This window comes from Bubalus kerabau, chromosome 19, assembly GCF_029407905.1.
Source record: "Bubalus kerabau isolate K-KA32 ecotype Philippines breed swamp buffalo chromosome 19, PCC_UOA_SB_1v2, whole genome shotgun sequence".
Taxonomy (NCBI): Eukaryota; Metazoa; Chordata; class Mammalia; order Artiodactyla; family Bovidae; genus Bubalus; species Bubalus kerabau.
Window position 1 is genome coordinate 12,550,649 of NC_073642.1, and position 72,089 is coordinate 12,622,737.

Here is a 72,089-nt window from a genome sequence, read left to right on the forward strand (position 1 = left end):
CCATTTCTAGAAGTTATTTATTGAGGGAAGCAATTTTCAGCTTTTTGCTTCTCTGACACTGCACAAATACATGTCTTAGCATTCTTTCTCATTCCCTCTAAAATATATTTTTATTGCAATCTATCTACTGTAGATCTATTCCATAATCTATTTAGAAGATCCTGACCTTGCCACTGAGATGTGACTGTGGTATATATCTACTAATGTCTCAAAGCAGCATTATTCTGTTTGGATGGAGAAGGTTCTCTGGTCAGTAAAATGTGTACAGAACTTCATGTTGAGTTTCAGGCCAGCTGCCCAGGTAACCTCTTCTGAATCCATTTTAATACCAACTGTGGCATATTGCTCTGATCGTGGCTTTTACCTATTTCCTCTGCATCCGGCTCAACACATCTTGGCATTCTCTGATATAAAAAGGGCCTTTTCCTTTTCTTTCTTCTTTCATTGCTTCCTTCCTCCCCCAACACATTGCTTTGTGAATACCAATATAGGGTAATGGATCTAGATTGTGAGACCATGGAAAACTTTCTAGCTCAAAAAAAAAAAAAAAAAAAAAAAAAAAAAAAAAAATCTAGGCTTGGTTCTCTACCACAAAATCAGATTTGATTTTTTTTTCTTCTTTTCTTCTCCTTTCACCTACCTCTCTCTCCCATCACTCTTCCCTCTTCCAAACCCTCTTCTGGTCCTTTCTCTTTCCCTTTTCTTTTCTTCTTGCGATTCCTCCTCCTCTTCCTTCTTTGAAATGAACTTCTTCCTGCATCAAGGCTTCCCTCAAAATACCCAGGTTTCTGGTAAGCAGTTCTGATTCTCAACCTTGAGCCGCTATAACCTGATGTTTCAGGACCTGCAGAAGTTTATGACAAAGAGCTGAAGATATGTGGAACAAATAGGTTTTAAAAACACCCCCCTCAGCAGTGTAAACAATCCAATCAAAGGCCTTTGAAACCAAACCCAGGGAGCTCAACCAAGGAACCTCACAGGGAAGATGCTGGGAGTCTTCCATTTGTCTCAAAGAGGCAAACTTCCTCCTTTGGTGGACACTGATTCCAGACTAAAAATCTCTGGAAATAGGATTCTTTCCCCATGATGGAGGCACTCTCATATTGGGTCATCATGGATTCAAGAGGTGTGGTGTAACTCATAATCTGAGATAATGCCAGTCTGAAAGACTCATGGCCAAGATACTTCTTTTGTAACTGTTTCAGCCTTCTGGGCACCACATGCCCTTTGGCATTTAAGTGGGCATTGTCAATGATAAACAAACAAAGCCAGACACTAGTTAAAATGGTAAGGATGAACTTAAATCAGTAATGTGCAGTGCTAAGTTTTTTCAGTTGTGTCCTACTCTTTGCGATCCTATGGACTGGCAGACTATGGATCCTAGCCTGGCAGACTCCTCTGTCCATGGAGTTTTCTAGGCAAGAATACTGGAGTGGGTTGCTGTGCCCTCCTCTAAGGGTTATTCCTAACCCAGGGCTCAAACCTTCATCTCTATGTCTCCTGCACTGGCAGGCAGGTTCTTTATCACTAGCACCACCAAGCTAATATACAATTGCAGTAGGGAAAAGGGGCCAGTGTGAACTGAATTCAACTTTGATTTGTATAGCGGTGACTGGATGTTTTAAAGGGAAAATGAGGGAATGGGGAGGGATGAGGGGGGCTCAATGGCATCAGAGGTGTGAAAATTTACAAAAGTGGGGATTTAGAAAATTACAAAAAGTGGGAAGGGTCCATATGAAACCCATCTGGGCTTGCTAACTGGTTCTTATAGAAGTTAGCTGCCTAGCCTCCCAGCATGACAGGGAGACAGGTGCTAGCTGGAATAGATAGTGCATTCTTGTGGCAGCCTTGAATTTTCTCAGGCAGGCACTTTAAGGGGTCTAGGGTCCTCCTAGGGAGGTGGCCTTGAGCTGTTAGAAGCTATACTGGTGTTTTGTTCCCTTCTTTGCAACTGAAAATTGGAGCCCAGCAGAGAAAGGGCTCAGAGGACTCAGGCTAGTGTTTGGTCCAGGAGAGAATCTTTTTCAGTATATCAAGGCTCTGGTCTAGTTAACTTAGTCAATTAATATATCAGGATCCTGGCTCCAAATTCAGGCCACAGATTAAAGGGGAAAGATCTTATGTGAGGTTCTTAGACTGGGTGTGGTCACTAGGGAAAACTTATGAGAGACAGTGGAAAATTTAGTTTAGACCATGATGAACAGGAGACAATTCCTCAAAGCAAGTATGCTTTGCTGACGTCCAGTCTGTTTATCATGCATAGGACTTTCCATCAAGGATGTGTTCCCATTTGTCAAAATCTGAAAAGAAAACACAGCTCAATGCATCTAAGATGTCTTAGAAGGGGATGAACCCACAGAGGGAAACAAGATTGGAGTGAAAAACAGAGGTACACTCTGGGTGTTACTCCAAGCCCCTGGTATTCATTATTCTTCCCACATACAATTGCCATGTAGAGATTAACATTTTATATTTCCATATGCTTGAACATTTTTGAGTGCTGTTAAAGGTGCCCACAGAAAATGCGGGTCACACGGATTATTTAGACTACACTTGCCAGGCCATATTTTTGAAACCTCGCTTCTATTTTTGTGAGCTAAAATTTTGCAGGTGGTAAGGTGGTAGATGCAAATATCACAACGTGAATATGAGCCAATTAACCAAGAACCACATTTTATGAGGTTGCAACCATCTAATTGTTTTGTGTCTGCAGCTAATTATTTTAGCGAGATATTTCTGCATATGGAAAAGGAGTCTGTTATTTTAATTGAGTGTATTACAAAACAAAAGTTCTGCTGTAAGTACATCAAGGGCAGAGAGATCGCGTCTTCTCTATGTTTTATAAACTTCCATAAATCACTTTGGGCCCATGGATTCTAAATGAGTATGAACGGCTATTGGCAACGTGACTCTAAAATTTGGAAAACAAATCAAATAGCTGGATGCAGTGAATAAAATATTTTAAAAATTTTGTGTGGTTGGTACTGTGATTAACCCATTGACTACTCATAGACTCAAACAAGTTTTGAGCTGGAAAGAAATATGGAAGTCATTTATTCCAATAACTTTATATTAAAATTTGGAAATTATGACCTACATAAGTTATGTGACCTACTCGAAGTGTGTATGATGGCCCGCAGAGTATATGATGTCTACACCAGTACACCCAGCAACAGAACCCAAACTTCCCCAACTTCTTTTTTAAAGTACAATATTAGAGGCAGCACGTGTCAATGGAAAACGTACCTCTTCAACCCATACATGCCAGGCCTAAGGGAATGCTGACAAATTAATTTTATTGCAGGGGGCTAAACTCGCTGTTCTAAATTGGTCTGTCCAGAGGAAAAGTGGGCAAAGTATGCAGTTTTATGCAGATAGATTTTATTTTTGTTATTATTGCAGCTGCTCATTGATATTTTAATGCAAGTTTTTATTGAGCTATGCCCCAAGGCTTTTTAAATTGAGGGTTCAATTATTTCTAAAATCTAATAATTAAGTAAATTAATGAGCCTAGTCAGAAATCTGGCAACCTGATTATAAGGATTAAATCCAAGAAATATTAACAGGAGGGAGTTTTTTTCCCTCTTTACAGGAAGATCTTTTAAAATCCTTCAGACTATGTTTCATGGACGTAAATGAAGTCTGACACTGAGAGCCATGAACAAGTCAGTGCACAAACTTGGATTATGAATATAGCTTAACAGTACATAGGGGTGGTCAGGGCAGACCTTCTTATCAAAGTTTTCCCTCCCTTACAAAATAAATTTTGAGTTTCAGTAAGTATAGCCTCTAAAAACACAGAAGAATATTACTGTGTTCATGTCCCTTCACATGAAGATAACATTTGATAAATCATGATATTTTCAGAAGAAAGTGACCATAATATGAACTCAAAAACCATAAAATGAAGCCAAGTTAAAGAAGCTAGGAATGTTGGATTGGGAAAGACTGATTCCCAGGGAGCTTGATTTATTTCTTCTTAATAATTAAAAAAAAAAAAATCATGCTGACTCTGAATGACCCTGGAGAATGCACCTAATTTCAGCTTTGGGTTCTGCAAGCTCTTCCATGTTACTGCTTTGCTCCTAGGACAATGACTCAGTCCCACCCTGGGTTTACCACTTGAGTTTCAAAGGGCAGTCTGAGAGAGAAGGCTACTTCTTTTCATTTCTAAGTCCACAGAGTTTCTATTTGAATTCCTCCCTAAGTGTGTTTTGTTTTTGTTTTCCCAGTCCCAGTACCTGAACTTTAGGTTTGGTAAGTTGTACAGCCATGCATTCTTGCACAAGACTACCTTGACTCCCTGTCTTTATGCTAACCTGACTTTCTGGCTATGAAATTAAAAGATGCTTACTCCTTGGAAGGAAAGTTATGACCAACCTAGATAGCATATTAAAAAGCAGAGACATTACTTTGCCAACAAAGGTCCATCGAGTCAAGGCTATGGTTTTTCTTGAAATCATGTATGGATGTGAGAGTTAGACTGTGAAGAAAGCTGAGCACTGAAGAATTGATGCTTTTGAACTGTGGTGTTGGAGAAGACTCTTGAGAGTCCCATGGACTGCAAGGAGATCCAAACAGTCCATTCTAAAGCAGATCAGTCCTGGGTGTTCTTTGGAAGGACTGATGCTGAAGCTGAAACTCCAATAGTTTGGCTACCTCACGCGAAGAGTCGACTGATTGGAAAAGACTCTGATGCTGGGAGGGATTGGGGGCAGGAGGAGAAGGGGATGACAGAGAATGAGATGTCTGGATGGCATCACCGACTTGATGGACATGAGTTTGGGTAAACTCTGAGAGTTGGTGATGAACAGGGAGGCCTGGTGTCCTGCAATTCATGGAGTCGCAAAGAGTCAGACACAACTGAGTGACTGAACTGACTGACTGAACTTTCTGGCATCTACCTATCATTCATCACAGGGTCCCTTGAACTGTTTCTCACCCAGCTACTGTGCTGCTTATCTTGCCTATTCAGACATAGAGATAGACAAGATCTGATATGCTTATATACTGTTTTGACTTTATGGGTGCTTATCTGAAGGAATTTTTTTGGTTTTAAAAAAGATAGGTAAACTCCAACATGGAATTTTTAAGTCCTTATCTTCTTTATGATTTACCCCCATGTTCTTGTGGGCTTCCCTCATAGCTCAGTTGGTAAAGAACCCACCTGCAGTGCAGGAGACCCCAGTTGGATTCCTGGGTCAGGAAGATCCTCTGGAGAAGCAATAGACTACCCACTCCAGTATCCTTGGGCTTCCCTTGTGGCTCACCTGGTAAAGAATCTGCCTGCAATACCGGAGATCTGGGTTCGATCCCTGGGTTGGGAAGATCCTCTGGAGAAGGGAAAGGCTGCCCACTCCAGTACTCTGGCCTGGAGAATTCCATGGACTATAGTCCATGGGGTCGCAAAGAGTCGGACACAACTGAGTGACTTTCACTTTCACTTTCCATGCTCTTGTGGTATCCTATCATAACACAGAGGTGCAAACACTGAGATCTGAATTCCTTGGGTCTTGCCTGAGATCCCACAATAAACAAAGGAAGCCTGGAATATGGATGGTGATCTGATGGCAAAGCCTATGCTGTTTTCACTATAATGCCCTCCTCTCACTATTTCATACTCCAGATTATGATTCATTTTTATACTAAGACAGTGAAAACTACAATAGAACTCTTTATGAAGTATAGTCTGGTGTAGTCCAGGTGTGTTCGTTATTCACACAGGAAATAATTATTAAAACCAATGTTCCAGGACCTTCTCAAGTTTAAAAGCTCTTATAGTCTTTATTCATTATTCATTATTACACAAAGTAAGTTTTGTCCAGGAGATTCCAGATGAATAAAACTAATGAAATGGAAAAATTTTCCATAAGCAAACCAAATGATGAAACCTGGAAAAAGGCTAAGGTCTTGGAGTGAGAAAAACTAAGAAATATGTCCAGACACTCAACAAACTGCTTTGTGTTACCTAGGTAATTGTATCACTGTACACTTGACAGATAAAACTGGCTATTGATTATGTATATCAGTGATTGGTCAATTTTATACTTAATGTATAATGTGGGTAGAAGAAAATGTCTGGTAAGAAATCCTTAAGCATTAATTTTCTGTCTCCACTGACTAGAGCTGCCCCTGGCTCATAACATCATTCATGGTCTGGTAAGCAATTTGTGATATAAACACAGCAGATTTGACTTGCAGTTCTGTATTTTAGGCAAAGTGGCTCTGTATTATTTTTTTTTAGATCAAAGGTAACTATGCAAAAAAAAAAAAGTTTGAGATTATAAATGCATTTTATCCTTACTACAAATAATTTGTACTTGGATTTAGGGAATGGGTCCAAGATGGCAGAGTAGAAGGACGTGTGCCCATCTTCTCCTGCAAGAACTCCAAAATTACAACTTGTTGCTGAATAACCGTTGACACGAGAATGTTGGATCACACCAAAAAGAGATACCCCACATCCAAGGGCAAAGGGGAAGCTGCAGCAAGACTGTAGGGGGCACAAAATCATGTTTAGAATCAAACCCCGTACCCACCAGAGACACTCAAGAGGGCTCAAACAAACCTTATGTGCACCAGGACCCAGAAACTCCCACAGAGACTGAGCCAAAACTGTGTCTGAGTGTCTCCTACAGAGGTATGGGTCAGCAGTGGACTGCTGAAGGAGCAAGGGCTCTGAGTACAGTAGATCTGGGTATGGCATAAGCCCTCTTAGAGGAGGTTGCCATTAACCCCAGCATAGAGCCACCAGAACTTACACAGGACTCTTGGAGGGCACAAACAAAACCTTGTGTGCACCAGGACCCAGGAGAAAGGAGCTGTGACCCCAAAAGATACTGACACAGAATTGCCAGTGAATGTCCAGAAGTCTCCAGAGGAGGCATGGGTCAGCGGTGGCCTGCTGCAGGGTTGGGGGCACTGAGTACAGCAGTGCGGAGCTCGCCATTATCTTCATTACCTCCATCATAGTTTGGCCTCAGACCAAACAACAGGGAGGGAACACAGCCCTGCCCAGAAACAGAAAACTGGATTAAAGATTCACTGTGCATGGCCACGCCCATCAAAACAAGACTCAGTTTCCCCCTCAGTCAGTCTCTCCCATCAAGAAGCTTCCATAAGTCTTGTAGTCTTGTATCCATTTCCATCAGAGGGCAGACAGAATGAAAACCACAATCACAGAAAACTAACCAATCTGATCACATGCACCACAGCCTTGTCTAACTCAATGAAACTATGAGCCATGCTGTGTAGGGCCACCCAAGATGGACAGGTCACAGTGGAGAGTTCTGACAAAACATGGTCCACTGGAGAAGGCAATGGCAAATCACTTCAGTATTCTTGCCTGGAGAACCCTGTGGACAGTATGAAAAGGCAAAAACACAGAACAATGAGAGATGAACTCCCCAAATTGGTAGGTGCCCAATATGCTACTGGAGATCTGTGGAGAAATAACTCCAGAAAGAACAGAGATGGAGCAAAAGCAAAACAACACCCAGCTGTGGATGTGACTGTTGATGGAAGTAAAGTCGGATGCTGTAAAGAACAATGTTGCATAGGAATCCGGAATGTTAGGTCCATGAATCAAGGCAAATTGGAAGAGGTTAAATACGAGATGGCAAGAGTGACTATCTACATTCTAGGAATCAGTGAACTAAAATGGACTGGAATGGGTGAATTTAATTCAGATGACCATTGTATCTACTACTGTGGACAAGAATCCCTTAGAAGAAATGGAGTAGCTATCATAGTTAACAAAAGAGTCCAAAATGCAGTACTTGGATGCAATCTCAAAAATGACAAAATGATCTCAGTTTCCGAGGCAAACCGTTCAATATCACAGTAATCCAAGGCTATGCCCCGAACAGTAATGCTGAAGAAGTTGAAGTTGAATGGTTCCATGAAGACCTACAAGACCTTCTAGAACTAATACCCCAAAAAGATGCCTTTTTCATTATAGAGGTCTGGAATGCAAAAGTAGAAAGTCAAGAGATACCTGGAGTAACAGGCAAATTTGGCACTGGAGTACAAAACAAAGCAGGTCAAAGGCTAACAGAGTTTTGCCAAGAGAAAGCACTGGTCATAGCAAACACCTTCTTCCAACAACACAGGAGAAGACTCTACACATGGACATCACCAGATGGTCAATACTAAAGTCAGATTGATTATATTCTTTGCAGCCATAGATGGAGAAGCTCCATAGTGTCAGCAAACACAAGACCAGGAGCTGACTGTGGCTCAGATCATGAACTCTTTATTGCCAAATTCTGACTTAATTTGAAGAAAGTAGGGAACACCACTAGACCATTCAGGTATGACCTAAATAAAATCCCTTATGATTATACAGTGGAAGTGACAAATAGATTCAAGGGATTAGATCTGATAGACAGAGTTCCTGAAGAACTATGGACGGAGGTTCGTGACATAATACAGGAGGCAGTGATCAAGAACATCCCCAAGAAAAGGAAATGCAAAAAGGCAAAATGGTTGTCTGAGGAGGCATTACAAATAGCTGAGAAAAGAAAAGATGTGAAAGGCAAAGGAGAAAAGGAAAGGTATTGTGGAGTTCCAAAGAATAGCAAGGAGAGATAAGAAAGCCTTCCTCAGTAATCCATGCAAATAAATAGAGGAAAACAATAGGATGGGAAAGACTAGAGATCTCTTCAAGAAAATTAGAGATACCAAGGGAACATTTCATGCAAAGATGAGCTCAAGGACAGAAATGATATGGACCTAACAGAAGCAGAATATATTAAGAAGAGCTAGCAACAATACACAGAACTATAAAAAAAAAATCTCCATGACCCAGATAACCACGTGTGTGTGTTCACTCACCTAGAGTCAGACATCCTGGAATGTGAAGTCAAGTGGGCCTTAGGAAGCCTCCCTATGATCATAGCTAGTGGAGGTGATGGAATTCCAGTTGAGCTATTTCAAATCCTGAAAGATGATGCTCTGAAAGTGCTGCACTTTCACAATATGCAGCAAATTTGGAAAACTCAGCAGTGGCCACAGGACTGGTAAAGTCAGTTTTCATTCCAATCCCAAAGAAAGGCAATACCAAAGAATGACCAAACTACTGCACAATTGCATTCATCTCACATGCTAGTAAAGTAATGCTCAAAATTCTCCAAGTGAGGCTTCAACAGTATTTGAACTGTGAACTTTCAGATGTTCAAGCTGGTTTTAGAAAAGGCAGAGGAACCAGAGATCAAATTGCCAACATCTATTGGATCATCAAAAAAGCAAGAGAGGTCCAGAAAAACATCTATTTCTGCTTTATTGACTACGCCAAAGCCTTTGACTATTTAGATCACAAGAAACTGTGGAAAATTCTTCAAGAAATAGGAATACCAGACCACTTGTCTTGCCTCCTGAGAAATCTGTATGCAGGTCAAGAAGAAACAGCTAGAACTGGACATGGAAGAACAGACTGGTTCCAAATCAGGAAAGGAGTACTTCAAGGCTGTATATTGTCACCCTGCTTATTTAACTTTCATGCAGAGTACATGATGTGAAATGCTGGTCTGGATGAAGCACAAGCTGGAATCAAGTTTGCCGGGAGAAATATCAATAACCTCAGATATGCAGATGACACCACCCTTATGGCAGAAAGCAAAGAAGAACTAAAGAGCTTCTTGAAAGTGAAAGAGGAGAGTAAAAAAGCTGACTTAAAGCTCAACATTCAGAAAACTAAGATCATGGCATCCTGTCCCATTACTTCATGGTAAATAGATGGGGAAACAGTGGAAACAGTGTCACACTTTATTTTTTTGGTCTTCAAAATCACTGTGATGGTGACTGCAGCCACGAAATTAAAAGACTCTTGCTCCTTGGAAGAAAAGTTATGACGAACCTAGACAGCATATTACAAAGCAGAGACATTACTTTGCCAACAAAAGTCTGTCTAGTCAAAGCTATGGTTTTTCCAATAGTTGTGTATGGCTGCAAGAGTTGGACTATAAAGAAAGCTGAGCAGCAAAGAAATGATGCTTTTGAGCTGTGGTGTGGGAAAAGACTCTTGAGAGTCCTTGGACTGCAAGGATATCCAACCAGTCAATCCTAAAGGAAATAAGTTCTGAATATTCATTGAAAGGACTGATGTTGAAGATGAAACTCCAATACTTTGGCCACCTGATGCAAAGAACTGAGTCGTTTAAAAAGACCCTGATGCTGGAAAAGATTGAAGGCCAGAGGAGAAGGGGACGACAGAAGATGAGATGGTTGAATGGCATCACTGACTCTATGGACATGAGTTTAAGCAAGCTCTGGGAGCTGGTGATGGACAAGGAAGCCTGGCATGCTGCAGTCCATAGGGTCGCAAAGAGTCAGACATGACTGAGTGACTGAACTAATGGAACAAAAAATATCAGTGCAAAGCATATTTCTCAGTTGGACATATTATCCTTCCAATTAGAACTGATTACTTTCTTCCAGAAAATTTTCTCTGTCTCCCACTACAAAAAGGGAAAGCAGATTAGTGTTGAATTGGCCACTATGTTGTTAGCAGAATATGAAAACTAGTGCGCTTAGTCGCTCAGTTATATCTGTCCCTTTGTGACCCCATGGACTGTAACCTGCCAGGCTCCTCTCTCCATGGAGATTCTCCAGGCAAGAATACTGGAGTGGGTTGCCATACCCACCTCCAGGGGGTCTTCCCAACCCAGGGATCAAACCCAGGTCTCCTGCATAGAGGGTGGATTCTTTACCATCTGAGCCACCAGGGAAGCCATGTGAAAACTGCTAACCATACAAAAGAGACTTGATAAGTTAACCTTTAAAATGCATGTTTATCAAGTCAAGCTATAGAGTCGGAAAAAATACATAAAAACATACTTGACAGAAGACATTCTTCTAGCCTAAATAAATTCTATCAAAAAAAAGAGAGAAAGAGAGACTCACCTAATTTATAATTGGGCAGAAGATTTGAACATTTACTTCAAAAAAGAAGATGTACGAATAGCCAAATATATGAAAGCATGCTCAGTAGCTTCAATTAACAGGGAAATATAAATTGAAATGACATTGTGAGATCATCACAGAACCACCAGAATGGCTAAACCATTCCCCAAGTCAGCCACCCAGCAGACATCTGACAATGTCAATGAATGGGGATGGCAAATGGAAAACAGAACAGCCTACAACCAGAGAATTCCCATACCCTGGTGGTAGGAGTGAAAATTAGGACAACCATTTTGTGAAACCTTTTATTAGTATCCACTAAACACATATATCCTCCATGAACTTGCAGTTTTAATTCTAAAAACTCACCCAACAGAAATACAACATGCATTCATTTTTAAGGCCGTGATGGCACCAAAAGTTTACAAAAAGGCCTTCAAATGAAAACATTTCAAATGACTGTCAATGATGGAAAAGACAAAATGCAGTATATTCATTCAGCAGTTTAAAATAAGAACAGATTGCTGCATACAGCTGCATGAAAAGATAGCAGAACATTAAGTTGAACAAAGGAAGCCAGATCTCCAAAAGTTCATACCATAAATCACTTTATAGGAAGTTTTGCAACTGATAAAACTAATCCAGGATTAGTCAGAAAAGTGCTTACTTTTGAGGGTTTAGTGATTGAGTAGATCAGTAAGGGAGTTTTCTAGAGAGATTGTCTTGTTCTTTATCTTTGCTTCTCAAATTTCAGCACTTGGCTTTCCATGGAAATCTTGTTGCAATGTAGATTCTGATTTGAAAGGTCTGGGTGTGATTTGAGTTTCTTCATTTTAACAAGTTTCTACATAAACCAAAACTTCTGGTAAATGGATCACACTATTCAGAATGAATAGCCACATTTGATATATTCTTTTGAATAGTGAATGCATTGGTTTATTTGTAAAATTTCATCAAACTATGTTATATGGACTTCCTTTATATATGTTATGTTGTTATTATTCTTCAGTTACCTAGTTGTATTCAACCACTTGTGACCCCATGGACTGCAAAATACCAGGCCTCTCTGTTGCTCACCATCCCCCAAAGTTTGCCCAAGTTCGTGTCCATTACTTCAGAGATGCCATCCAGCCATCTCATCCTTTGATGCCCTCTTCTCCTTCTGCCCTCGATCTTTCCCAGTATCAAGGACTTTTCCAATGAGTCAGCTGTTCGCATCAGATGACCAAAATACTGGAGTTTCAGCTTCAGTATCAGTCCTTCCAGCAAGTGTTCAGGGTTGATTTCCCTTAAGATTGACTGGTTTGATCTCCTTGCTGTCTAGGGGACTCTCAGACGTCTTCTCCAGCACTACAGTTAGAAGGTATCAATTCTTTGGTGCTCTACCTTCTTTACCATCCAGTTCTCACATGTGACCACTGGGAAGATCATAGCCTTGACTATACAGACCTTTGTCAGCAGAGTAATGTCTCTGCTTTTCAACATACTGTCTAGGTTTGTCATAGCTTTCCTGCCAAGAAGCAAACATCTGGTTTCATGGCTGCAGTCACCATCCGCAGTGATTTTAGAACCCAAGAAGAGGAAATCTGTCACTAATTCCATATTCCCCCTTCTATTTGCCATGAAGTAATGGGGCTGGATGCCATGATTTTTTGATATTCAGTTTTTTTTTATATTCAGTTTTAAGCTGGTGCTTTCACTCTTCTCCTTCACCCCCATCAAGAGACTCTTTAGTTCCTCTTCACTTTCTGCCATTAGAGTGGTATCATCTTCATATCTGAGGTTGTTGATGTTTCTCCCACGTATCTTGATTGCAGCTTGTAGCTCATCTATCCCGGCATTTCTCATGATGCACTCAGTGTATAAATTAAACACATGGGGTAATAGCAGACAGCTCTGACATACTCCTTTCTCAATCTTTAACCAATCAGTTTTCTATGTAGGGTTCTGTATATATGTTATACTTCAATTAAAAAGTCTATATAAAACAAATGCATCTTGGAATGGAGGCCCAGAGTGAAATTTTAGCTGCATTTTCTAAGTGACAGAGAAAGAACTTGAAACTGTAGATTCTGAGTGAAAGCAAAGACACCAGTTTTGAAAAACTTAAGTCAATAAGATATCTATTGAAATTGTATAGGCAGCCTTATACAATGGGAGGGAAAACCTAAGGACCATGGCTGCAAAGGAAGAGACTCAAGCACCATCAGTGGGCCCTGGTGTCAGGAACTCAACAGACTTACCTGCACACCATTGTTGGAATAAACAGCCTCAAGCATCTTCAGTCATTGTGACCTGCTATTTACAGTTTAAAAGCTGAGAGAGTGCCAATTTGGCCTGAGCTATACCTGCACATCCACTATAGGGGCAGGGTGACTGATTAACCTGCTCTCATCAGACTCCATCTAGAGTAGGTGAACTAATTTCCGGAAGACACATTTTGGTGCATGTTTTCAAAATATGGTTGAGTTGATGCTGATGAGGCAGACAGTGATGTGGGGGAATCAGTCAAAAGACAGATTCACTGAAGCTACCTTTCAACTCCCTATTTCTTCTCTCTCTTATTGCTCCAGTAACTATCCCATGCTTCACTCACTGAGTCAGTTCTGTGATAATGTGTGTGTGTGTGTGTGTGTGTGTGTGTGTGTGTGTGTGTATTGTAATGGTAAAGTAGGAGCGGTCTCAGGCCAGCGTTTATACAAATCAGTATAAGGATGGCATTGCTGCTCCTTATGTGATTCACTCTGGGATGTTTTAATACTCACAAATGCAATTCTGGAAATAAAGCTTAGAAGACAAAAAAAGCTCCAAGTAAGCATGATGCATACTAAAGACAATAGGAAGTCCTCGTTGTTTCTATGGTTGGTTTGAAAGTCAAGTGCTGGATCTGGTGTGAAGCTAGTTCGGTTCCTCTAGTGGAAGTAGGTTGCTGCTACAGTCATGTTGAGTTTCTTAAAACTCTTGGGCAATAATGGAATCCAGTTGCTAATCTATACTGTTAGTCATTTTAGGAGTTATTAATTTGTAGTAATGTTCAACCGCCAGTTTCCCATCCCTTAGGAAACTCAGAAGAGTGTTTTGGATCCATCTGGGTAGAAAGCACAGCATAGACATAAGATCATTATCATCTGTGACACATTCAGGTCATGTTTTTTCTACATTTTGTTAGTTTCAATGAACCAGGGACAGCTAATGAATGATTTCCATTGGATAATTTTGTTTTTTCTGTTTTAAGTTTCAAGTTGCCTGTCTGGATTTCATTAACAGTGCAATGATTTACCCAAGAGGGGTTTGTTTCTTAACTTGATTGGGAAAGTTACATTGAGAAGGTGACTGTTTTGGTGGGAAAGGAGGTTTTTTTAATGTCATAATGATTGGATATGTGTGTGGAAGAAGCTTGAGGAATGCAATCTGCATTTGCAGCTGACTCTATCTTCCTCAAACTATGTATTGTCTGCATAAATAATGGCAAGCATATTTGCCAGTTAGGCACCAAAGCCATCAGCATTTTATTGCTCAGGGTAAATTACTACCATGAATGCAATAATACTAAAGTAATATATTAGATGTGTCTGAAAACGTAATAAAAGAGAGGGAAAACTGATTTTGAAACTGATTTTATTTATCTTTTTGTTTATATATTATTGCTTAATTTGGTACTTCAGGACTCTATGACTTGGTTCATTTTGCCATGTCCTTTTTCTTCTTTGCTTTATGGTAGTGATTTCATAGGTATAACTAGTACAGAACAGAAGAACAGAACCAAGTTATTTCATCAGGTTGATAAAATATGACAAATATAGCATAAAATGGTCTTATTTTTTTTCTGGAATCATCTGTCCTAACCAGTGCCACAAGAGAATTTTTTTGAAGAGAATTACTTAGTGGAATGGAGTAATGCATTTTCCAGCCAACAAAGGTCCGTCTAGTCCAGGCTATGGTTTTTCCAGTGGTCATGTATGGATGTGAGAGTTGGACTGTGAAGAAAGCTAAGTGCCAAAGAATGGATGCTTTTGAACTGTGGTGTTGGAGAAGATTCTTGAGAGTCCTTGGACTGCAAGGAGATCCAATCAGTCCATTCTGAAGGAGATCAGCCCTGGGATTTCTTTGGAAAGAATGATGCTAAAGCTGAAACTCCAGGACTTTGGCCACCTCATGTGAAGAGTTGACTCATTGGAAAAGATTCTGATGCTGGGAGGGATTGAGGGCAGGAGGAGAGGGGGACAACAGAGGATGAGATGGCTGGATGGCATCACTGACTCAATGGACATGGGTCTGAGTGAACTCCGGGAGATGGTGATGGACAGGGAGGCCTGGCGTGCTGCAATTCATGGGGTCGCAAAGAGTCGGACACAACTGAGCGACTGAACTGAATTGAACTGAGCACCTCCACATTCTCTCTACTATTATATCGGTGGATGCATCAACTCCCAAGCAACTCCCATTGCTACGCATCAGCACTATCACAGTCTGGAATTACCAATCTATGTTCTGATGGAACCCAGGTTAGTGGGGTTCCTTGTTGTGAAGTTAGTTTTCTTATGTAATCCTAGCATGTTCCCAGGCTAAGGATCATAGTTGTTTTGTCAAGTGACTATTTGTCTTTTGCCCATTTATTAGATTGGTTTCTTTTTGAATTGAAAGATACCAAAATGATAAGAAATATATGGAAGGTGCTCAACTGTCTCAGTTGATGCCCTTGAGAGTGAGCAGTCTCAGAATAGCCATTAATCTACTTAATTGGTTACTGCACTAACTACAGAACTCTCTCAGGGTGAGGATAGTTAGGACTTAGGATTTGGCACACTCAGCAAGGACTGCAGGCACACCAAAGACCCATGGCAGATGGCCTCTTCCACCAGATGCTAAAGCAAGAAAATGTAGAAAAAAATAAAATTATTGTTCATATATACTTTAAAAAATATTTTAAGTATGTAAAATATCTATAAGATGAATAAATAAATAAAAATGGAACAAGATATAAATAAATAAAATATTTTTAATAAAGCTGAACATTTTAACTTGTTTTCTTTTAGCTACATCCTATGAAATATATTTAAAAAATAAAGCTATTTTCAGCTCTACCATACAATGTCCATGTGGGTGCCAAATTAAAATTTAAAAAGTGATAACCCTTTGTGGTAGGCAGAATTCTCAGATGGATCTCAAGATTCTTGCCCCATATAACACCTGTTATCATCTCTTTCTACTTAATGATGGACAACCTGGTGATATAATGGGATATCTTTCCAATGACTGTATTACTTTATATGGGAAAAGAGATTTTACAGATGTAATTAAAGTCCCTAATCAGTTGACTTTCAGTCTTTTCAAGTGGAATTCATACTGGGTGGGACCCACCTAGACCTAGTTGGATGACAAGGAGCAGCAGCAGCCATTCTCCTGTGGGCCTGAAAGACATGAGTCACTAAGACTCCTAACAGCCACACTGGATTGAATTCAGTCAACAACTGGAATGAGCTTGGAAGAGACCCTGACTCCAGATGAGAATGAACCCAGTCCTAGTTGGCACCTTGATTTCAGCCTTGTTTGACCTGAGAAGAGAACTTAGATGAGCCTTGGCCAGATTTCTGATTTACAGAATGGAGGTAATAAATGGCAATTGTTTTCATTCTCCAACTTTGTGGTTGTTTTGCTGTAGCAGCAATAGGAAATACAATCTCAACACATATTATAACTAAAAGTGTGTGCCCAAATGTACTATACTCATAGCTCTCCTACATTTTCTGTGTAATCCTCTTTTTTTTTTTTTTTTAAATTGAGGTATAGGTGCTTTACAATTTTGTGTTAGCTTCTGCTGCACGACAACATGAATAATCCATATGCATACATATACCCTCTCCCTTTGAACCTCCTTCCCACCACACACATCCCACCCATCTAGGTCACCGTGGAGCACCTACCTGAGCTCCTTGGGCTGACAAGGTATAAAATAGTGTGGCTATCCACCTTTAGCCACCATTTCTTACCTATAAAAAGTAATTACTATTTCCTATAAATAACTGTGTATGACCACCCTACTTCAAATACTTTTGAAAAAATTACACAGAAAATATAGGACAGCTCTGAGTACAATGCCTAGAACAGGAAGAATGGTCTGTAAAGAGTCACTCTCCTTATTGAGCCAAAACCATGTTAATGGACACAGGTGAAGCAACTTAGAACTTTTATGCACCATAATTGTTCATTAACTCTTAGTTCTCAGTAACCAGATGAGGGACAGGCAACTTGTTCAGGCAGCAACTGCTGAATCCTGCAGACACGTGGTGGCAGCTTGGACATCATAACCCTGAATCTCTTTTCATTGAAAAAGTGCTAGAATGAAAAGAAAAAAGGGCTTCAATTATTATTTCTCAGATTGTCCCCATTTAGATATTCTCATATGACCAAAGGGTGTTGTAGAAAAAGTTTCATGACGGTAAAGGTAGTATCTTGTCATCATATATAATCTTCACTTAATCGTCTGTAATATTCCCATGGCTAAATAAGATAAGCAGGGCAACATTTGTAAGCAGGGAGGGGAGGGCATTCCTGGAAATAACTAAGCTTTAGGCTTTTCAAGTGAGAAGTAGGAAAAAATTGCAGTGACAGAAAAACTGCATTTATTGCACTAGACAAGCAGCTAAAAATTTCTCCATGGGGGGGAAAAATGAGATGATTTCCACCTAGGGCAATTCAAGGCAGTAGGATTACATTGCTTTTTGTTATGGAGAGCCACTTTTGCCCATAGATGTGGAAAACAAATAAAATACATCCCCCTCTGGCCTGTTCTTTTGCACTGGTGTTTCAAAATGCTGGTCCTCACAACTGAACGAGAATTAGGAGGATTTGTAGTGTATTTTGCACATAAGTCCTGCTTGTAACACTGCTAAAGACATCACACTCTGGAAGATAAAAGGAAGAGAATATTTGATTTATCTAAATTCTCTTAGACATTTTTAGCCTCTAGTATTCCTAACATTAAAAAGGTGTTTGAATTATTTTTATGAAGGAGAGGGGAGATCATTTTGATGGAGTAAGAGTTGACTTTGTGGTCTATGTTTATCATGATTATATTGTATTTCAAACATTCAGAAATTTTAGAAACATTCCTAAATGCGCTAAACTTTCCAGAATTCTCCAACCACTAGGACATTTGTCAATTACACAACTTAGAAAAGGGGCACCTGCCTCTTTGACCCACACATACACAAGGGGTATTGAGAATAAATGCTATTTTGCTATAAACAGTGTCACTTTCCCCATCTGGATCTTGTACCTTGATTTATGCAGAAAGAAAGCATTTTTTATTGAAGTAGCCAATCCATGAACTTTGCCATGCTTTTATTCTAACTGTATTAAAGTGTATGATATATATCTAGTCAATATCTCTCATACACATAGGCATGAATATTCTGTGGTTTCCGTGAGCCTGTGTGTGTAGGAAGCATAGCAACATCTATCTGGAAGCCCATAAGAGGGCTAACTGTCCTCCCACACTCCATTTTGTTCTGTCCTCTAAACTTTAAGACAAATATCTTTTTGTTTTTCATCTTTAATATCCAATTCCAAGCTCACTAGGGAATAGAGGATAGGATGCCTCAAAACTCACTTTGTCTCAGCTAGAACTATAATACAAACAAGACATACAACAAACTTTTCATGCTTCATTTTTTCTTCATACTTCAGAAGACACCTGCCCCAGGGGCTTGCGGCTAATGGGCTGCAGAAGGCTCAGGTCATCGTTCAAATTCAGTAGTCCCCATGTGATGTCCAGTCCAAGATCAGCGATGATTTCAGAATACTTCACCTGTCTGAGTCTACTTACCATGCAGCTTTTTTCAGGACTTGAAAGTCTCCTTACCATCCCCTCCCTGCCTCCCACCTCCAACACCTTTTAAGACAGAAAAAGTGACCCTCGTGCGTTAGACAATCCTACATCAAGGTGAATCCTTGATAACCAGCTCTGTTCCCCCTTATACCTTGTAAACATGCTAATTAAAAGGAGCTTAGTTGTGAAGATCAATGGAGAAAGAACACAGAAACCAGGGCCAGCCATTTTGTCTGTATCTCTTCCCATTTACTGCATGAACTTTTTGCTGACTGGCTTCTGGGAGTCCACTGAAAGAAGAGTGTCGTGACCTATAACCTCTCAACATCACATTTCAAAAACTGTCTTCAATAAGAAAAAAGCAGATGCCACAGACACCACTTGTGTCACAGAAATTCTCCTCTCTGCCTAGAATATTATAGCACCTTATAACCGCAAAACATGAAATGCTCTCACTCCCTCACCCACAATGGGATTTTCACTGAGAGTCTCCTTAGGAAAAACTAGCCACTTTTCCACTTTATAAAAGTGTTTGTGTTTTGCAAGATATGCACGATGACTATACACAATTTTTGATGGATGATCTCAGGCTCAGATACCTCTGTACTTGCGCATAGAGCCAACTTACCATGTTCACACCATGGTCCTTCTTGACAGCCCTCAAAAAGTATGTGAAATGGGCTACTGAGTTCCTGCTTCCCAGGTAGCTACAGATGTTAGCAGAACAGATTTTCTTAGATTTCAAAAGTAGCATTAAAAAAATCCATACAAATCACCTATCTAGAAAATCCGTGTTTAGTTTTTTAAGGGACCTCCATACTGTTGTCCACAGAGGCTGTACCAATTTACATTCCCACCAACTGTGCAAAAGGTTACATTCCCACAAATGTGCAAAAGTCCCTTTTCTCCACACCTTCTCCAGTATTTATTGTTTGTAGATTTTTTGATGATGGCCATTCTAGCTGGTGTGAAGTTGTACTACATTGCAGTTTTGATTGCATTTCTCTAATAGTAAGTGATGTTGAGCATCTTTTCATGTGTGTTACATATATGCAATGGAATATTACTCAGCCATGAAAAAGAAGTGAAATTGAGTAAGTTATAGAGATGCAGATGACCCTAGAGTCTATTATGCAGATTGAAGTAAGTCAGAAAGAGAGAAACAAATATGGTATATTAACGTATATATGCAGAATCTAGAGAAATGGTACTAATGACCTTATTCGCAGGGCAGTAAATAAGTAATATAGAGACACACACATAGAAAACAGACTTGTAAACATGATGAAGGAAGAGGTGGGAAGAACTGAGAGAGTAGCTCTGACATATATACTCTAGAGAAGGCAATGGCACCCCACTCCAGTACTCTTGCCTGGAAAATCCCATGGACAGAGGAGCCTGGTGGGCTGTAGTCCATGGGGTCGCTAAGAGTCGGACACGACTGAGCGACTTCCCTTTCACTTTTCACTTTCATGCATTGGAGAAGGCAATGGCAACCCACTCCAGTGTTCTTGCCTGGAGAATCCCAGGGACGGGGGAGCCTGGTGGGCTTCCGACATATATACTACCACATGCAAAATAGACAACTAGTGGGAAGCTGCTGTATAGCACAGGGAGCTCAGCCTGGTTCTCTCATGACCTAGAGGGGTGGGGTGGAGGAGTGGGAGGGAGACTTGAGAGAGGAGGTGTATGTAGACACAGGGCTGACTCACACTGTTGTGCAGCAGAAACTAGCACAACATTGCAAAGCAATTATACTCCATTAAAAAAAAAATCCATGAATGTTATGCATTCATTTCTATATTGGTTTTTTTAAAAAAATCAGGACGAGGATATGGCAAAATGAAATGAAATAACCGAGGTCAAGGGGAAAAGGGACAAGGATTGTGGGGTCTCACATATTTATTAATGATGAAGAGTTAATTTAACCCTCACTTTCCTATCAATGGGGAAAAAGGAAACAAAAGAGGGTAGTTACTGGGTCCCAATCTGAATGTGCCCCAGAATCCCTTGGAGCACCTTTAAATAATAAGATTCCTGAAACCTTTCCTGAGACTTGCTCAACCAACATCTCCAGGAGAGAATCCAACATGCCTGCGCTTTTCTAAGCATCCCCAGGTGAACCTAACATTTAGCTGGTATTAGAAATCACTGGGCTAAATGACTTTTGTTTTTTCATTAAAAAATGTGATATTAATTCCTAAAGAGAAGCAGAATATTGTAGAATTTAGATCTCATTTATGATGACTCACCTGACTCAATTCATATAGTCAAAGTGATTTGGGGAAGATGAATTCAACAATATGTTTAATATGATGTTTCATAAGCTATGACTTCAGATCCTTGTTTACTTATTTGATGCAGTCTACTTACACTTCCATCAAAGTGTGCCTCTAATGTATAAGTTACATTTTTAACAACAAAAAAATGATCCAAAGCTGTGCTAATTAAAACAAAATAGGATAAATAACTTTAAGAGATAACAGCAGTTTGATTTAGAAGCATGCATAAAGTGTGCAGACTTTCTGAATGAAGACTGTTTTCAGGATAATCTGAATGTTTTTCAGATTCCCCAAAATTGTCCCATTTACATATTTGCTGTTAATGGTGAAAAATCCTAAAAGATCAGTTGTCTAAAGGTAAATTTCATAATTATCATAATCGTACACACTATCACAGCAGTAGAACATGGACACAGAAAGACATCAAATAACAGAAGGGCTTATATTCTTTCCTCCAAAGTAATTTATCCCACCAAATCCTCCCTCCCAAAGGCCACCGTGTTTTTCCTGGTCTGCTCTTAGTCCTTGTAGTGCGACCTCCACAACTGGAACAGATGTTCATAGAAATGTTTGGCTTGTCAATTTCAGACACTAATCATTGACTTTCACTAGGAGAGAAGATACAGCTTATTTAAAATATCTTAATTCCCCACTCCATCAAGATTTGAAAGGTAGATCAAAAATACTATTCTTAGTTCTTCTGTTGGTTTTTTTATGATTCAAAATAGCATTTCTTAAGAGTCTATTTCTTGTTTTATTATTGGTTGAGGCATCTCTCGACTCCCCTCTGTATAACACGGGGATTTTGAAGCCCCTAATTTTCTCTCCTATGTCCGTCCCCACAGGCCTTACTCCTTTCCCCTTTCACATTTCAGCATAGATAAATCACTTCTATAGTATGTTAAATTCTTCAATTGTTATCATATGTTGATTCTAAGTTTTAAAACCTAATACTCATTATGACTGTAGAAATGCTGTCCATTGCAGAACAAATAGGATGCGATAGTTACATTTTCTTTTCTACTCACTTACTTTTATGATACCCTTGAGAGTGAACAATGCCCCTAATTCCAGATTGAACATGTTCTTTTTGCTTAAATTCCTTCTGTGTAACATGCTAATAATCATCATGCCGTCTTATGGTTTGCTTAATAATTGTCCCAAGATATTCTTTGTACAATCTTGCTTGCTGTTTTTAAGTATCTAATTATGTTTTTTTTTTTTTGAAGATTCCTCTTAACTTTCTCAGAACTCCCATTTTTGTATCCTTTCTATTTATTACTTAGGGTTCATTCTCTTCTATATCCAGGGACCCACTGATTTCCTATTTTTGTCCAGTAGCTTTTCTTTTCGGAGAAGGCAATGGCACCCCACTCCAGTACTCTTGCTTGGAAAATCCATGGATGGAGGAGCCTGGTAGGCTGCAGTCCATGGGGTCGCTAAGAGTCGTACACGACTGAAGTGACTTAGCAGCAGCAGCAGCTTTTCTTTTAGGCAGGTCTCATCCAGGAAATTACATCTAGTCAGTTCTTCTGGGATCTTGCCACCATTTCTTTTATCAAATGTCATCCTTTTTTTTGACATTCACTCTCATTTTCCTGAAGTATATGAAGTGAATGAAGTAATATGTTAAGGATAAATAGAACGTAAATTCTCTTAATTCTTAATTAAAAAAATTTTCCAGTAATCATGTACAAATGTGAGAGTTGGACCATAAAAAAGTCTGAGCACCAAAAAATTTATGCTTTCGAACTGTAGTGCTGGAGAAGACTCTTGAGAGTCCCTTGAAAAGCAAGGAGATCATACCAGTCAATCCTAAAGGAAATCAACCTTGAATTTTCATTGGAAAGACTGATGCTGAAGCTGAAGATCCAATGCTTTGACCACCTGATGTAAAGAGCCAACTCATGAGAAACAACCCTGATGCTGGGAAAGATTGAGCCAAGAAAAGAAGGGGATGACAGAGGATAAGATGGCTGTAAGGCATCGCCAATTCAATGGACATGAGTTTGAGAAAGCTCTGGTGAAGGACAGGGAAGCCTGGAGTGCAGCAGACCATGGGGTCACAAAGAGTCAGACTTGGCTGAGTGACTGAATAACAACAACAAAAAGTATCTATGCTTTCTAAATCTTCTGTTCTATATAAAGTTGAGAATCTGAATTGAATGGATAGTTTTTAATAAAAATATGATACTAAATGTCTTCCTGCAAATACAGAGCATTTCATCCAATAGCAAAAGATATTGACAGATGTATTAAAGTAATATTGCCTAATAACTCCAAAGTCCACAGAGTTTCATAGGTACATTCTTTAATTCATTCAAGGGCAAAACAATTTTCATGCTCGTAACTAATTCAGATCATAGGGTAAAAAAAATGAAACATTCAAATTATTTTTAAAGGCCCAATACAATGTTAACATCCTAAATTTGCAAACTACAAAACTAGAAATAAATGAATTTTACATTTGAATATTGATGCAATACTTAATAAATTATTAGGAAATAAAATTCAGCTGGGCATTAAAAAATAGAATACTATCTAACCAAGTGAAGTTCATTCATAATGACTCCAAAATAGAAAATCTATTGTTAAAATACATCATATACAAAGGTCAAAGGAGAACATTATTCATGAATATCTCAGTGGATCTGGGAAAGGATCTGACTGCATTTAATATCCATATTTAGTTTAATGAAATAGGAATTTTATATATATATATATAAAGAAATACATTTTTACATAAATGAAGGAAACATTATATGTGCATGTATATGTCAGTGGAACTAGGCCAATGAAAGAAAGTAGATAAATACAAAGGGAATATGAAAGTAAAATTATAACTATCTTCATATACCTAGAAATTTTAGGGAAATCAGAAATCATTATAAACAAGAGATCAATTACATAATCAACAATAAAAATAGTGTTTTTTCTATATAGAAGTCAATATTGAAAATGTAGTAGAAGGAAACAAATGGTCTAAAGTAGGAGTCAGCAAACTTTATAAGTAAAGTGTATTTTACTTGTAAATTTTAAGCTTTGCAGCTCATGTGGTCTCTGTTCCAACAATTCAACCCAAAGCAACCATAGATGGTATGTAAACAAATTGGCACCGGCTATGGTCTGTTAATCTTTATTTAGGCAAAAATATTTTAGGTAACCCCTGGCCTAAAATAACAAGATAGAAATGCCCAAGCACCTTAGCAAGAAATATTAATCATGCTTTTAAAGTAAAATTAGATTCAGCTAAGGGGATAAAGGGAGTTCCCGATGGTTCAACAGGTAAGGAATCAGCCTGCAATGCAGGAGACACAGGAGACGTGGGAGATGCAGGTTCAGTTCCCGGGTTGGGAAGATCCACTGGAAGAGGAAATCGCACCCCACTCCAGTATTCTTGCCTGGGAAATCCAGTGGACAGTGGAGCCTGGTGGGCTACAGTCCATGGAATCACAGAGTCGGACACGACTGAGTGAATAAACACATAAACAAGGAGGAAAAAATTCGTTTTGTGCTCCTTTATAGTAAGATTCAATACTGCAATGATGTCAGTTTTCCCGAATCCTTTTGTAAATCTAATATAATCTGTTTAAATTATCAACTAGAGCTCATCTAGAGCCCAATAAAGAAATGAAAGGAAAGGACAAATTAACAAAAAAGAACCATATATATAAAAAGATCTTGGTGGAAGTATAAATCAACGTGACCTGCCTGAAAGGCAGTCTTGTGACATCTGTCAAATTTGTAAAAGCACAATCCTTATGACTCAGTAATTCTGGTGATAGAAATTCACACCCTACTGATGCATATGCAGATGTTTATCAAAAGCTGTACTGTTTGTACCAAATCTTCTAACCGTGTTCACATCTTACTTTGTTTATACCATTAGTATGGTCCAGGCCATCTCGGCGAGTTATTAAAAGCTATTTGATTTATTTTTATACTCATCTCTCTATTATTTAAAGTCTCTCTATTTTTTAAAGCCTTAATAAATGTTTTGTTTAGTTCTAATATCCAAGAGAACATCAGCATACTCTGGAAATTGTTTGGAAGCTAACTTTTGACTTGCCCTGAAATTGTCAAATACTTGAGTGTCCTTTGCAATGAAAACAAGGAATCAGATGCACCCAATAAAACGTACAATGAGCGTGCTCAGAAAGGCGAAATTATAAACTGGCTACTAGAACTATGTTGCTCAAACTGTGTCCTATTGACACTGGAGTACTCTCTCCACATTCCCACCCCTTCCACATAAACACATGTTCCAATGGGAAAACATGGTTCCATTTTAGATTAAGTTTGGGAATGTGTGTTATCCAAATGTAGTTAATAAGATAGCATTTTTCTTTTCCCTTCATGAAGAGTTTGGGGAAATATGTTGCTGCTGTTTAGTCGCTAAGTCGTGTCCGACTCTTTGGGACCCCATGGACTGCAGCACGCCAGGCTTCCCTATCCATCACCAACTCCCAGAGCTTGCTCAAACTCATGGCCATCGAGCTGGTGATGCCATCCAACCATCTCATCCTCTGTCATCCCCTTCTCCTCCTGCCTTCAGTCTTTCCCAGCTTCAGGGTCTTTTCTGATGAGTCAGTTCTGTGCATCAGGAGACCAAAATATTGGAGCTTCAGCTTCAGCATTAATCCTTCCAATGAATATTCAGGACTGATTTCCTTTAGGGTTTGATCTCCTTGCAGTCCAAGCACCCCTCAAGAGTCTTTTCCAGCACCACAGTTCAAAAGTATCTATTCTTCAGCACTCAGCTTTCTTTATAGCCCAATTCTCACATCCATACATGACTATTGGAAAAACCATAGCTTTGACTAGATGGACCTTTGTCGGTAAAGTAATCTTTCTGCTTTTTAATATGCTGTCTAGGTTGGTCATAACTTTTCTTCCAAGGAGCAAGCGTCTTTTAATTTCATAGCTACAGTCACCATCTACAGTGATTTTGGAGCCCCAGAAAACAAAGTCTCTCACTGTTTCCATTTTTTCCCCATCTATTTGCCATGGAGTGATGGGACCAGATACCATGATCTTAGCTTTTTGAGTAGCCTGCCAGATTGTTCTATCTATGGGATTTCCCAGGCAAGAATACTGGAGTGGGTTGCTATTTCCTTCTACGGGGAATCTTCCCAACCCAGGGATTGAACCCAAGGCTCCTACACTGGCAGGCAGATTCTTTTACCACTGAGCCACCTGGGAAGCTCTTAAGGAAATTTAATCTCAGTTCAGTTCATTCACTCAGTCGTGTCCGACTCTTTGTGACCCCATGAATCGCAGCACGCCAGGCCTCCCTGTCCATCACCAATTCCCGGAGCCCACTCAGACTCACGTCCATTGAGTCAGTGATGCCATCCAGCCATCTCATCCTCTGTCGTCCCCTTCTCCTCCTGCCCCCAATCCCTCCCAGCATCAGTCTTTTCCAGTGAGTCAACTCTTTCAATGAGGTGGCCAAAGTACTTAGAGAAATTAAAATAAATAGTACCAGGTTTTCTTGGGAGGATGATTCTAAACTATACATAGAGTTGTTGTTTAATTATTAATATTGTTATTATTAATGTTATTTAAATATTGGTAACTGTCAAACTTGAATAGATGTACATGACAGCCTGTTCACTCTTTTCTCCCCTTCATTTACAAAAGCTGGAAGGTGTTGACAAAAGGTGTTTTTGACATTAGCAATTCTCAGATGCCCTGTTACGTGAAAGTGAAAGTGAGGTAGTTCAGTCATGTAAAACTCTTTGCGGTCCCATTGACTGTAGCCCACCAGGCTCCTCCATCCATGGAATTTCCTAAGCAAGAGGACTGGAGTGGGTTGCCATTTCCTTCTCCAGGGGATCTTCCCGACCCAGGGATAGAACCTGGGTCTCCCACATTGTGGGCTGATGTTTTACCATTGGAGCCATGTTATATAACTCTGTACATTTTTTTCCATGAATTAAGAAAACAAAAAAAGAACAAGAAGATCCTAAAGGGCAGAAAAACCATACGAGTTGATTAAAGCCAGGAAAAACAATATTGGTTTTGTGTAGACACCATCTCCACTGTCTAGAAATGCACAGTTTGTCAAAAGAAAAGAAAAAATATATTCTGCAAACAGATTCAAATATTGCCTTCTATCTTCCTGGCATAATGAGTAAACGAAATAATGGCACATCTTTGACGGCAAATCGCAGTGTTTCTGTGTCAGGACTTCGGGGCTTGGGGGGTGGCTCAGAAGCCCTTGAACGGTGAGCACCGGCTTGCAGTGAAGAGGCTGCACTTTCAGCCTTACCCTCACTGCTCTGCCTTTGACGCAATCACCTCTCCTCTGAGTGCTTCCTCGGCCTTCCCTCCCTGCCTACCCCCAGCCTTATTTCATTTTTTCATAGGCTCTGAAAATGCAATGGAGAATAAAAATGTGGTGAGACCTGCCTCCAGCACCTATGCCCTGCAGTTCTAAGCTGACAAAAATGTCAAGAAAGTGACAGTAAAATATGCGAAGAGAAAGCCCTGCAAACAGGCACAGACCCCAGACTGGCACTTTCACCACACTGGGTCATGGTTTTCAAACAGAAATAGCAGTTGTGGGATTTATTATATCCAGCATCACTTGTTAAATTTTACACTATGCAAATGATATATAAAGTATACCGAAGGGGAAGCTACGGAAGATGGAATGAGCGAGGCCTGTAAGTGAAGGGACAGATGGACTCCACAGAGCGCTAATGGAGGGACCTCCGCACCATCAGTGGGATGAACACAGTCCCCCTCTGCGGGTACGGAATAGGGTGAGGGGGCTGGTAAGGAGAGCCGGCTCTGTCTACACTAGTCCTGTAATATGGTTGGAAAGTTGAAACACACGTCTATTTCATTGGAAAACCCCTGGCAGATAGCCTAGTTAATTTCCCTGAACAATTTCAGTATTTATTCAGTAGGATTTTAAATAGTCCCAAGCACACACAGTCTTCCTGAAATGAACAAGAACTTTTGAGAAGCTGTGAACAATAATTGTCACTGCTTTCTGAGCTGTTGATGAAAGCTTGGTTTTTCAAGTATCATCTAATTTAATCTGTTCAACTCCCTTGCAAGTTACGTCTTTGTTTTGTTTTTGCCTTTTCCTCATTTGAAAAAGGAGGAAACTGAGGCTTACAAGAGAAGAACTTTCTCAAAATCTTAGAGTTGTTAGTTGGCAGAACATGGATTTAAATCTACACTCATCTGATCCCAGATGGCCATCTTGACTCAATGTTCCCTCCATGAAAGAAAACAGTTTATTCAAGTTCATTAATAAAGATGCTTGCAAGCCATTGTTTTAAATAGTGAACATAACTTGGAGCATACTAGAGAAAGAGTTGTAGGTATTCTGCATTTACTAATTTAAAATTGCAGTAACCCTTTCTCTTCTAATACAAATTGAGAAGTTCTGTAAACGTTGTTTCTTTATCTTTCAACAGACTGAGAAACCAAAGCATGTAGGAATGAAATGTCCTATTTTGTTTACATTAATAGCCACAGTACTCTTGTAAAAGTAGGGAGAAACATTCATATAAAATGACTTCATCAAAGCAGAATCAGGTTCCTCCCTTAAGACATCGGATACCATGGGTATGTTTATAATTGATGGTTTTAAAGTGCAGTTGAGGTGCCCTACTTAACTTGGGGTATGTGCAACTTAATTGCACGTAAAATTAGCAACTCACGACCTTAAAAAAAAAGAGAGAAAACAGAAGAAAAAAGAAGGGAAAAAAATAAGAGCAAGTGAGAAAGCATACAAGACTCAATTGCCCTTGAAATTTTCACGCAACATTTGCCACAGGAAATTAATCTGCACACAGAAGAAGGGAAGACCCCTGTAATCTTATGTTATTCAAGGCACCCAGCTGCTGCACCCAGCAGGTGATGGCAAAGCCAGTAGAACCCGGGGTGTGTGGTTCCCTCTCTCTCTGGACAGGTGGTGGGACCATTTATGCACCTCCACTCTGATCACAGCTGTAAGGAAAGCCATAAAACTGCCATTGGAATCCAAATGTCTTATCAGTGGAAATATCTAAAGCCAATAACAACTCCAGTGATAACCCCTTAATGTTCAAATAGATCCCTGAGGGCAGGCGAGACAGTTTCTCCTTCAAGAAGGCCAGCATGGGTTTGGTTAAAAGCCAGAACACGCTAGTGTCCATAAGCCCCATCTCTCATGGCACTCTTTCATAAATTATATTATTACTTTAAAGGCAGATTGTGAGGAAGAAAGAATAACAGCTTTAATTCAATTTACATATGAATAGGAGAATATGTGCAGGTATTGGAAATGAACTTCTATTTAAAATATGAGCTGCAGAACAAAGAGAGCCTGATGAGCAGTCTTTGTGTGAGGTGCAATGCTCTCATTTACCTTAGCGCTGGTTCAAAGTGTTCTTAACAGTCTCTGACCACTTCCTGGAAAACTTTTCAAACCATTATTTTCAGCGTTCTCCTTTTTTCCTTATTTAAATTATTCCAGTGTGCATTTTATGCAGATAGAAGGTTTGCATGTATTTCGCAAAAATAAATTGAGGGTGGGGTGGGGAGTTAAGCCTCTTCCATCATAATTTGAGCCATCAGTTGGTGGTGAACTAAAACAATATTTTTAACCAGATTTAATGAATATAACCGCATGTATTCTTTATATTGGTCACATATTCTTTCACAGAAAGACAACAAAAAGCAAAACAAAAAACCAAAACACAGAAAGATCTTTCATATATCTTATCATGTGTTAGTCCCTCAGTTGTGTCCGACTCTTGTGACCCCATGGGCTATATAGCCCGCCAGACTCTTCTGTCCATGGAATTCTCCAGGCAAGAATACTGGAGCAGGTAGCCATTCTCTTCTCCAGGAGATCTTCGCTAACCAAAGATCGAACCTGGTCTCCTGCATTGCAGGTAGGTTCTATACCATCGAGCCACCAGGGAAGACCTATATCTTATCTTAGAGGAAGTTAATATATTTATATTCTGCCTACCAGAAATCTAAACCCTATGTTTTTTTGCTAGAAATAGGAATATTTACAGTGAAAAACATTTTGAATTCTTACTTTCTACCTGTACCAGAAATTAAATATAAATAGTGGAAAAATATTTACAATTAGTACATTGAAGAAGTCCTATCGTATATAAGAACTTCCAACATCATTTACCAATTTCAGCATTCTTTTGGCCAAAATCTTGTGTACCTGATGTTGATTGTTAATCTGATTGTAAGTTTACTAGTTAATTTTTCTCTTCATTATTTTTCTTTCCAAAATTCATACTCATTAGAGAATCTGTGTTTCCTATATCAAATACTGTGTGTTGAAGTTGGTAACTTTCTAGAAATGAAGACGTCTTTCAAAGGTCTTTTACTTCTAAAATTGTGCTTTTAATTTTCATAAAGCAGAGAAGCACTCTTTTCTTTCAGCACATAACTAGCATATTACATGGTCTTGACTGAGTTTCTCTAATCCTTTGAAAACATGTCTTAGAAAACTTGCCCCCTTTTTCTTATAGTCAATTCCTTATTTTCCTTGGTACTTTGTACATGGTATGATTTAAGTGGAAATTGAAAACCATATGTATTCGATTTTTAATCATACACATATATTTACACAGGTCTATAGGAGACCTAAAGGAAAAGTGAAATGCCCAAGAGAAAAATAAAAATAAAACCTAATTTTCCTACAGGCTGTATTTCCTTAAATGGTATTAACTAACCAGAGATACCATTATTTTAAGCTGGTCTGACACATTATTTAGAAGTTAACAAGACAGCTTTGACTTGATCTAGACTAAGTATGATTCTGCCATCTGCCAGCCATGTGATTTTGTGGAGGGTCAATCTCTCCAAATTATAGTTTCTTCTTATATTAAATGTAGATATGTGTTCAGTTGCTCATTCATGTCCGATTCTTTGCTGCCCCATGGACTATAGCCTGCCAGACTTCTCTGTCTTTGGGGATTATCCAGGCAAGAATACTGGAGTGGGTTGCAGTGTCCTCCTTCAGGGGATTTTCCCAACCCAGGGATCGAACTCAAGTTGCCCACACTGCAGGCAGATACTTTATCATCTGAGCCACCAGGCAAGCCCCAAAATACTGGAATGGGTAGCCTATCCCTTCTCCAGGGGATCTTCCTGAACCAGGAATCGAACTGGGTTCTCTTGCATTCTTTACCAGCTGAGCTACCAGGGAAACTCCTTATGTAGATACTACACATATGGAGATATGCGTAGTACTAATTTCTAGGTTTGTATGAACACATGAAATACACAGCACTGGAGAGTAGTATCTTGTTATGTGTCATATACCAATATTGTTTTTATTGGTAGTACTAATAGTAGTAATAGAGATACTCAACCTTGTCCACACACACTCAGAAACACTGAAAATAAACTCAAAAATCTAACCCAGTGCAATCTGTCCTGGCCATCCAGGCTAGAGCTCAGATTCGTGAATAGGTACCCTGTGCTTTCGTCTCCTGCAATTCTCAGATCTTACCTAACATGACCTATTTAACACGATTTAATGAATGCATTTTCAGCTTAATTTAATCAGGATCAATTTCTGCCATTTGCCACTCAAGAGGTGAGACTGATACAGATGAGAAAACTTAGATATTCTGTTTCTTTCTCTGAAATAACCATGTTCCTCATATAAAGTTGATTCAGAATATATTGTCACTTCAGTGGCAGAACACTACTCTGAAATAGTTAAGACAGCATTCAGTGCATAGCTTGCAGTCTCTAGAAAAATATAACTTACTGCATTTGCACGGTAGTGCCTTCTGGTCAATTCAGTCCAATGACCAGTCAAGTTGGTGGAATAAAATCAGCTAAATTGGATGTTCAGTTGCCTTGACCATTCATGTCAGTCTAAAAGTATGATCCCATGGAACTCTTTGGTCACAGCTGTGTCGAGGCATGGCCCGGCATTGAATCTGCATGGATTATGTAAAAAATGATAGAGGTAGTATTTGGAAATGATTTTTTCAAAATATTTTTATCTTTAATCTTAACAATCTTGAGTGTAAAATAATAGGAAGTTAAAGTATTTAGACTTTTCATCATTACTGAAAGTTAGTCACTCAGTCATGTCTGACTCTTTGTGACCCTATGGACTATATATCATTTCTATTTAAGCATAAAATTATCTACAGAATGTGCCTTAATGGGGGAAATAAGGCTTCAAATATTTATTTGAAAATCTAGATTGAAATCCCAATTCTGCACATAGAAACAAAGCCACTTCCGTTGAAGTAAGTGATATCTTCCAAACAAGTTTTTTTTTCATCTGCAGAGAATAGGACTTGGCTTAGGTGCCCCATAGGCTACAATGGGACTTCTCTGATGATTTGGACAGTAAAGAGTCTGTCTGCAGAGCAGGAGATCAGGTTTGATCCCTGGATCAGGAAGATCCCCTGGATAGAGGAATGGATACCCACTCCAGTATTCTTGCATGGAGAATTCCATGGACAGAGGAACCTGGCAGTCCATGGGGTCTCAAAGAGTCGGACACAACTGAGTGACCAACAGGTAACACATGCTGCGATGAGCACCAACTGAAAATGATGTTTACTGAATAAATGAATAAACACTGGGCACGAATAAGTATATTTTAAACTGGAAAACACTACACAAACTATGATAAAGCTATTCTGCCCATCAATTCTGTTACCCTTTTCTAGTAGGTCTGTTTTCCTATTCTCAAGATTAGTGTTCCCTCTTCTCCCATACAGTGCCCTGTCATTTTTTTAACTCCATTTTTTTTAAATGTTGGCTCCCATTTTCAAAATCAAAAGATCTTGCGTCATACTAACATTGATAAAATATAAATGAACATACAATTCCACAAATTCAAAATCTTACTTTCATTATAATTTTTGGGGGCTCCCCTTGTAGCTCAGATGGTAAAGAGTCTGCCTGCAGTGCAGGAGACTGGGGTTCAACCCCTGGGTCAGGAAGATTTCCTGGAGAAGGGAATGGCTATACCCACTCCACCATTCTTGCCAGGAGAAGTCCATGGACAGAGAAGCCTGGCAGACTACCGTCCATGGGGTCACATAGAGTCAGACATGTCTGAGTAAATAACACTTTCAGAACTTTCAGAAATACCTTTTCATCTCCTATGAGAAATGAAAAAATCTTTCATACATGAAAAACTGTATTAACTTGTGCTACAGGATCCCATCTTCTTTTGTCTTTAGGGGCAATTGATCCTTTGATTATTTCTTACTCATAATAATGACATTCTTTTCTTCCTACCCCTGCTGCTGCTGCTGCTGCTAAGTCACTTCAGTCGTGTCCGACTCTGTGTGACCCCATAGACGGCAGCCCACCAGGCTCCTCCATCCCTGGGATTCTCCAGGCAAGAACACTGGAGTGGGTTGCCATTTCCTTCTTCACTTCCTACCCCTAGTTCTGTACTTTCTCTGTTTTCTTTACAGGCTCATTTCCTCTATTGCTAAAACACTGGTATTCCTCAGGCTCAGATCTAGCCATTTTCCTTTCTTTCTCTAAATTCTCTCCCTGAATGTCCTCTGCTATTATTGTGGATTCAAAGATTATTTGTACCTTTCAGGAGAGTAGTCTCATCTGACCTTTAGACTTAGATTCTTTCTTGACATCCAAAACGTAACCCCCTCCAAACATACATACAAATTTGTTTCTCTCATTTTCTGCACTTCTGTAAAATCATCTTCATTCACCATTTCTGACAGCTCATCCCATATATCATCAATCCCTATTCTTTCTCCCTCAAAACCAGTCACAAGTTTGTCCTTTTGTCTCCTTCTCTACTATTTCTGAATCCAAGCCACCTGTGTCTTGTTCTTAGATGAAGACAAATAATAATGAACTTACCTCTCTCCTTGTTCCAACTCCTGGCCTCTTTCAACCTATTCTTCATATATCAACCCAAGTGATATCTTAAGAGTCTCTTCCTGTACTTAGAATACAACTAGTACCTCTTAGCCACCATGCTCTACAAAGTTTTTATCAAGGTGGCAGGATTTGGGTCTCTCACTCATCTTTGGCCTCTCTTTCCTTTGCCCATCACATTCCATCAATGACTTTTCAAACTCGTGAGAGTGTCAAGGTCCCTTCCACTTCAGGAATTTTGTATGAGCTATTCCCTGTACTTGGATCACACTTTAATTTGTGCGTGACTCCATCCTTATTTCCATCGTATCACCACTTAAGCATCTTTACCAGTGCACTTAAAAATATACCTTTGCCCTTCCTTTTAATAGAACTATCCCTATTTTCTTCATAGCACTTATCAAAACTCAAAATTATATTTTATTTGTGTCTACTTTCCATCTTCCCAGTTAGACTATAAGCGAAAAGAGGTTATGCTTCATAACCATTTTATTCTCCACTGTGTCCTTGGGCACAATGCTGTCTGTAGCATATATTCATCCATTTGTTCTTTCACTCAACAACAAAAAAAAATGGTCAGCTTCTATATACTAGTCACATTCTAATGCCAACTTTTTCTTTCTTCTTTGTACCAGGAATTCTGGAATTTATTTATCAGTCCATATTTCAACCATCTTAAGTGCAAGTGATAAAAATTTCTTTTGAAGATAAGATTTAGCAACTATATTAAAAATATTTTTCCATATACATATTGCATTTAAGGACACTTAAGTTTATCCATAGCATTAGGTTTTTAATATCCTAGGTTATATAAAAAATGTAAGTGGAATCTGAGGAAAATGAATATAAGATTATAAGATTCTTTATTTCATCGATGAACAGAATTATCCATGCCAGAAATTTGAAATGTGTATAATTTTCAGATGTTCTTTTTTCTTTTTATCCTGCTCTCTAATTTGTCATTTCAAGAATGGATGTCCTAACTCTACTGATGAAAGAGAACTTGCATAGCCCGTAAACTCAATGAGCCATTAAATAGGTGACAATAATCTTGATAGAAGTTTGGAATATTTAATTAGTGCAAAAAATACTCTTAGCCATGCGCTCAATTACTTCCATGGATACTCCCCAAAATATCAACCAACTATTTTGCATGTCCATGAAATGCTTTGGAAGACATTTAAGACTGAAAAAGGAGATAATATTTCATCTATTAATTGAGGCTTTGACATGGTTGTGCATGTCCAGTAATAAAGTTTCAAAGTGAATTCAGTTTAGATCCTTGAGATATTTTTAAAGGTGACATTTTTATCCTTAAGGTTACATGAAAGTAACTGAGAGGCTATAAAAACCTCTTAAGCTCAAAATGGGAAGCGTATCATCTGTGTACTCAATTCTACCTTTTTTTTTTTGCATATTATATACATTGGCCAAACACCAGTAGAACAAATAAAGGAAACAAGAAAATTATAATCTTGTAAATCATAATCATGATGGAAAAAACAACTTTTCAGAGTTGGTCTATCAGCACAGGAACAAACAGCTTAGAGGGATAATACAATGGAAAGAAGGTAATAAGAAGGAGGAAGAAAGGAGGAGGAGGGAGTGGATGCTCTAAGAAAGTGAACACATGGACACTTGACTTATTTTTAAAAGACATGATCAGTATCCCTGTTAGTTTATTCAATAGGAAAAACGTGTTATGGTCTCAAGAAGTGGAGCTTCCAAATTGGTTATGTTGTTCATTTTCCTTCATTCAAATCCTAAAAGATGATGCTGTGAAAGTGCTGCATTCAATATGCCAGGAAATTTGGAAAACTCAGCAGTGGCCACTGGACTGGAAAATATCAATTTTTATTCCAATTTCAAAGCGAGGCAATGCCAAAGAATGTTCAAACTACTGCACAGTTGGACTCATCTCACATGCTAGCAAAGTAATGTTCAATATTCTCAAAGCAAGGATTCAACAGAACATGAAGCAAAAACTTCCAGATGTTCAAGCTGGATTTACGAAAGGCAGTGGAGCCAGAGATCAATCTACCAACATCCATTGGATCATAAAAAAAGCAATAGAGTTCCAGAAAAACATCTACTTCTATTTTATTGACTACACCAAAGCCTTTGACTGTGTGGATTCTGTGGATTCAAACTGTGGAAAAATCTAAAAGAAATGGGAATACCAGACCACATTACCTATCTCCTGAGAAACCTGGATGCAGGAAAGAAGCAACAGTTAGAACTGGACATGGAAGAATGGACTGGTTCCAAATTGGGAAAGGAGTACATGAAGGCTGTATATTGTCACCCTGCTTATTTAACTTATATACACAGTGCATCATGCAGAATTCTGGACTGGATGAAGCACAAGCTGGAATCAAGGTTGCCAGGAGAAATATCAATAACCTCAAATATGCAGATGACACCACCCTTATGGCAGAAATCAAAGAGGAAGTAAAAAGCCTCTTGATGAAAGTGAAAGAGGAGAGTGAAAAGGTTGGCTTAAAACTCAGCATTCAAAAAGCGAAGATGATGGCCTCTGGTCCCATCACCTCATGGCAAATAGATGGGGAAACAGTGGAAGCAGTGAGAGACTATTTTCTTGGGCTCCAAAATCACTGCAGATGATGACTGTAGCCATGAAATTAAAAGATGTTTGCTCTTTGGAAGAAAAGCTATGACCAACCTAGATAGCATATCAAAAAGCAGAGACGTTACTTTACCAACAAAGGTCCATGTAGTCAAAGCTATGGTTTTTCCAGTAGTCATGTATGAATGTGAATGTTGGACCATAAAGAAAGCTGAGCGCTGAAGAATTGATGCTTTTGAACTGTGGTGATGAGTCCCTTGGACTGAAAGATCAAATAAATCTATCCTAAAGGAAATCAGTCCTGAATATTCATTGGAAGGACTGATACTGAAGTTGAAGCTCCAATACTTTGGCCATGTGATATGAAGAACTGACTCATGGAAAAGACCCTGATGCAGGGAAAGATTGAAGACAGATGGAGAAGAGGATGACAGAGGTTGGATGGCATCACCTACTTGATGGGCATGAGTTTGCGCAAGATCTGGAAGTTGGTGAAGGACAGGAAAATCTGGTGAGCTGCAGTCTATGGGGTCACAAAGAGTCAGACACAACTGAGCAATTGAACTGAACTGAACTGAATTGAGTTCCTTTTCCCTACTCTGAAGAATCTCCCTGCAATGCAGGAGACCCAGGTTTGATCCCTTGGTCAGGAAATCCCCTAGAGAAGGGCATAGCAACCCACTCCAGTATTCATGCCTAGAGAATCCCATGAACAGAGGCGTCTGGCAGGCTACAGACAATAGGGTTGCAAAGAGTTGGACATGACCTATGTGACTTATCATGCATGCACTAAATAATTTATCTAGGTAATAAAGCAGTAAGTAAATCTATTTTCCAAATAGGCTCATGCTTTGGACAAAATTAAAATTTAGTTAGATGTTTTAAAAAACTATGTCACCCAAATTTCCTTACCTAAGCAGTCCTGACAGTATAATCCTAGCCCTCATGGGAGAAGCAGGTGAAATGCTTATTCTCTAGGTTATGCAGCTTGAGAACCAGTCTGTTCATCAATGCCTCTCTTCAATGATTATAGCCTATCTGGGGGGTGGAAATTCTGGACAGAAGACTCATAAAGAGATGCATAGATGAAATTCTGTACCCTAAAATAAAAATAATGTCTGTAGGAGTCCAGCTACCACCTAAAAAAAAAAAAATCCCACCATAAAGGAGGACTTGTCTCTCATATTGAGTATGAGAGTATGAGTATTGGTATTGCTTAGTTAGCTTAGTTCTCTCATCTACTGACAATGGATTGATTCTTAATAGATATGACATTAAGCCTTTATTTATTTATTAGTCATTGATTGATTAAGTACTCATTTTTAAAAATATTTTAGCCTCCTAGACAATTTTCAGAAGTTGAGTTGAAAATAGAATAGTAAACATCTCTTCAGCCAAATACCCTAAAATTTTATTAGTCTGTCCTATCACAATGGAGACATCTGAATTTTGTGTGTTTTTCAGTTTCATTTTCATTTCCTGTACTCATTTTTGATCTTTTTATTATTGAGTTCTGAAAGCTACGTATTCTAGATACATAACCTTATATATATGATTTAAAAATATTCCCCTCATTGATTGATTGTATTTTCTTGAAAGTGTCCTTTGGAGCACAAGTTTTTAATTTGACAAAAAGCAATTTGTTATTTATGTTCACGTTTTTGTTATCATATCTAAGAAATCATACCTTGACAAATCTAAGATTGTGAAGTTTTACTCTATCCGTTCTTCTAAGAGTTTTATTGTTTTAACACTTAGATTTAGGTCTTTGATCTATTTGGAGTGAATTTCTGAATGATATGAGATACGGGTTCAACTTAACTTTTTGGCATATGTCTAATTGCCTATATGTCTATTTGGTTATCACTCCACAATTTGTGGAAGGATATCCTCTGCATTGAACAGCCTAGGAAATTATTAGAAATCAATTGACTATGAGTTAAGTTGTATTTTGGGGTTTTCAATTCTGTCCCATTGGTTTATATGTCTCTTTTTAGGCAACTGTCACTCGGATATGATTTCTCTTGCTTTGAAGTAGCTTTTGAAATCAGGAAATACAGATCCTACAACTTCATTCTTTTTCAAGATTGTTTCAGCTATTGTTTGTCCTTTGAGTCTTTATATGAATTTTAGAATTATTTCATCAATTTCTGCAAATAGCCCAGGTGGTAATCTGATAGGGAATGCATTGAATCTGTAGATCAATTTGGGGAGTAATGATATCTTAATAATATTAAGTTACCAGATCTATGAATATAAGATGTCTTTCAATTTATTTGAGTATACTTTAATTTCTTTCAACAGTGTTTGGCATTTTCCATAGTAAAAGTTTTTTAAAATTTATTTCATTACATTTATTCCTAAGTATTTTTTATAAATGAAATTATTTAATTGTTTCGTTTTTTGATAGTACATCACAAAGAAATAAACTTACTACTTATTTTGTGAATTGACCTTTTGTCCTACCAACTTGCTGAACTCATTTATTAGTTTAACATGTTTTCTGGTGGATTCCTTCATATTTTCTACATACTAGACCATGTCATCTTCAAATAACTTTAGTTCTTCATTCCTATCCTGCATTTCTTTTATTAGATTTTCTTTTCTAATTACTCTTTCTGGAACTTCCACTATGATGTTGAACACATGTGGTAAAGGTTGATATTCTTGTCTTTTTCCTGTTCTTAAGGGGGAGAATTCAGTCTTAATCATTAAGTACAATAGCCCTGGGAATTATGAACCTTACCTTCAACAGGTTGAGAAATTCCCCTTCTACTCTTACTTTGCTAAATATTTTTATGATGAAGGAGTGTTGGAACTTGCCTAATGTTTTCTCTGACTCTATTGATATGTCATTTATAAATTACTTTGACATGATATATTTACATCAGTTGATTTCAGATGTTAGATCAGTCTTATATTTCAAGGATAAAGAAACTATAGTCTGGTGTATGAACTTTTTCATATGTCGATGGATTCACTTACTAGTATTTTGTTGAGAATTTTTGCATCTATACTCATGAGAGAGACTAGTCTCTAATTTTCTTGTCTTGTAATTTCCTTCTATTCACAGTTTTACCAATGAGGGCAATAGTGGCCTAAGGTAATGAGTTAGAGATTGTTCCCTCCTCTTATATTTTTAGAAGCATTTGTGAAGGAATGGAATTAGTTATTAAGAAATGTTTGGTAGAAATCACCAGTGAAACCCTCTGGGCCTGGGTTTTCTTGACTACTAATTCAATTTCATAAATTTTTATATATACATTTTCTATTACTCCTTAAGTCAGTTTCTTCAGCCAGTGTCTTCCTGGGAATTTTACAATTTTATTTAAATTATCCAATTTTTGGGCATATAATTATTTATAATATTCTCTCATAATCCTTTTTTATTTCTGTTAGCTTAGTAGTAATGTCCCCTTTCTTAATTATTATCTTAGTAATTTAAGATTTCTATGCTGTTTTCTTGCTGAATCTAAGCAAAAGTTTGTCAATTTTGTTGACCTCACCAAAACACTAATTTTGGTTTCATAAGTTCTTACTATAATTTTTTTCTATTATTTATTTCATTACCTTCCTCTTTAATTTGTATTAATGTAATATCTTTCCTTCTGCTTGCTTTAGATTTAGTTTATTATTCTTTCTATAGTATATTCACGTTGAAAGTTTAGTCATTGATTTAAGATGTTTCTCCTTTTTTAATGAAGATGTTTACAGCTGTAAGTTTCCCTCTAAGCACAGTTTTTGCTGCATCCTCAAGCTTTTGTATATTATGTATTCATTTTTATTCATATCAAAGAATTTTCTGATTTCTTTTGTGATTTCCTTTTTACCCAAATCTATACAGCAATGCGCTTTTAATATTTACGTATATATTAAATTTCCCAAAATTTTTTTGCTATTGATTTCTAATTTCATTCTTAATGATTGTATAACACACTCTGTGTAACTTCAATCGCTCTAAATATATTGAGACTGTTTTATACTTAGCATGTTTTCTATAGTTTTCTATAGGTGTATGCACACTCAAGCAGAATGCTCTGCTCTTGTTAAACAGATTTTCTGTTATATCCAGTTGGTTTTTTACGTTGTTCTAGTCTTCTATTGCCTTGCTTACCTTTCACTTATTTTTACAATGTAGATTTGTCTGCAGTAACACCCCACTGTCATCATCATTTTATTTGTATATCCTTATATGTATATTATTTGTATATTTCTTTGGTTTTCTTCTCCTGAATTTCTGCTATGTGAGTATATGTATATATCACACATGTATACACATATATATATATACACACATGTATATACACATGGATATATAAAGAGAGAGAGAGATTTACTTTGCCCATTTTCAATTGCTGAAATGTTTTCAAATTCTTTTAATCCCTTCCTTTACATCATTTTGACTTTAAAATCTTCCTCTTTTTCATATTGAAATTCTCTTAGAGCATTGCCTGTTGTATTTATTAGCTCTTGCATTTTTTAATTCATTATTTCTTTGAAAATTTTTCTTTATTTTTTAAAATTCTGTTACAAAAAAAAAATTCTGTTACAGTTTTTCACATTTTATTATTAATAGATTGCTTCATGTATGAGTTTATCTTTTTCTGATTGAATTGTTTTCTCATAGCCTCTTATATTTTCTTAATTTCTTTTAACTCATTTTAAAATATCAATTTTCATTTATTTTGTAGATTTATCTTCTTAGAATATTGTTATGGTGTCTAGGGATTTTTGTCACTTATTTTTGTTAATATATAATAACATATATGATATATAACATATATTACATATATTATTAATATATAAATATTAATATATAATATGGAAATTGATAACTATCCTTTTGAATTATTTAATTTTTAGACAAATTACTTTTTATATAAATGCAGATGGCAGGTTTCAACAAGTATAACTTATCTGTCTAGCTTCATGGTTCTAGAGTAGAATCTTTTAGTGATTACATAAAGTAATAAAAATAAAGGCTTCATTCTAAAATGTTTCGGTAGAAATGTTTCAGGAGAAATGTTACACTTTTCCCTGATTTTATCCTTGAAAGTTTTTTCTCAATATGGATCTTCCTCTCAGTAGGGAGTATCAGTTTGTTAGTATCAATAGTTCACATACCATAAGTAATAAAGACATTCCAGTAGCAGTGGACATACCTAACTCACAGATTTTGATCTTTAATGCCCCTGTTAATGGAATTAGGAATTCTTGGAGAAATGGATTTTTATAAAACTAAAACCTGTATAAAATGAGCTTTTTTGTTATCTCTGAAAGTAAAAAAATATTTTTAAAAAATAGAGAATCATCCCAAGGACTTAGATGACAGCTTGATGTAATTTCTTTGAACAAATGTGGGACAGCTTGCATATCTAAAGTAATTAAATACAGGAACAAATATAAACCACTGTAAAACAGATTTGAGTTCATATAGATAATAAGTGACAAATAGTGCAGTTAAGAGGGCTTTGCTTACAGCTGAAAATTGAATATTGATTTGTAAACATATAGAGATATGGAGTGTTAGAACATAAATATTTTGCTATTATCACAGTAAAAATTAAATCAGGTAAGTATTATCTATTGATGCTAAATCAAAGATGGAAATTTGATAAGCATCAGGATATTTCCATGGTCATAAAATGTATCCCCACAGACTACAGGGTAAATGAATATGAAAGTCTTTTATAAAAGCAACGATAAGTGTTGATGGATTAAGTAGTATTCTAAAACAAACAAAAATAAATGTACTTTTTTGTTTAAATAAAGTAACTTTACATATCTCAGTGAAATATAACTTAAGGAAAAAACTACATTAAGACTGTAGGTTAAAATGTGTTAAATACTAATCACTTTTTTTGTGGTTATGTAGGGAAAACTGCTAGACCATTCAGGTGTGGTCACCTGATGCGAAGAGCTGACTCATTTGAAAAGACCCTGATGCTGGCAAAGATTGAGGGCAGAATGAGATGGTTGAATTGCATCACCGACTCAATGGACATGGGTTTGGGTAGACTCTGGGAGTTGGTGATGGACAGGGAGGCCTGGCGTGCTGCGGTTCTTGGGGTCACAAAGAGTCAGACAAAACTGAGTGACTGAACTGAACTGAATTCAGGTATAACCTAAATAAAATCCCTTACAGTTATACAGTGGAAGTGACAAATAGAATCAAAGGAATAGATCTGATAGCAAAGTTCCTGAAGAACTATGGACAGAGGTTCATAAAGTGGTCAAAACCATCCTCAAGAAGAAGAAATGCAAAAAGGCAAAATGGTTGTCTGAAGAGGCCTTACAAATAACTGAGAAAACTCCTCAGATGAGAAAAGATGATGCTCTTAAAGAGCTATACTCAATATACCAGCAAATTTGGAAAACCCAGCAGTGGCCACAGGACTGGTAAAGGTCAGATTTCATTCCAATCCCAAAGAAAAGCAATGCCAAAGAATGCTCAAACTACCGCACAATTGCACTCATCTCACTCTTGCCTGGAAAATCCCATGGATGGAGGAGCCTGGTGGGCTGCAGTCCATGGGGTTGCTAAGAGTCGGACACAACTGAGCGATTTCACTTTCACTTGCATGCATTGGAGAAGGAAATGGCAACCCACTCCAGTGTTCTTGCCTGGAGAATCCCAGGGACGGGGGAGCCTGGGGGGGCTGCCGTCTATGGGGTCGCGCAGAGTCGGACATGACTGAAGCAACTTAGCAGCAGCAGCAGCAGCATGCACTAGCAAAGTAATGCTTAAAATTCTCCAAGCGAGGCTTCAGGAGTATGTGAACTGAGAACTTCCACATGTTCAAGCTGGATTTAGAAAAGGCAGAGGAACCAGAGATCAAATTGCCTACATCCATTGGATCATAGAAAGCAAGAGACTTCCAGCAGAACATATACTTCTGCTTCACTGACTACGATAAAGCCTTTGACTCTGTGGATAACAACAAACTGTGGAAAATTTTTAAAGAGATGGGAATACCAGACCACCTTAACTTCCTCCTGAGTAATCTGTATGCAGGTAAGGAGTGCATCAAGGCTGTTTATTGTCACCTTGCTTATTTTACTCATATGTAGAGTACATCATGTGAAATGCTGGACTGGATGAAGCATAAACTGGAGTCAAGATTGTTGGGAAAAATATCAATGACCTCAAATATGCAGATGACACAATTCTTAAGGCAGAAATGAAAGTGAAAGAAGAGAGTGAAAAAGCTGGCTTAAAATTCCACATTTAAAAAATGAAAATCATGGCATCTGGTTGCATCCCTTTATAGCAAATAGATGGGGAAACAATGGAAACAATGAGAAACTATTTTCTTGGGCTCCAAAATCACTGCAGATGGTAACTACAGCCATGAAATTAAAAGACACTTGCTTCTTGGAAGAAAAGCTATGACCAACCTAGACAGCATATTAAAAAGCAGAGACATTACTTTGTCAACAAATGTCTGTCTAGTCAAAGTTATGGTTTTTCCAATAGTCATGTATGGATATGAGAGTTGGACCATAAAGAAAGCTGAGCATCAAAGAACTGATGCTTTTGAATTGTGATGTTGGAGAAGACTCTTGAGAATTGCTTGGACTGCAAGGAGATCAAACCAGTCAATCCTAAAGGAAATCAGTCCTGAATATTAGTTGGAAGGACTGATGCTGAAGCTGGAGCTCCAATACTTTGGCCACCTGATGGGAAGGGCTGACTCATTAGTAAAGACCCTGATGCTGAAAAGATTGAAGGTAGGAGGAGAAGGGGACAACAGAGGATGAGATGGTTGGATGGCATCACTGACTCGAAGGAGATGAGTTTGAGCAAGTTCCAGGAGTTGGAGATGGACAGGGAAGCCTAGTGTGCTGCAGTCCATGGGGTTGCAAAGAGTCAGATACGACTTAGAGACTGAACTGACTGACTGGTCAGTCAGTTTTGCTATTCTGAGGCAAATCTGGGAGTAGTGAAGGATAAATAAATTAAGGATGTCATAGTTTATTCTAAAAATGTTATAGTTCTAAATTTGAATAAGAATAGTTAGCATGAACTTGTAATTCATTTTTGTCATAGAAATAAAGCATAATTTGAGTTTTGTCCATTAAAAAGACCTAGAAAACTTAATCAACCCAGTAACAATGAGCACTTTCAGCTCTCAGATTGTGGTGTCTAAGCACAATTATCCGCTCAAAGGAACCTATTTCTTTGGAGAAATGGATGAGTTCATGACTAAGCCAAAGACTACACAGGATGATCCTTGAACATCTTGTCATACTTGATAATAAGGATGCTATTGTAAACTACCAGGTTCATGACCAAAGGACATGGGAGACAATTTGAAAATATCTTTTTGCAAAAGATGGAGAACTATGAGTATCATTCAGAATAGCAACAATAAGTTTAAAGCATAAAATAAATATGCTTGAATTTTTTAGTTCATAGGAGTGCTATAGGAAGTTATTATTGCAACATGCTAGAGAACAACCACATAATTAGAAAACTGGTTGGTAAAGAGAATGAATTAAGCATTTATACTATCTTTCCTATAAGAAGTATAGAATGAAGATAATCCAATATTAAATTAAAGGAAATGATTACTTATAGAAGTATCCAGCTAATAAATGAGGGAAAATGACAGAATATTCCCAAATTGCAACTCATAATGAATTTTTGGTTCTAGTTATTCAAAGTTTTGGTTGTTAACATTATAAAGGGATAGATTATTAGGTTATATAGGGCTTCTGATGGCAGAATGGAAAATCTATTATGAAATAGGTTTAACCAGGAAAAAAAGAGAGGAAGAAAGAAAGAAGGGGAAAGGGGAAGGAAGGGAGAGGAAAAAAGAAAAAGGAAAGAAAGAAGGAAAAAGAGGGAAGGAAAGGAGGAAGGAGGAAAAGAAAAAGTCTAAATCTGACCAAGAGTCCGGTTCCAACCTCCAACCTCTAATTTATAGGGAACAGAGGAAAAGGAAAGATGCTTAACTCCAGGACAAGTATGCAATTAGAAAAATTCAAGTTTCTGGAAAATATAAGAGTGATTTCTTCCTTAAATTTTATGACATACAAAGGAGGCAGAGAGAGAGAGATGGGGAGTGACCATCAACCACTCTCAATGTATTAACTTTATTTGGATTTTTATATAAAAAATAAAATCCAACTGGTTAAAAAATTGGCATCATAATATTTATGAAATAATTTAAATTTTAATACTAAGTAAATATTTGACGATACTAATATATTATTTTAAAATTACTTTAGGATATGATTCATGGAATGGTTATGTTAAAATCATCCTTATATATTAAATATATATACTGAAATATTAATGGTTGAAATGATATAATGTCTAGGATGTGCCTAACAATTAAATGGAAAGTGTGAATTAGGTGGGAATGATGATGCATCATTGAAGTTCATTGGTACATGATTTGTAAAGTTGGGTGATGAGGACACAGCAATTTATTATACTATTTTGTTCCCTTTTGTGTTTAAGGCAAAATAGGAGTATAAACATATCCTTAAATAATATGGAGGTAAATCAGGAGGTAAGATACAAAATGTAGAGGGGATGCTTCAGAGAAGGTTAGATGGGGATAATGAGGAACAGTAAGTCAAGAAAGCACCATTTTTTATATTTGGTGTTTGGTGGTTTTTGAATTCTACATGCATTTATTATTTTGTCAAAAATGAGAATAAATACAATAAAATTAAAATAAGTATTTTTGACTTGCCAATATTAATTCTAACAATTTATCTGGAAGAACATCTTATATAATAATGCCATTCAACAAGATGTTCAAACTGTTCTTTGAGGTATGATTGTAAGAATAACTAATTGAAAATAAAGATCATTACTAGTGGATTCATCTAATGTTATTCTAAATTGTTGTTAAAAAGAATGAGATTGTATTATACATCAAACCTGAGAAGAGCTCCAGTATACACTGCTAAATGGAAAAAATTAGTGCTTAAATAATATAAAGTAGTGTATGATATCGGAGAAGGCAATGGCACCCCACTCCAGTACTCTTGCCTGGAAAATCCCATGGATGGAGGAGCCTGGTAGGCTGCAGTCCATGGGGTCGCTAAGAGTCGGATACGACTGAGCGACTTCACTTTCACTTTTCACTTTCATGCACTGGAGAAGGAAATAGCAACCCACTCCAGTGTTCTTGCCTGGAGAATCCCAGGGACGGGGGAGCCTGGTGGGCTGCCGTCTATGGGGTTGCACAGAGTCGGACACGACTGAAGCTACTTAGCAGTGGCATTAGCAGTGTATGATATATCACAACATATAATACTTCACTTTTGTTTTTTATAGTGGTAATACTCCACAACAAACCTGTTTACTTTTAAGGTACTGCGAATTTTATTTGCTAGTATATATACTTTTAATTTGATGTATTTTTATTGTAATTATTCTTATCAGTAGTTTTAGCACTAGATTTTGAGCTCTCAGTATTCAAGTATTATGCACTTCTGATGTGCTATTTAGCTATTTTTAAGGCATTTTTGAAAATATGTAAATGATTTTAGTAAATGCATTGAAAAGAATAATAAAGGTAACAGTTGTTTTTTATTAACAGTGATTATTAAAAACTTTTGATTCTATGTACTTTTCTCCCTTTTATATAAGAATCATTTATTTCTTTAACTATCAGAGAAATAAAGCAAGATGAAGAAAAAGAAATATAAGAATATAAGACTAATCTTAAAAAAAAATGTGCAAACTTTCAGCACCATCTCAAAACAAAATATTCCCGCCCTGACAACGTTCACTGAACCACTAATTTTCTCTTGATCAAAACATGAGTTAAATGTATAACTTCCTATAACTCACTTTTGGTTCAATGGCAAATAGCAGCTAATTGCACAATTGAGCTTTGACTTATTTTCTTTCCATATTATTATTTACAGAACAAGAACAAAGTAGTCTGTTGCTGATTAGAAAGGAAATTTCATCGCAGTTTCTCATAATGACTTTTATCTTGATGTATATTTTTTAATGAACCTAATTTATGTGAAGGTTGTTCTGTTAAAAGAAAAGTTCACAAAAATATCATGCATGATTGATCTCATGACTGCGCCTCAATCCAAAGACAACACACAACAGCAGTCAAATATACATTTTATGGGCTTTTGTCTGTTTTGCAATAACACCAGAAAACATTCTTTAATTAAAATTTAAAACCGTAACTGATTAATTTTCTGTGTAAACAATCCGTGTCAACATGGAATGTCAGCATTTTAAGGCTGTGTGAGGATAAATTTTACTTTCTTCACAAGGGCCTTCTGGGAAGAACTTTGGCACAGGCAGACGGGGAGAATGTGACCTAGAGGAGAAGGGTTTGGAGCCCTAGCTCATTCTGTAACCCCACTCCTGTCCACTTAGTTGAGGCCCAGTTACGGCCCAAGAAAACGTCCTAAACCATTTGATAGTGTTGGCAAGGGTCCGGGAGTCAGTCGCTCCATAGCTCTTTATTTACTAGCTGCAAATAGCCAAAGTGTTCCAAAAGTGCCATCCAGTAGCTGGACCTGCTCCTGCCTCATCCATGCAGTGAAGGAGACATTCCCAGTAATCTGGCCACGGACACGGCTGTGCAGAATTTAGACTGAGCACTTCCGTTTGGTTTCTGTTGTTAACCATAATCCCCAATTTTTTCAGGAGCCAGAAAGCAACCTCACTTCTCCTCAGCCACTTTCTGATTTTCCTTTTCTTTCTTAAATATAGAGGCAGAGTTTAAAAATATTACTTAAAATAATCTTGAGCGACTTTTCAAGGAAATATGGAAATACATTGCCAGGAAAAACAAGTACATTCAAAGTAAAGGATTGAAAACTTCGGCATAGACATGCATATAAAACTTTAAATAAAAATGCTCATAATCAAGTTATTTTTATTAGACATTTATAGTCTCGCCAATAATAAATTACAGTGACCTCAGCTCTTCTAGAGTCTAGGAAAAGATCCAGGATTGAAATCCTCTGAGGTGACGAGCTGGGTTTTGCATTTCCAATATGGTTCAACTCTTTTGGATAAATTTTACATCCTTTGCTTACTTACCCAGACCCATCCTTCATGACGAATACCCTTCTTGGGCAAGGGCAGAGGATGAACTACTCAAGGTAAATGCTTTCACACTTTGGATCCCTATTTCTCTCCCGGGGAACTTATTTCACTTGTAATTAAGCAATGAAGCATTCTAAAAGTTCCCATACAAATATATATATATGTATTTGGCCATCCTGCAGGACTTGCAGGATCTTAGTTCCCCAACCAGAAATTGAACCTTCTGGCTGGGTTGCAAACCACTTCAGTTTGCAACTGAAGTGCAAACTTCAGTTGAATCTGTGTAACCTTCCAAAGGAAACTCAGAATTTTAACCACTGGACCACCAGGAAATTCCCCAAATTAATCATATTATTGATACTATAAGAAGAAAAAGATATATACAGAAACTTTCCTCCAGTGAAAGAAACTTTGTTCTTTTACCGAGTCTCCCAAACAGGTTGTGTACTGGTTGTTGGTGTTCAGTCATGTTGACCCCACAGACTGCAGCACACTAGGCTTCCCTATTCTTCACTATCTCCTGGAGTTTGCTCAAACGCATGTCCATTGTGTCAGCGATGCCTACCAACCATCTCATCCTCTGTTGCCCTCTTCTCCTGCCCTTAGCCTTTCCCAGCATGAGTCTTTTCCAATGAGTCAGCTCTTTGCATCACGTAGCCAAAGTATTGAAACTTCAGCTTCAGCATCAGACCTCCCAATGAATATTCAGTGTTGATTTCCTTTAGGATTGACTGGCTTGATCTCCTTGCTGTCCAAGAAACTCTCAAGAGTCTTCTCCAGCACCACAGTTTGGAAGCATCAGTCCTTTGGTGCTCAGCCTTTTTTATGGTCCAGCTCTCACTTCTGTACATGACTACTGGAAAAAACCATAGCTTTGAGTATATGGACCTTTGTTGGCAAAGTGATGTCTCTGCCTTTTAATATGTTGTCTGTACTGGTACATCACTAAAACTTGGCAGTGTTTTTGTGAAGGGATTTATTAGTTAATTTCTCTATCACATTTATTAGCAAAGTGTGTATTAAATGCCTGATTCAGTTATCAAAGGGTATAGAAGATAAAAATGTTGTACCTCCTTCATAGAGGACATGAGAGCAAAAGAAAATGCATCTGTAAGCTCTGCATATAAACAGTAAAGAAGGCATATTTAAAGAGCACATATTAGAAGTAAATCTATATATATGTTAGCTCATGTAATTTCAAATTTTCCGTGTCACTGAGAGATGAAGGAATTAAAATTTTATGAGGTAGAGACATTGATGGCCTTCCCTGGTAGCTCAGTGGTAATGAATCCACCTGCCAATGCAGGAGATGTGGGTTCAATTCTTGGGTCTGGAAGATCCCCTGGAGAAGGAAATGGCAACCACTCCAGTATTCTTGCTTCGGAATTCCCATGGACAGAGGAGCATGGCAGGCTACACTCCATGGGCTCACAAAAGAATTAGACATGACTTAGTGATTAAGCACTAAACTAAGACTGGCAACCCACTCCAGTATTCTTGCCTGGAAAAACCCATACACTGTGGAACCTTGGTAGGCTACAGTCCACGCGGTCACAAAGAGTCGGACACGACTGAGTGACTTCACTTTCACTTGGTGACAAAACAAGAAAACGTGGGTAGAACACAAGGACAGTATACTCAGGATTCGGATTTAGAATTTAAACTGAAGTTGTAATTATAGCAAATACTTCCTGCCACAATTACGTTGCCTCATGCTAGATGGAATCATTCAAGCAAAGGAATGACTAGTGTGTTGATCCAAATCTAGAGGAAAATCAGACATGGACCTTCAGGTAAAGGAAAAAAGCAGCCACTTAGGAAGTTCAAACACAAGGCAAGGTTAGGGGTCACTTTTCTGAGGTGAAAGGGGTGTAGATGAAATAGAGACGGCACACACTGCGGCTTGAGTTTTCACCAGACAGTGCAGTCGTTGGGTATGTTTCCTCACTGTGTACCCTTTCGAAGACCCCCTAAGTCTTGGGTCTTCATTCTTATAGGGCATTCTTTTCCAGCTCCTGTGGTAATTGTTTACTCATACCTTTGCTGCTTTCATTCACATACCTATAGGTTTATCTTGTGGGAGAAAGTGCACTGACGTTCTCCAGGAACCAGAAACATGAGATGAAATCCCCTGACATCTAACCATTCAAAACTTTCCCTGACATAAAAATAAAACAAGTATTCAGATGCCTGAAATGCCTACTTACTCTTTATAGGATGTCCCCTTCATACAAACCTTGAAGTTGCTAACCTTCAAAGATGTGAGTATACGTCTGCAGGTCCAATCATGTAGGTTAGTTCATGTGTGTGCCTTACATTGTCGCATGTGGGCATTCACTGCAAGCGGTTGTGTTTTTGTGTATTTTGCTGAACAGTACTGTGGAGGACAGTGGTACAGCATCTCTATATCTAGCCCAGGACGTCTGAAAGCAAGTAGGAAAGCAGCAATGACGTAGCTTTTATGGTACTACCAGACTGTACCACTGGATCATTTTTTCAAGAAGGTAGACAGAATTGAATCCTGCAAGGAACCAGAGCCTGTGCCATCAGCATCAGGCCTGGGTGAATTTGCAGCTTGGCCCTCCGTCTCCTGTTGCTGATGATCCTTCAGCTCTTCCAACTCCCACTTCCTCTCCCTCTTGCATCAATAACTCTTCTAGTCTGTTCACTTGATGCCAGCCCCTGTAGGCCAGCTGTTGTACTGACTTCTGTACTTTTCAAGGTCCTGTAAGATTTAAAATATTTCCTTAATTTTTTTAGTTTGTTTTTATGCATTATTTATGTGAAAAATATTATAAACTTGTAACAATATAGTACTATATAGCTGATTGTGCTAGTTGAGTGCCTAGGCTAACTTTGTTGGACTTACAAATAAATTGGACTTAAGCACACGCTCTTGAAACAGAACACATTTGTCTGTAGGGGACTTAATGTAGTATTAAAAGAAAAACAGATTTGTGCATCCCAAAATTCCTCCACCAGTGGGTGCATTACCCCCACGAACATTATTTCTTGACTGTCCACCATAGTAATTGTAACAAAACTACATTAAAGCTCACCCTTTGCCTTGTTCCTATTGAGAACAGGAGCCGTAGGGTTTCTAATTAAATAGAACTCTTCTACAAATTCAAAGTCTTGTTCTGACAATGACTTTGGGGATCTTCCTGGAGGACTTGGTGAACAGCTGCTTTAAAGAGCATCTAAAACTTGTTTCCATTTCCATTGTTCTCCATTTACTGGACAAACCATTTTGAAAATCATCACCATCAGAAGACACAGAGATCATTCCTATCATGGTCATTATTTCAGATGAGGAGACTACAGAGAGATAATACAATTCTAATCTCAAACAGTCAGATCAATTGTTCTCATGGATACGTTTGGAATTGCCAGAATATATGTGTGAAATTTTGGCTGGAAATGTGGTCATCATCTATCAGATTGGGGAACCTTATGCTTTAAGTCCTTTTTCAAGGAGGTGATATAATATGGGGGTGAGATCTAGATTGTTTCTCTTGGCTCCACCATTTTCCGGGCATGGGATTTAGATAAATCATGAAACATCTTTAAATCACAGGATCCTCATTTGTAAAATTAGAAAACATAATAGAACCTACTTCACAGAGTTGTTGTGAGGATTAAATGAAATAACACATATAAAGCATATTAACACAGCAACTGGCATATTTATGACTCAATAAATGCTAGCCAATGCTAGGGTCGGCATTGATATTTTTTTCTTTCCAAGTTCCTGAAACAGTTTGTCTCTTTAAACTTGTATATTCAGCAGCGTAAACAGTGCCTTACCCGCCACTGACATCTCCTTACCCCACACCTCAGTTGATGTTAGTGGAATTATTTAATATGCTCACTATTAAACAGTGTGACCAGGGGATAGGCATCAAGAAATAAGAGCTGGAATTTTGCTCTGTTCTCACTTTGTTCCTACAAACATTCCCCACCCCCACCTCTGCCCCCGAGTCACACGCACACACGTAGCATCATATTTCTTTATGTTGAGCTGGAAGGGGTGTTCACGTCGATAAGAAACCTTCCTCCCACCCCCACTTTGTCTGCCCTGCACTTAGGAACCAAGGTTGAGTTCAAATAGGGGTCAGGGAGATAAAAGCCTGAGGCTTAACCACCAATTCGCTAGTCTGGTGCCTAAAACTTCCGTCATTTATTTATTGCCATCAGAAAGGATCAGTCGGGTCCTGTGTGGTGCACGCTGGGAGCAGAAGCCTCTGCCGTTTATTATCTATCTCCCCTTCAGCTGGGAAATAAGCAGGCGGATGCCATTTCCCCAGGACATGCTGCCCTGCTTGTGGACTCAAGTCTGAACGGAAAGCGAGAGAAGTTTCCTTGCTCTTTATGGGCTCTTTTGTTTTTCATCAAGAGGCCAAGTACAGACATTTTGAAATAATTGTCAGAGTCAGAGCACAGGCAGACCCAGGGGGAGAAGCCAGCTAGCCCGGGAGAAACAGGACAAACAGCCATGGCTGAGGTTTCCAGACTGAAGGAGATTTACTGCAGCCACTCGAGACTATTTGTTATGGAGGAGAAGATAAACAGGAGGCGCCTTTGGAGCCAATGGTCATGTGGAAGGTGCTAGAAGCATTCCTGGGCAAGAACAGGGCCTGGCCTCAAAGCCGGCTGGTGGCCATCGACTTAGGTCCGCTTTTCTCAAAACTTTCATCTTGGGTTCTGATCTGTGCTGGGCTCTTTTAAATGTTAGTACAAGGGACTACCAGCCAGGTGCCCCCAAAAGAGCAACCGCACAGCAGATCTGAATTAGAACGCCAGTCCCAGTGCATCCAAACAAAACCTGGAGGGCACCAGCCAGGAAAAGCAGGGCAAGAAATGGCCTTCAGGGACCCTGTCTTGGCTGCGGTGCTCACAGGAGTCTGAGTGGTGCCTCGGCCCTCCTGCCATGCCTCCCCCAAGCTGTTTCTCTCCCATCCTCCATTTGGCAAAGCCAGCAAGATCCTAAACGTCAGATGCGGGCTTGTCCCTGTAATCATCCCCTGGTGAGGAATACAAATGGCCCAGGAACACATTTGTGAGTCAAATTGCCTTTCCGGATAGTGGGCTGTGTGGGCCAGGGCTACTGCTCATGTAGCCCGAATGAGTGTGAGTGTGTGTGTGTGCACGCACATGTACACAGCTCACGTTAAACTTCTAGAAATTGAGAGCCCACAGGGTTAAGCCTAGAAGGCTAGAATGATATTTTCGCTGCCTTTGATGACACACTAAAATAAAGAACGTCTCATTTTGTAGCAGAACATTGCGTCTGTGAAGCCAATGTACATGTGGTTACTATTTGCAGAATTTGGCATTTTCTACGAATAGTATAAAACAGGCATTGGATCGGCTGTCATGTTTTGACAGGGTTGTCCTTTTTTGCCAGAATGCCACTTTCCCTACCCCCAGCCTCCCTTGTATTTGAGCAGCAACCCTACTTCATTTTTTTTTTTTCCAGTGGACTAGGAAAATTGATGAATAATGAGTTAAAAGCTGAACTGGGTCAGGGGTTTAAGGCACAAGGAAGCAATCACTCTGAAGACAGTGGCCCCCCTAAGGGGAGGCAAGTCCCAGTTAGGACTGCTGGTCGGATCGTCTCCAGACAGGGCCTCATCCGGCCCCAGAAATGGGGACAAGGTCAGGGACCTTGTTAGTTACCAGTGTGAAGTGGGAGTTTAAAGCTGTTTTGTTTATAACAGGCTAATCAGCCTGACAGAGAAGTACCCCAGCTCTTCTCTCTGCTGAATACATTTGATGCCTTCCAAGCTGTCTGGGCCTCTGTCTTCAGATTCTCTCAATTCTGCACCGTTCATCCATCCACAAACTTGACAGAAACAAAGACAACAATGAGAAATAATTTTACCTCTTCACCGTGACACACATCCATCAGCTTCAGCCCCAGGGTGTAAGCCTCGGTGTGAGGTTTCAACTTTTCAGTGAGAGATAGAGTTTGCTGTGTTTAACCTATAAGCCACTATTAAACACACATACACACAGACCTACAGACAGAGGAAGTCCTTTTAACCTCTTGCGAGTTTGGACCTTTGGGTTTTGCCCCATGCCTGGCATGTGTTAAATTTGTGTTTTGAAAGCTGGACTTGACTCTCTCACTTTCTTATCTCTCTTTTTCTTTTGTTCAACATCTGCCACTTTTCCACCTTTGTTTTCAAGGGACCAAAAGCCAGAATTAACCCACGTTGAAACATCTTTTCTAACCAGCCCTTCAGTTGCGTATAGAATGATCTCCCTGAATATCCATTCTTCTATGTTAACCAAAACAACTGAGCTGACATTGGGAAAAAATAGCTCTTACATGGATTTTGAACAAGCAATAGGTTTCTGATTAAACTGCTTTATCATGCATGTATAAATGAACAATATAATTATACTCAAAATTGAAACCAATTGTCAAAATGTCTATGTTTGGCTTGGAATCACTACAGCACAAATCCAGTCATAGAATTTCTCAGAACACTATTAAGAATAGCAAACAGGCCATGTACTGTATTATCATTTCACTGTTATTTATGTTTGCCTGAATTTGATTCAGAATCTTAGAAACCTCTTATTTCATGACATTTTTGCCTGTTAAATCCTCTCATTTCACCAGGTACTTCCAAATTAATCTTTTCTTTAAAAAAAAAATGAGGTTCAAGAATTAAATTCTTTTTTCTTTGACATGCATGGAGATCATGACTAATTATTATAATTATTAATCAATGAAAAGTAATATATTTAATCATTCATTTATTTTTCATATAGCAACTAAGCATCTAGTATGTGATAAACATTATGCTGTAAATTCTCAGGTATATTGAAGAAAAAAAAGTAATTTCTGTCCTCAAATTACTCATGAGATGAGAGATAAAATAAGAGCTATATATATATATAGCTACAATGAAATACATTCAAACCTTTGTAGTACTCATGTATTGTGTAATTATGAATTCTGTAAGGGTAAATTTGGTTTTATATTTCCAAGTTAAATTGTATGATATGAAGATTTAGCATTACTCATTTATCTATTGATAGAATTTTGTCAGAACTACCTCCAGGATTGTAGAATTTAGTTATAATAATTAGTAAGGATAATTTGAATATGACAAGAAGCGTTTCAGAAGACCTTGACACATACTATCTTATTCAAATTGTCAATTATATAACACTTTTAACCTCACATTTCACAATAGAACGCATAATGGAACTTCTTCACCTAGGAACTTAACAAATGCAAGAGTTTGAAATGAACAGCCCATTCACTCAAGAACAAATAAATATTAATCAATAAATGTGTCTTCAGCCCCCATCTTGAGTCACATAAATAGAACTGAACAAAACAGTTCCTTTCCTGATACATACAGAGAGCCCAAGCTAGAGAAGGAAGACATTGTACAAATAAACACATAATTAAATATTGAACAAAATGCTATTAAGGGGAAAGAAGCTTCTCTGAGAGATAAAGTCAATAAAAGCTGTGGTTTCAGATGGAGGACAAGGGACTGCTTCCCTAAGGAATCAGTGTATGGTTTGAGAATTGGAGGAGAAATCAGACAAAGAATGCAAGGAAGAGTGTGTGTGGCAGAGGAACAACATGTACAGAAGTCCCGAGTAGAAAAGCGCGGCTGTATTTAGAAACTGGACCTTGCAATGTGTGGGCAATGCAGTAAACAAGGGGAGAATGGTACAGAATGAGCCTAGAGAGACAGCTCTTGGAAGGCCTTGTAGGTCAGGTGTATTAGTCAGGGTTGGCTAGGCTCTGCTGCAATAACACATAAATCCAAAATCTCGGTGGCACAGCAAAACAGAAGTTTATGGTAGTTTATGCATCTCACAGTCTGATGAGGTGGTGGTGGACGGGCAGAGAAAGCACAGATGCTTTCAATTTCCTTGACCTATAAATGGCGTTTCTCACTTCAACATGCTTCCATTGATGAGAACTAGTTCCCGAAGACCACCAGGATGCAAATGGGTTTGGAATGGCCTGTTAGTTGGGTTCTCAGTACAAACATATGATTTGGCAAGCTTCTGTACTCAGTCTCCATTCAGAATGACATGTAAAGAACGGGACCTTATATTTTATCCTAAAAGCCATTAATCACCACTGAAACATAGTCCAACATCAATTTTTATGTGATTCTTCTAATATCAGGGTAAAGTAGAGGGGCTCCATGTGGCTTCTGAGGAAACCTGGGAGCTATATCTCTTTTTTTTTTCACTTGTTTTAGGCAAGCAACATATTCTTATGTTTCATCTTCTTTTTGTATAAAACGTATAGCTGATTTTGCTTGGGAATCCCGCCAAGTAAAAAGTGATCTTTATTGAAGTTGAGTACACCATTTCAAAATATAACCAATTAGAGAAAAGGGAGAACATAACAAAGATTAAAAGTCAAGAAACACAACAAAAATTTTACAGCTCCAAGTGTAAAGGTTTAAAACATGTTAGTAAAGAATCACACTGAAAAGCAATGATCACAGATAAAATGTAAAGCAAAAGAACAAAATAGCATTACAATTGTAAAATACAGTCTAAAACTTTTAATAGCAGTCAATAGAATTAAATAGTAAGTGCTGCTACTGCTGCTAAGCCACCTCAGTCATGTCCGACTCTGTGCGAACCCATAGATGGCAGCCCACCAGGCTCCCCCGTCCCTGGGACTCTCCTGGCAAGAACACTGGAGTGGGTTGCCAGTTCCTTCTCCAATGCATGAAAGTGAAAAGTGAAAGTGAAGTCGCTCAGTCGTGTCTGACCCTCAGCAACACCATGGACTGCAGCCTACCAGGCTCCTCCATCCACGGGATTTTCCAGGCAGGAGTACTGGAGCGGGGTGCCATTGCCTTCTCCAAATAGTAAGTGAGACATATGTAAAAAATGCATTTGTGACTTTACGTGAAAATACTTAACACGAATTCACCATAAAAATAAAGAGATAGCAAATCAGAAGATGAGATCGAGTAATATGGAGGAAGAATAGAAAGTCAAAAAGGAGAATGGGGGAAAGGGGAGTTTGATCAGCTAAGGCCGTGCCATTACACAAAGAACTTATTCCCTGTGTGTAAGGGATGAAAATCTGAAATTAAAAAGAGTGTCACACTAGCCATGCAGTCAAACTTTAAGACATCGGGGGAAAGGAAATCCTTAAAGCAACCATGGAGAATAAGCATATTACCCACAAATGCATACCCACCTACTAAATCTACTCTAAGCTTTTCAGAAAGGTGACAGAGGACATAAAGCAATGAAATGATACTTTCCAAGGATGAATGCAAAATAACCACCAACTTAAGACTTTGTTTTCAGTAAAATTATCCTTGCTGGGTGAGAGCACAACGTAATCATTTTCTTTAAAGCCTAAGAGAGCTTTCCAGTTATAAAAACTCACCAAAAGAAAAAAATTAAAAAGATACACGGTAGCAATTACAAATAATGTTCAGTTCGGTTCAGTTCAGTCGCTCAGTCATGTCCAACTCTCTGCGACCCCATGAATCGCAGCACGTCAGGCCTCCCTGTCCATCACCATCTCCTGGAGTTCACTCAGACTCACCTCCATCGAGTCAGTGACGCCATCCAGCCATCTCATCCTCTGTTGTCCCCTTCTCCTCCTGCCCCCAATCCCTCCCAGCATCAGAATCTTTTCCAATGAGTCAACTCTTGACATGAGGTGGCCAAAGTACTGGAGTTTCAGCTTCAGCATCATTCCCTCCAAAGAAATCCCAGGGCTGATCTCCTTTAGAATGGACTGGTTGGATCTCCTTGCAGTTCAAGGGACTCTCAAGAGTCTTCTCCAACACCACAGTTCAAAGGCATCAATTTTTCGGTGCTCAGCCTTCTTCACAGTCCAACTCTCACATCCATACATGACCACTGGAAAAACCATAGCCTTGACTAGACGGGCCTTTGTTGGCAAAGTAATGTCTCTGCTTTTGAATATGCTGTCTAGGTTGGTCATAACTTTCCTTCCAAGGAGTAAGCGTCTTTTAATTTCATGGCTGCAGTCACCATCTGCAGTGATTTTGGAGCCCCCCCAAAAATAAAGTCTGACACTGTTTCCACTGTTTCCCCATCTATTTGCCATGAAGTGATGGGACCAGATGCCCTGATCTTAGTTTTCTGAATGTTGAGCTTTAAGCCAACTTTTTCACTCTCCTCTGTCACTTTCATCAAGAGGCTTTTTAATGGAGAGGGTATAAAAACATTATGGAGCTATACACTGTTGTTGATGATATGTAAAAATTTTGAATACTCCTCTATAATTTATTATTTCTCATTTTAATGTGTCATATTGAAACAAAGCTATGTATTCTTATTTCTCTTCCCATTTGAATAGCTCAAAATAGCTGTAGAAGTTCTATCTGTCAAGGTCTATGTCACTAGAAAGTGAAAAAGAATAAAAATATCCAGAGATATGTTTCTTAAATTAGGTGGAGGGAAAAGATAAGCATTCTAAGGAACCTGAAAACCTTTTATATTTTATCATATTTGTTGTAAACTAAATAACCATCCTTCTAAATTCCTTATGTTCCACTTGCCATTTTTATACACTGAGATTTATAACACTCCACACACTTGTGATTTATGTACAAGTGTATGTGTGTGCACATGTGTGTGTATTGTGCTCATATTTGGCAGTGAATGCTTTGTATTTAGAAGGACAATTGTATAAAACCTCAGTTACCATATTAACTAAATATGGTATAAATCCTTTCCATCTCTACCCTCGCTCCGTCTTGTGGCAAACTCATTTCCATTCACCCTTCTATACTAACCACCTACCCCCAGGCTAAAATTTTATCCACAAGTTTACCATATAAATTGCCATCCCCACCAACTTGTATACCTCCCTGGTTCCCACCATCTCTTTCTCCTTCCCTTTACCAGGATGTCTTTCAAAAAATGACCAGTTAGCCATTAGTATCTTTCTTTAAAAGTCCTTTATCTTGCTTACAATAGTGCCTAGGAAGAACAGGGCTTCCCAGGTGGTGCTACTGGTAAAGAATCAGCTTGCCAATGCAGGAGACGTGAGAGACATGAGTTCAATCCCTGGGCCAGGAAGATCTGGAGAAGAGCATGGCAACCCATGCCAACAGCATGCAAGCATTAGGAAGAATAAGTGCTCAATAAATACTAGCCATCTTTTTTTTTTTGAAAAATGTTCAGGGATGCCACTGGTATGCCCACATCAAATCCCCTTGGCCCTCCTGATTTCAGCCACAGCTACAGAGGGCAGCACTTTGCTTACACATATTTACCTCCACTGATAGAGGTACACTATAAATTTACTCTGCATTTATATTTTCTGCCCCATAATACGGAAACCTGTTCAATTCCATGGGCAAGAATAGTCCAGAGGTATAAGAGAGTTATTATCCCCAGGAACAGCCCTCTTATTTAGAAAAAAGAAAAGAAATTCCTTTTCTCTAAATATCTGCTAGACAGTGAAAGTTAGTTGCACAGTCATGTCTGACTCTTTGTGACCCCATGGACTGTAGCCTGCCTGGCTCCTCTGTCCATAGAATTCTCCAGGCAAGAGTACTGGAGTGTGTGGCCATTTCCTTCTCCAGGGGATCTTCCAGATCTAGGGATTGAAGCCAGGTCTCCTGCATTACAGGCAGATTCTTTAACCAACCGATGAGCCACTAGGGAAGCCTACTGTTAGAGGTTTATTTGCTCAATTTTTTTTCTTTTAATATTTTTCCCCCAACACCATCGCTTTATAACTACCTTAGCAAATTCATCAGTTATATGCTACTTTTCAAACACAATTGTCTCACCTTACCGTCTTATGCAGGTTTTAGAGTATTTAACATTAATGAACCCTCACTTCTCTTGGAGCTTCTAGCCTGAGCTTAGAGCCATCACACTGTCCTGACTCTCCTTTAATCCCACTGACCATTTCTCTTTAGTCATGACTGCCATCTCCTCTTCCCCAGATCCTCTCCCTGCCGAGCCCCACTTCTGTATTAATTGATGGACTCGTCTTCTGTATAGTTCATGTTGTCTGATGCACATTCAGCATAATCTGGGATTAATTACCTAATTTGATGGCTGGGAAGCTTATGTCCAATCCCTTGTAAACATCTTCACCGGCTTGGCAAGACCTAAGGACGTCAAGTACTCTGTAAAATCTCACAGAGCAGAAGGGATTTGGCAAGGAGGAAGAGGAGGCCAAGGAGACTGGAGACACATTATAAACCTCTTTCATTACAAATATGCACTCTGGGGGCTGAGATTGTGAATCACAAGCCATTTAACTTCTGCTGCCAAGTGGGAGGGTGAATAGGGTGAGTCAGCCATTAAGATGAGCAATTCAAGGGAGACAAAGACCTAAGATGATAAGAGTTAGCTTCCAACCTTAGAGATATTTCTTGAATGGTTCAAGCTTTGTATGCCCTGCAGTGCATCTGTTTTGGTTGCCTTTTTTCCATTGCCTGAAAAGAGTTAAATGTTATATTCAAAAACCATTTGTTATTTCTCTAGAAAATGGTGTTAAAATGTTACTCAGTAAAGATTCTTTATACACTTAGAGTAACATCAAAACCTTTAAACGGTTAAACTTTAGGTTTAAGCCTCTCTCTGCTTTGGTTTTTATATGGAGAGTGTTTATTTAGCTGGCAGACAATCAGCCAAAGTGGTCAATGTGTGTACAGGGTTCACTTGGTTAACATAAAGTGTAGGAATATGCCACTGAGACAAAAAAATGCCCCAAAGAAAACATTTGATTATTTTTGAAACGGAGATATAAATGTGTTGGGGGATAGATACTTCTGGATGCTTATACAAAACCCACTCCCATTTTCCTTCTTACTGACAGGATCTCTATTATTTTGTAGGGTGGGCAGCAATGTGATCAGATCAAAATTAATTTCTACAGATGCTAGACCACTAGTAGTAAGCACAGGAAACATGTTTCTGATCATTTCTATGTATTCCTGGGAAGGTTTTGCCTTCTTATTCTAAGTACCACTCATCCTCTTCTTTCTAACTCTTTTCTATCTGAATGAACGTCACGATGGCTGGAGCTGCAGGTGCATTCATGTGCCTGGTCACGACGGGAGAACTGAAAGCAGTTCCTTTAACCAGCTCTGGACAGGTTAGCTCTGAATGAATCTCTATCTTGTCTCATCTCCGGTTATCTAGCTTATCTGTTGTATGCAGTTAAACCCAAACCCTAAGAAATAGAGGAAAGCAATAGAATGAGAAAGACTAGAGATCTGTTCAAGAAAATTAGATACCAAGGGAACATTTCATACAAAGATGGGCTCAATAAAGGACAGAAATGGTATGGATCTAACAGAAGTTGAAGATATTGAGAAGAGGTGGCAACGATATACAGAAGAATGGTACAGAAAATATCTTCATGACCCAGATAATCATGAGGGTGTGATCACTCACCTAGAGCCAGACATCCTGGAATATGAAGTCAAGTGGGCCTTAGGAAGCATCACTATGAACAAAGCTAGTGGAGGTGATGGAATTCCAGTTGAGCTAATTCAAATCCTAAAAGATGATGCTATGCCAATATGCCAGCAAATTTGGAAAACTCAGCAGTGGCCACAGGGCCGGTAAAGGTCAGATTTCATTCCAATCCCCAAAAAAGGCAATGCCAAGGAATGTTCATACTACCACACAGTTGCATTCATCTCACACTCTAGTGAAGTAATGCTCAAAATTCTCCAAGTCAGACTTCAGCAGTACATGAACCATGAACTTCCAGATGTTCAAGCTGGATTTAGAAAAGACAGAGGAACCAGAGATCAAATTGCCAACATCTGTTGGATCATCAAAAAAGCAAGAGAGTTCTAGAAAAACATCTACTTCTGCTTTACTAACTACTACAAAGCCTCTGACTGTGGATCACAACAAACTGTGGAAAATTATTAAAGAGATGGGAATACCAGACCACCTGACCTGCATTCTGAGAAATCTGTATTCAGGTCAAGAAGCAACAGTTAGAACTGGACATGGAGCAACAGACTGGTTCCAAATCAGGAAAGGAGTACATCAAGGCTGTATATCGTCACCCTGCTTATTTAACTTATGTGCAGAGTTATGAGAAGTGCTGGACTGGATGAAGCACAAGCTGGAATCAAGATTGCCAGGAGAAATATCAATAACCTCAGATATGCAGATGACATCACCCTTAAGGCAGAAAACGAAGAAGAAATAAACAGCCTTTTGATGAAAGTGAAAGAGGAGAGTGAAAATGTTGGCTTAAAAGTCAACATTCAGAAATCTAAGATCATGGCAACTGGTCCCATCACTTAATGGCACATAGATGGGGAAACAGTGACAGACTTTATTTTGGGGGGCTCCAAAATCACTGTAGATGGTTACTGCAGCCATGAAATTAAAAGACACTTGCTCCTTGGAAGAAGAGTTATGACCAACTGAGATAGCTTATTAAAAAGAAGAGACATTACTTTGCCAACAAATGCCCATGTAGTCAAAGCTATGGTTTTTTCCAGCAGTCACGTATGGATGTGAGAGTTGGACTATAAAGAAAGCTGAGTGCCGAAGAATTGATGCTTTTGAACTGCAGTGTTGGAGAAGACTCTTGAGAGTCCCTTGGACTGCAAGGAGATCCAACCAGTCCATCCTGAAGGAGATCAGCCCTGGGATTTCTTTGGAAGGAATGATGCTAAAGCTGAAACTCCAGGACTTTGGCCACCTGATGCAAAGAACTAACTCATTTGAAAAGACCTTGATACTTGAAAGATTGAAGGTGGGAGGAGAAGGGGCCAACAGAGGATGAGATGATTGGTTGGCATCACCAACTAAATGGACATGAGTTTGAGCAAACTCTGGGAGTTGGTGATGGACAGGGAGGCCTGGCGTGCTGCAGTCTATGGGGTTGCAAAGAGTCGGACACGACTGTGCAACTGAACTGAACTGAAACCCAAATCCTAAATGGTACAGTTTCAAATAAGATGAGTCAAAGTGGAAAAGCAAAGACTTGAGGTTTACCTTGATACTTGAAAGATTGAAGGTGGGAGGAGAAGGGGCCAACAGAGGATGAGATGGTTGGTTGGCATCACCAACTCAATGGACATGAGTTTGAGCAAACTCTGGGAGTTGGTGATGGACAGGGAGGCCTGGCGTGCTGCAGTCTATGGGGTTGCAAAGAGTCGGACACGACTGTGCAACTGAACTGAACTGAAACCCAAATCCTAAATGGTACAGTTTCAAATGAGATGAGTCAAAGTGGAAAAGCAAAGACTTGAGGTTTTCAGGCTCCTCATTGGTATCCCGAGTTACTAGCTTGAGACCTAAGGCAAAAGAGCAAAGCTTCTGAACCTTAGTATCCTCATCTGTGCACTGGTGCTTACAATACAGAACTCATTTCTAAGGTTGTTACAAGGATGAAGCAAGGTAATCAACAGTTTCTGGTAGATAGAAATTAAAATTATACTAAAATCTCAATAGAAGAAAGTTTTGGAAATTCTCTCTAATGTATAAATATCTAGAAGATCCCATTTAAAGGTGGAGTCAAGCTATTTCTGACCCAGTCCATTTGTTTTATGCACTCCCAGCAATATCACTGTAGCGGAAAACATATTTCATGGTGTGCTGGGTGGCTGAAGGAGCACTTAGCCACACGTGCACTAATTCCAGGTCAGCAAGAAAGATCCAAAGCACCCCGACAAGACCCAAACTGACCCCTTTTAACTCTTGAGTAAAATGTTATTTTACTCACTGAAGAAACTGCTGCAAATGAAACTAAATCTCCAAGAGGAATAAAAATGCCAGGGAAGGGAAAAACTCTCTTCCGACAGCACTCCAAGCCTCTAGATTTTAGTTATTGTTTTTTAATAAGAATGCAGAGCGTCGAGTGTGTTTTCCATTTCCCCACAATTTCAAAATCATGACGTATATTACATGCATCCTAGTTTTTCCTTTTCTCCTACCTTCTTTCTTCTTTCAGGATTGAGAGAATATTTACATGGAATTTCCAAGATCCCAAGTGTGTCTTTAAGCATAATGGACCATGTGTTTGGGTTAGGAGTAGGAAATGTAGGGACTTCTTTTTACTCCAAAGAACAGAAATTTAACCGCGTGACTTCAGGAGAAGGGGGAAGACAGAGGTAGTTACTCAGAGAGACTGAAATAGGAAAGTAGGCTGAAACCGATGTGCTCTTAAACCAACTGGCTCCTCTGGGTTCCATACACTCTTCCTTGCCTCTCTCCCTGTAAAGGTTTTCATCTACTTTCTCCATCAAATAATATCCTTTGGAACAGTACAAAAAATACTAACCCCAGAATTTTGCGACCCTGACTCTGAACCTTTTTGATAGAATCATTACTATTAACATTAATATCCTTGTCTGTATCATGATGTAAAGTTCACTAAAATTTTTATACCTACTTTCTCATTCTTCAAAGTGTAGTTTCTCTAGTTCTTAACTGGAATTCATCATGGTTAGACTCTAAATTAGTACATGATCTGTGAAGATTCAAAATCATCATGAAAATTTAATATCTCAAAAAAAAAAAAAAAGTAAGGCATAACTCTTGGACAAGATAACTTTATACAACTCTCAACAAAAGTCAAAGCCAAGTGGGACTTCCCTGGTGGTCCAAGTGGTTAACACTTCTCCTTCCAATTCAGGGGGTGTGGATTTGATCCCTGGTTGGAGAGCTAAGATCCTACATGTCTAATTGCTAAAAAAAACCCCAAAACATAAAAACAGAAGCAATATTATAACAATTTTAGTAAAGATATTAAAAATGGTCCACATCAAAAAAAAAAAGATAAAACAAAATCTTGAAAAAAATCAAAGCCAAGTGTTTCATTTATACTCATTCCACAGTGAATTCTCATTCTTTCTGCAGTGCTCGCTCTTTCACTAACACTGCCATCAACCATCACTTTTGAGTTTTCTCAAAGTAATGGTCAAAGTATTAGATGGCGTAAGGATCATGGACTTTGTGTCTCAAACAATTGAACAGGGGCTGGATGGCCCCCTTTGATTCGGTTGCCATATGTCAGTGTTTCCTGCCTGTCCTGGAACGCTGCACCTTTCTCTGTATCACCCACGTCCTGCCTTTCTTTTCCTGACTTGGGAAGTATGACTTCCGTCAGCCTCTTTGGGGAATTAGCTGCCATTCTCCTGTTGATGTCTGTTTGCTTATCAACCTCTCAGGGAGGTTTTTGTTCATTAGTCAGGAGGAAATGCTGATCCATAAAGCACATGCGTCCATTCTTTGGTGGCAATGGTCAGTAGAGCATCAAAGATGTCCTAAACGTGAGTGATAATCAAGTTATTTCAAGTTGCCGAAGACTAGAGATGGCATATGACAGAAAAAATAAATAAAATCACACAAACCAATTATAAGATTTTAGGAAACAAGAGCATATTTTTAAAGTCAGAACTAAATTCAGTTAAGTCTTCATCTATTTACAAAGATTTAGGGGAAAATTATATCATTTGCAAAGTGATATTTTATCAATTCAGCACCTCCTTTTACATGTTGAAAAACAACCTAAATATCTGATACATGAAAATGAATGGATTTCCTCATCATATTTTTAAGACTACAAAAGTAAACCAATAGCAGGACACATACAATGAATTCACATGTTTCATTTTCCAGAAGGGAGGATATTTTATATTAGTCATTTTCTTAAAATTACAAGCAAAATATGCCCCTCTTCTTGAAAAAAAGTTTCTAAGAACTGAGGCTAGATGGAACGAAGTCACTGGGACAATTATATGATTATTTCAACTCTCCAGTGTCTTCAGGTGCCAGTGAAAAACATTTCTCACCATTCAATAGCCAGACAAAACAACATGGTTTATGACTTCCCACATCTCTAGGATATGTTCTTCCAATTATTCCCTTTTAAAAGCAAGTAATAAAATACCAACAGAGTGAGGATGTATCATTCTACACTCCAGTGGGTGAGTAGAAAAGCCTACATAAGGATTTCTAACACCTTTAATTAGGCCCCTAAATAAAAAGGTGATATGAATATCTTTTGTGATGCAGTTTTGTCAATAAAAGAGAAAAAAATCATTTTTCTTATGACCTGTCTGAAGAAAGTGATTCTTCTTGGTGCCCTAGCTGCTAATTTGGGCTTACCTTCATCATTGCTTTTGTCATTGATCACTCTCCCAGTAGAATAATAACAAAGTATGATGGTATGGTCTTGTAGTGGCCAGAAAATAAAAATAAATATTTCTTGAATGCATGAGTGATTGTCAAAGGAATTAAAAGTACCCTGTTTGTCTTATTAAGAAATATACAGAGGATTTTAACAACAAGCGTTATACTCTATGTTGCTGCTATTCAATCGGTAAGTCGTGTCCAACTCTGTGGCTCCAAGGACTGCAGCACACCAGGCTTCCCTGTCCTTCACTATCCCCCAGAGTTTGCTCAAACTCATGTCTATTGAGTCAGTGACACTATACTTTAATGCTAAGTCACTTCAATCATGTCAGACTCTTTGAGACCCCATGGACTATAGCCCTCCAGGTTCCTCTGTCCATGGGATTCTCCAGGCAAGAATACTAGAGTGGGTTGACATTTCCTCCTGCAGAGGATCTTCCAGACCCAGGGACTGAACCCATGTCTCCTGTGTCTCCTGCATTGCAGGTGGATTTTTCAGTGTTGAGCCACCTGGGAAGCCCTAATGGAGTTGTTCTTTGTTTGTTTGTTTGAAAGTCACTCAGTTGTGTTGTGACTCCATGAACTATACAGTCCATTGAAATCTCTAGGCCAGAATACTGGAGTGGGTAGCTTTTCCTTTCTCCAGGGGATCGTCCCAACCTAGGAATCGAACCCACATCTCCCACATTACAGGCGGATTATTTACCAGCTGAGCCACAAGGGAAGCCCAATGGAGCCTTCAGTTCAGTTCAGTCGCTCAGTCATGTCCAACTCTTTGTGACCCCATGAATCCCAGCATGCCAGGCCTCCCTGTCCATCACCATCTCCCGGAGTTCACTCAAACTCACGTCCATCAAGTCGGTGATGCCATCCAGCCATCTCATCCTCTGTCATCCCCTTCTGCTCCTGCCCCCAATCCATCCCAGAATCAGGGTCTTTTTCAATGAGTCAACTCTTCGCATGAGGTGGCCAAAGTACTGGAGTTTCAGCTTCAGCATCATTCCTTCCAAAGAAATCCCAGGGCTGATCTCCTTCAGAATGGACTGGTTGGATCTCCTTGCAGTTCAAGGGACTCTCAAGAGTCTTCTCCAACACCACAGTTCAAAAGCATCAATTCTTTGGTGCTCAGCCTTCTTCACAGTCCAACTCTCACATCCATGCATGACCACTGGAAAAACCATAGCCTTGACTAGATGGACCTTTGTTGGCAAAGTAATGTCTCTGCTTTTGAATATGCTGTCTAGGTTGGTCATAACTTTCCTTCCAAGGAGTAAGCGTCTTTTAATTTCATGGCTGCAGTCACCATCTGCAGTGATTTTGGAGCCCCAAAAAATAAAGTCTGACACTGTTTCCCCATCTATTTCCCATGAAGTGATGGGACCAGTTGCCAAGATCTTCATTTTCTGAATGTTGAGCTTTAAGCCAACTTTTCACTCTCGGTTTTCACTTTCATCAAGAGGCTTTTTAGTTCCTCTTCACTTTCTGCCCTAAGGGTGGTGTCATCTGCATATCTGAGGTTATTGATATTTCTGCTGGCAATCCTGATTCCAGCTTGTGCTTCTTCCAGCCCAGCGTTTCTCATGATACACTCTGCATGTAAGTTAAATAAGCAGAGTGACAATAGCCTTAGCCTCTGTTAAAATAGAAAATTATGAAAGTTAGACTGAAACATGCCCAGTAAAACATGGCATATCTTTCCTTATTGGAACTATTTAAAACTTACATGTGGTTCTATACAAGAACTGGATAAGCAAATGAAAAATATGGAAAGAGTAAATTTATTATAGTTATGGAGTTTTTACACACACACGAATTATATCTTAGTACAAAATTAAAAGAAAAATAAAAGCCTTGAGATGAGGAGGAATAAATGGACTAAGACCAGGAGTTCCAGGAGTCCAGAACCTGAGAACCAAGAGACCAAACCACAGGCTCCATACTGAAGATAAAGACGACAGGCCTCTGCCACAAGTGGACTCAGCTGAGGCTCTCAGGTGACAGTCATTCACTTACCTCCGCATCCAGTCATGTTTTCCTTGAATCCCAAGACTGCCATTTGGTTTTTGTCTCAGCTTGCTGGTCCTCATCACCATGAAGATTCTCGCTTGTGATGATCCTTACTGTCTTTTTTATGTTCCCACTCCTAAGTAATGGGGTTTCCTGGGGGCTCAGTGGTAAAGAATCTGCCTGCCAATGCAAGAGATGCAGGTTTGATCTCTGGGTCAGGAAGATTCCCTCAAGAAGGAAATGGCAACCCACTCCAGTATTCTTGCCTGGGAAATCCCATGCACAGAGGAGCCTGGTGGGCTATAGTCCATGGAATCGCAGAGTTGAACACAACTGAGTGACTAAACAACAACAACCCCAAGCTGCTGTACCTTTCTGGAGGACGTCACTGTATTGGGTAGAAGTGACCACTAGCGTTACACTACCCAAATCCAATGGAACTGTCAGTCACTAGTATCTGTTTATTCTCTAGCTCAGTTTCCACCATAACTCTTGTAAATATCTTCTTCACCCTTTATGGTAAGAGGCATGTGCCCTCAAGAATGTGGCCTGGCAGAGGATGGTTTTTCAATTAGAGACCTGAGTTCGGTTTCTGGTTCTTTACCTATAATCATATAAATGCAAGTAAGTTACTTTCCCTCTGAAAGCTTCAGTATCTTTTCATAAGAAAAGGTAATACAGCCAATTTTTTTCAGTGCTGTTCTGAGGCTGAATCATAGCAGGGGTCCAGTTAAGAGTATTACTGTGTGTGTGCTTGTGCTCAGTCGCTAAGTTGCATCTGACTCTTTGAGACCCTATGGGCTGCAGCCCGCCAGACTCCCCTGTCCATGGAATTTTCCAGGCAAGAATACTGGAGTGAGTTGCCAGTTCCTTCTCCATGGGTTTTTCCAGACTCAGGGATCCAACCAACACTTCTTGCATCTCCTGCATCAGCAGGCAGATTCTTTACCACTGCTCCATCAATAAAAAGCCTCTAGTAGTAATTATTTTCAAAAGACTGTAAGTCTTATAGCAGTGGGGCTACCAGTGCTGGTGGGAATGAAAAGGGGTTGTCAAATTGGAAATCAATTGTTGATATTTAGGAGTTGAATGGATGTGAGCATGAGAAAGTGAGTGGGGTCAGAGTTCAAAGTTTTCAAGCTCAGAGATAGGACAGCGACATTCTTGTGCCTCTGAAGCAAATCAAACAAAAAACAAGCAAACAACAACAACAACAAAAAACTATGTAGCTGACTAACTAAATAAGTAAATAAATTGTTGGGATTTGTGAGAGAATGCTCGTGAGTTGTAATTTTCTTAGCTCTCCATTCCATTTTTACCCTCCTTCTCTCCCACAAGGAAAAGGTGTTTGTTTCCCTGCAAGAAAAGTTGTTTAGTCTTGACCCATGTTCTTGATTTCACTTGCTCCTATGTCCACTCCTTCCTTCAAATCTCCTGTATCTCCACATTCTCTTTGGTTCCCCCTTTCTGCTGAGGAGCCTTGTGTCTATTTTCATTTATGCACAAATCCCTGCATTGAGAAAGTTCCCTTGGTTCTTCAGTAGTAGCTACTGTGTATTCTTTTTTCACTGAAGGCTCCCAGGACTTCTTTTCAAATCCACCACATCTTCACCACCCAATCACATCTTGACTTCTTGTCTATGATTTCCACTGTCACAACTAATCAAAACATGTACTCTTTCAAAGTCCCACCTTGTGACTTCCTTTTCCCCAGATGCATGTCTTTTGTTAATCTACATTTTCCCTGGTGTACCTCCTTAGTGTGGAACATATTTAATACAATCATCTTCTTAAAATTCTCCCCTTCCAGTTAATTCTGTATTTATCAGTGTTTTCCCCTCCAATTTCTTTATCTCATTTAAATAATTCCCATTAGGTGTGTGGCTAAGTGGATGTGCTACAGCCCAAAACATTTTATTTTTGTGTTCTTTGACATAGAAACTTGAGCTTCACTAAGATAGAATTTCCCTTCTGTAAAATGGGGATAATTTTCATATATATATGAAAACTATTATCATATATATATGAAAATATTTCTGTAAAATGGGGATCATTTTCATATATATATTAAAACTATATATAGTATTGTGAGGATTAAATAAAATAACCTCCATCATAGATCTTTACACCAAGAAACTGTCTATACATGTTAATAATATTACTGTTATCCTCTTCTTTTTTAAAGTCTTTACTGAACTTGTTACAATATTGCTTCTGTTTTATTGTTTTGTTTTTTGACATGTGCTCTTAGTTCCCTGATTGGGGATTGAACTTGCATCTCCTGCATTGAAAGGTGAAGTCTTAACCACTGGACTACCACCAGGGAAGTCCACTCTTCTCTTTTTTAATTATATTATGGAAGATTCTTGCAGAATTCCTTGTTTAAGATCAAGAGCACTTGGCACTACCATGCAAAATTTTACCTCTTTTGGTGAACAGCTGGAGCTAATAAATCGGATATGATCTTTTCAACAATATTTGCAATGTTGTCTGAAAAATACTATAGCAGAGTAATATCTAAATTTTTCTATTTATTTAATTCAAGTAAATACACTAATACCAATTGTTTTTTTTTTATTAATTCAAATAAATCTCTTTGTTTAGAGATCATGATCATTAGTTCTTTTTATCATTCATCTCCTTAGACAGATTAGAAAGAATAAAGCCTGTCCTTCTCTATAATAAATAAGGCAGAATAAAATGCTTACTGACTTCCCCCCATGGAATCTCAAACAGTACCCATGAGAAAGTAATAAAAAGAGTCAGATGAGCTCCCATCCAGGTTAGAATTGGTATCCAGTTGGCTCCAGATGATCTTGACTCATTATCTTGAGCTGCCAGTCAGGAATGGAGGTTGTGGCTCACCAGCTCTGCCCCTTCAGATGTTATACAACGGAAAAGTTGCACATTCAGGCTGAGCATGCCAGAGGCAGTAGGGATAATATCACTTTGTCCAGCATTGCTTTTGAAGGTAGGGGGGGCATATAGTGTAAGACCTATTGATTTTATTTATCTGATGGATACATCTTATCGAAATAAAAATCTCAGTCTTACCTGGGTTAGATAAAGGAGATGTCCCCAAATTAGTAGACTCATTGCAAATCCTCAAAGTTCTCACTTGCCTTCAAATGTCTTCAAATATCACCTTATTGAAATAACTTCCTAAACTTGATTTTTGTAGAAAAGTGAAAAGTTCATCAAGATAGTCTCTTTTGTGCAGTGAGAGTCTAGCACAATTTTCTTCTGAAGTGTCTCCTGACTTCACTTACTCAGCATTTTCCTCTCCTCCTTTCTTCTAGATGAACCATATACAGAAAAGCTCTATACAGAAAGACACTAAGATTCAGTCTTCCAGGCTTAAAACCTCACAGACACCATCAATAACTTCCCTGTCTTCCTATAAAATACAAGCTGTATCAGTCATCAAGTCCCCTTGAT

General features: G+C 38.7%; 1 long non-coding RNA gene across 1 annotated transcript; it reads left to right on the forward strand.

The window, feature by feature from the left end:
* The first annotated feature begins 15,045 nt into the window (after positions 1 to 15,045).
* On the forward strand, positions 15,046 to 23,203 carry LOC129634309 (uncharacterized). The gene is made up of 3 exons (XR_008705549.1): positions 15,046 to 15,407; positions 16,228 to 16,511; positions 22,774 to 23,203. It is a non-coding gene; the product is annotated as an uncharacterized LOC129634309 (long non-coding RNA).
* Positions 23,204 to 72,089: the final 48,886 nt, after the last annotated feature.